We start from the raw sequence: 62,246 nt of genomic DNA, 5'->3' as shown, positions 1-62,246 counted from the left end.
AATAGTGTGACGTTAAGTTATCTAAAGCTCTCTACGCCTACCTAGCGACAGTAATATCTAGCAATATATCTCCCTTTTGTAGTGTTTGCCAATATGCTATTTATGTAAATCAAACCGCTAGTAAACTATAAAAATAATACTACGAATCACTTGTTTGTTTTTCAGGCCTAAACAACCCAACAATCGGGTGCTTTTATGGGAAATTAATACAAAAAGTTAATTTGAATTTAGATAAAAAAAGATGATGAAGAAGGTTGTAGATTTTTGTGATTTTGGCCCAAGGGTTGGGGTAGCATTTTTTGAAGGGCGTTTAAAAAAAATTCTAGAATATTGTTATGTTAATGAAATATTTACTCCCGGGTGGAGAATGTTTGTTTTGTTTATCGTTTTCCTTTGGTTTCGGGGGAATCAAAAATATTTTTTTAATGGATTGCAGGTTTTTTATCAATAGGGGGGATATAAGTTTTATTTGGTTTGGGGAGAGGGGGTAAAATCGATAGGCATTTTTTTTTGTAAAAATATTTGCATCTTCTTTAGAAGTGAAGGCAGGAAGTTTTCGGCCCATATTTGTTTTTGCTTGCAGAAACAAGACAAGAGAAAGTACAACTTAATGTAAAGCGTAAAACGAATAAACCAAAGTATAATACGTTATACTACAAAACATAACCTGGTAGAACTCTATTTATAATAACCCAATTATTGAATCACCCATGAAAATAAGGCCCTGAATAATACCCCCTGACAAAATATACAACAACCGCAACCCCGTCTAGTTATATGGGCCGAAAATTTATTTTCGGGACATATCTTGTTTTTGCTCGAATTCTTTTATGGGTTTTTTGGTTTGTTTCAGACCGTTTTTTGTCCAGAGTTTTACAGGAAAACTATAATTTAGAGAGACTTCAAATGTCCATACAAGAGGGAGGCGTATATGTAGATGAGCCTTTAAGGGTTTAGAAGTCTATTTACCTAGGGGCCTTCAGCTGGGGGTAGGAATTGGAAACAAAATATGACGTCATCGTAAAATTGGTTTTGGCTCTGTACTCCTTCGCAAGGATTAGGAAAAATTACAATTTTGAATTTTAACTGGAAAAATTATTACACAAAAACTGCAAAACCTTCGCTTGTAATGGTAGAATATAATGGGCAATTGTAAAACAAAATCAGTCTTCGAATATAACGCCACAAATGTTTTACGGTCTTAGACATTTTGTTTCCTGTTTAAAAGAACTAAACGTGTTTGCCGCAATCTATTGAGTGGAACATGCACTAAATGTTTTATAAATGTACAAAGCAAAATATTTCCACTTTTTCAAAGAGCGAAAACACACATTTCAAAGAAACATTACAATCGCCATTAGGCTACCAGGATTATCATTTAAAACGCAAAGGCTGGCATAAGTTATGTTAAAAGTCGAATATTGGACAAGATCCATTATAAGTGTTGTACAACTGTAATATTTGGTACAGCTGTTTGGACTATAATTTCGATAGCCATAATAGGTTAAAAGGAAAATGTTGTGGAGGCTGTTACGCGCTAATAAATGACGAAGTGGCACTTTGATTGCAGATTACGTCAAAGCGTTGTATTTTACTTTAAAACGCCTGAAGCCAGTCATGCCAAACAAATACATACAAAACCTAAAAGTCTCCCTTGCCATCGGATGTCATTTGCATTTATGGAAACTGTTTAATATGCTACCATAAGCATTTATATTTCGCAGTATAACCAGTTCATCGGAATGTATAACGTCATCTTGAAATTGTGTGCGCATTCTAAATGTTTATCTTAATAAACATATACGGAATACGGTAAGAAACAGATTTTATATTCACAAGTAAACAAAACAAAATCTGTCGTGAAATACTATTTACTAGGGTTGCCATATTATTTACATAATCTCTGATAAACAACATGATGGTTTAAGGGGCATAAAAAGGCCGGAAACGTCATAACGTTTTAAGTTTTTAATTTCCTTGCTGTTGTCACGCATAACAGTGCGCAAACAAGCAGCTTAAGTTAAGTGAAGTGCGACAATGTATTTTGTTTATACCCTGTTCATTGTTCGTATTTAAAAAACGGATTGTTAATTGCGCCTCAAATAATTTAGATTAGAGGGTCTATAACCTGGTACTCATAAAGTTAAAGTTAAAGAATTAGCATATTTGGCTTTCGACTTGAAAATTTATGTTTATTATGTTAATTGGTTTTATAGGTTCAAAATTATGAACGGGTTCTAAGTTATTTGAAGCTCTCTCCGCCTACCTAGCGACAGTAATATCTAGCAATATATCCCCTTTTGTAGTGTTTGCCAATATGCTATTTATGTTAATCAAATCGCTAGTAAACCATAAAAAATGATACTACCATCCCCTTGTCATTGGTTAACAACCCATCAATTGGGTGGTTTTATGGCAAATTAATACAAAATGTTGATTGATGAGAAAAACTGTTGGTTGTTCTTGAGTCGAATTTAGACCAAAAATTGATCAAAAAGCTTATAGATTTTTGTGGTTTGGGCCCAAGAGTTGGGGGTGCATTTTTTGAAGAAGGTTTGAAAAAAAAATTAAAAATGCTGTTTTTGTTAATGAAATATTTACTCCCGGATAGAGACTTATTGTTTCAGGGGCATTAAACATATAGTTTTTTAATTGATGTAAGTTTTTTATTAATAGTGGAAAATAAATTGTTTTTTTTATTTGGTTGGAGGGCAAGGAGGAAAGAGGGTTAAAACAAAAAGCGTTTTTATGCGGAAAAAATATTTTTATTTACGTCGGAAGGGATGGCAGAAAATTTTCGGACCATATCTGTTTTTGCTTGCAGAAACAAGTCAAGAGAAAGTAGCCTACAACTCAATATAAACCGTAAAATGAATAAACCAAGGTGTAATATGCAATATTACAAAAATTAACCTGGTAAATATTTATAATGACCCAATTATTAAACCACCTATAAAAATAAGTCCCTGAAAAATATCCCCTGACAAGATATAGAACAACCGCACCCCCGTCTAGTTATATGGGCCGAAAATTTATTTTCGGGACATATCTTGTTTTTGCTCAAATGCTTTTATGTTTTTTTTTTTACCTTTTAGCTCGGGACAAACCAACATCTTACCTACATTTTATTGTTTCAAATGGCCAAAAAATACAATCTCGACCAAAGCACGACAATAATTATCGTAATCAAGTGCGAAACCCAATGGAAAGCGATCAGTTTCTAAAACGATATATAAGGATGTGATTCACTACAATTTGCAGGATATCGATAATAAGGAAAACCGATGTTGAATGTCGTTATATATTATGCTATACATGCAATGAGAATGTTGTGACAAGCAATGCAATTTTATTTGTCGTGCTTAAAAGCTAAGTACGTGAACAAACTTGCGACTTTTGACGCGTTTATGGCGTAATTAGACGCCCTGTGAAATTAAGTCTTCATACCAACACACAGATAGGAATGGGACCGCTCCAGACCCCGTACTGCTCGCGTTGGTTGCGGCACGTTACCGAAGGGCCGTTTATGCGCCTATATTCCGGCTGGCAGTCGAATGTGCACACGCTGTTTTCTAGGTTCCCGTTGGAACAAGTCATGGTCCCGTGGTCGGACGGAATCAGGGTCTCGCAAGTGGCGCCTGCAAACGAGAAACATATACACATAGCATAGACAAAATAAGGGCGGAGTAGACAATGTAAGGTTAACAACACACCGACGCCAGGAGAATACTACTAAAAGATAAGGAGTGTCACACGTTTATTTGTTACTTTTTATTCATAAAAAAGTTCCTTGGCTTTGTATATTAGCCCATCTGTTGTCGTTTGTGGGTGTGCCGACGACTGCTTCAAACTCTGTTATATGTTCAAATACAATAAACCTATATATATATATATATATGTCTGCTAAAAAAAATCGAAAGAAGCGTCTTTCTGATTTCGGTGCTGTCATTCGTTAGCAAACAACAACCGTCGGTGAAGTTGTTTAAATCTAGACGCACCTTAATACTTAGTGTAGGACGTATCTATCTATACCAGCCTTTCTTAACCTGGGGTTAATTTCGTCGTTTAAGGGGGTAAATGAGCTATCAATCAAAATATCCGCATCAGTTGGCAGGACAGAAAATTGTGCCAGCTGTAGGTATGGTAGGAAGCCTACTTTCCTAGTTCAAATTTACTAATAATTCAAAGCTAGCTCCGTAGTCATAGCCTAGTGATTCTTTATTGTCTAGTATCGGTAACGTTATGCTTCGCTAATTGATATTTTTTTTAGTTTATTGGTGACATCCTTATATCTCTTAGTTACAGATTAAAGTAAGTATAGAACTTAGCAAACCGAAAATCAGTTTGTTTGTATGTAATAAAAAGATAAATATATTTCGCTATAAAGCATCTTCAGTATCTAAAAACATAACACAACATAAGTCAAGAATACGCTATAAAAACCTAAACCAACTGTTCTAGGCAAGTGGTGCACTACGCAAGCCGCAACTGCTGCAACTAAATGACGATGCAATCAGTAAGTGACGTAAACTGATAAGACAGATAAATGCGCGCCATGAGGTGGAAAATAAAATAGAGAGAGGGCAAATAGAGAAAACTAAACAAAACAAAGTAAAACAACAAAATAAGACACTATTTAAAACGAGGAAAAATCATTTTTTGGATGTTTATGCTAGCATTTATAAGGTTAAGCCATTTGTCCTCGCACAGGTCTAGTTGGTTGACCTCAGGTTGCTCTACAAAGGTCACCTGGAAACAATTACTTAAAGGTGGCTTGGAGGCAAAAATGTGGGCATGGTAGGAAGCAAAATGTTTTAAAAGAGCAGCTTTGTCCCCGTCTTTCGACAAAGAAAAGGTTTTCCACGTCTCTCTGTGGCTATTCCATCTGGTGGAGAACGAATTTTTAGTTTGGCCAACATATTGTTCATTACATATAACACAAGACGCCACGTAAATACCGAAATTTTTACAGTTTAAACATTGATGTAGTTTTATGGTTTTACTCTGTGTGATAAGTTTATTTGTGGGAAAAAACATTGTTTGTAATTTGCCGTGATGACCACAAAGACCACAGTGGCCACATCCATTGGATTTGGGCAACTCTTTGTCTTGCACGATGTTAGAGGACGCTTGCGCCAGCATGCGGAACTTTGTGAACTTGTTGGCGAGGGTATGAGGCCTTTTGTACGACACCATGACGTTTTGTTGGTAAGACCTCTCTTTCTTTGTTAATTGTAGAAGATTGGGAAATCCGTTCGCCCAAGGAATTTTCTTTGGAGTTTTAACTTTTTTCAAAGGCCCGAAACGTTCCTTCCAAAGCGTTGGCAGACCTATAATTTTACGCACTACACCCTTAGGAAAATTGGATTTTAAGCTTTTAGTTTGAAGGCGACGCAAACTTTGTTGATAATCGTCGTCGAGTTCATTCAGTCGCCTTAGGCGGGTAGCTTCTCCAAAAACTACTCCCTTGAAAACAGAGGGTGGGTGGTGAGATCTGCCGTTAATAAAACAGCGATCAGAGGCTGTCGGTTTGGTGTAGTCTTTTGAAGACGTTTTTGTAACATGGAGAACATCTAAAAACTCCAGTTGATTACCATCAGTAGCAGTGTTGATTGTTCTGAAAGTGAGCTTTGGGTTGTTTTGCTCGAATACCTGCTCCAAACATGAACGTATTTCATCAGTAGTTTCTTGACCAAAAAAAAGCCAAATTATGTCATCGACAAACCTTTTGAACAATTGCGCTTTCTTAAGGGTCTTATAAGCACTTTGTATAACGTAGTGCATAGTGATGTTGGCTATGGAAACAGAATGGTTATCGCCGGTTATTATGCCCTCTAGTTGATTGTAAAAACAACTGCGTCACTACGTTGTTAAGGCAGTATATTACCAGTTCAGCAATATTTTTTCTGGACGATTCTGGGTACGTAGTATGTTTTTCTAAAACAAACAATAAAGCCTCTTCTACAAGGCTTTTTTTAACGCTGGGGTACAGTTATACCACATCTGCAGCAACAAGAAACAAAGGTTTGCGAGAACGTAGGTTGTATGATGCAATTCTTATACGATGCAATTCGTATACGTCTTCATACTAAAGGTATCATGAATGAATTTTTTATACCGGACAGCAGGCATTAAAATAATACATGGTCGATACCAACATGTTCCGGGTCTCCACCCCAAACAATTTTGCAATATAAGTCCTGCTTACGCCTACCCTCTTTTCAAATGCCATAAATACCCCCCTGAAGGTCTTCCGTATATTTCCATACATAATATACAAGTGCGATTGCTAATTTCAGCTGACAATATTACCACCTCACGGGTAACAGCGTTTCTAGAGTTTTTGTTAAAACCGATTAGCGTTGTGTTTTGCAAATCCAAAGTGGATGAGTATTGCCGTGACAGCAAAGATTATTTGCTCAGTCTGTCCCTCTGGTCAGAACAACGCAAAGCAGCGGGTTCATACAACCTACGTTCTCGCAAACCTTTGTTTCTTGTTGCTGCAGATGTGGTATAACTGTACCCCAGCGTTAAAAGAAGCCTTGTAGAAGAGGCTTTATTGTTTGTTTTAGAAAAACATACTACGTACCTAGAATCGTCCAGAAAAGATATTGCTGAACTGGTAATATACTGCCTTAACAACGTAGTGACGCAGAATGGCAGTTGTTTTTACAATCAACGAGAGGGCATAATAACCGGCGATAACCATTCTGTTTCCATAGCCAACATCACTATGCACTACGTTATACAAAGTGCTTATGAGACCCTTAAGAAAGCGCAATTGTTCAAAAGGTTTGTCGATGACATAATTTGGCTTTCTTTTGGTCAAGAAACTACTGATGAAATACGTTCATGTTTGGAGCAGGTATTCGAGCAAAACAATCTAAAGCTCACTTTCAGAACAATCAACACTGCTACTGATGGTAATCAACTGGAGTTTTTAGATGTTCTCCATGTTACAAAAACGTCTTCACCGTGTGGTTTCATCACAAAAGACAACACCAAACCGACAGCCTCTGATCGCTGTTTTATTAACGGCAGATCTCATCACCCACCCTCTGTTTTCAAGGGAGTAGTTTTTGGAGAAGCTACCCGCCTAAGGCGACTGAATGAACTCGACGACGATTATCAACAAAGTTTGCGTCGCCTTCAAACTAAATGCTTAAAATCCAATTTTCCTAAGGGTGTAGTGCGTAAAATTATAGGTCTGGCAACGCTTTGGAAGGAACGTTTCGGGCCTTTGAAAAAAGTTAGAACTCCAAAGAAAATTCCTTGGGCGAACGGATTTCCCAATCTTCTACAATTAACAAAGAAAGAGAGGTCTTACCAACAGAACGTCATGGTGACGTACAAAAGGCCTCATACCCTCGCCAACAAGTTCACAAAGTTCCGCATGCTGGCGCAAGCGTCCTCTAACATCGTGCAAGACAAAGAGTTGCCCAAATCCAATGGATGTGGCCACTGTGGTCTTTGGGGTCATCACGGCAAATTACAAACAATGTTTTTTCCCACAAATAAACTTATCACACAGAGTAAAACCATAAAACTACATCAATGTTTAAACTGTAAAAATTTCGGTATTTACGTGGCGTCTTGTGTTATATGTAATGAACAATATGTTGGCCAAACTAAAAATTCGTTCTCCACCAGATGGAATAGCCACAGAGGGACGTGGAAAACCTTTTCTTTGTCGAAAGACGGGGACAAAGCTGCTCTTTTAAAACATTATGCTTCCTACCATGCCCACATTTTTGCCTCCAAGCCACCATTAAGTAATTGTTTCAAGGTGGCCTTTGTAGAGCAACCCGAGGTCAACCAACTAGACCTGTGCGAGGACAAATGGCTTAACCTTATAAATGCTAGCATAAACATCCAAAAAATGATTTTTCCTCGTTTTAAATAGTGTCTTATTTTGTTGTTTTACTTTGTTTTGTTTAGTTTTCTCTATTTGCCCTCTCTCTATTTTATTTTCCACCTCATGGCGCGCATTTATCTGTCTTATCAGTTTACGTCACTTACTGATTGCATCGTCATTTAGTTGCAGCAGTTGCGGCTTGCGTAGTGCACCACTTGCCTAGAACAGTTGGTTTAGGTTTTTATAGCGTATTCTTGACTTATGTTGTGTTATGTTTTTAGATACTGAAGATGCTTTATAGCGAAATATATTTATCTTTTTATTACATACAAACAAACTGATTTTCGGTTGGCTAAGTTCTATACTTAGTAAAATCTTTATCATTGATGTGCAACCAGAATCGTTTGTTTTCACCATTCGGATTCAGGCAGATTTTGTTATTCGAAAGAATACTTTGATTATCTCTTAGTTACATCATTGTTACGTCATTTGCTGCTTGAAATAATAAGCTTTTCGGCAGTCACGGCATAGATTTATAGGTAACGTATCTGTGAGCAGCGTGTTTTAAGTTTAGTTTAAATATTCTGGTTCCGTTTTTCTATGCGAATTGATACGAATCTCTGCATTGCTTACTATCAAATCTAAAGCATGTTGAATCTGATATTCGTTTTGTATTATCTACTACTTTACAATTAAGGCATAAAACAACTCGTTGCCAAAGTAAGGAAAGCCGCCGCATTAAATATAACTGATGAAATTTTTAATAAATGAGCACTTTTAAATGTGATATGTTGAGGGTTAATCTGACATTCATTTTTGTTAAAAGGGTAAAACATACAAAAAAGGTTAAGAACCCCTGATCTATACTGTAGATTGAAATCAACGAGTATACTATGTATACTATACTCGTTGATTTCGAAATGGTATACCTACCCCAAAATACATTTTATCTATTTCCAAACTAGAAATACCTGAAATGGAAGATAAACCTTACTTGTTGAACATAAGTCTCGCACAACTTCGGCCGCAAGGAGACGGTCAAGCGCCGCAAATCCGTCCGAAAGTAAAACCGGTTCAGTTGGCCGAGCAATGTCGATCATTTGATGTTTGACAACATTTGCCCCAACGCCAACACCTAGAATCTGTAACAACAAGCCAGGTTCATGTCAAACAATATTTTCTATGTGTGAAAATATTATAAGCTATATGCAACGCAGAAATAAACCGGCAAATTCAAAAACAAATGGCAAATAGCGCATTACTGTGGTATGGTTGCATCCAGGGGCGGGCAACTTCTCCAGTCGGCGGGCCTGATATGGGAAATGAAGTACTAGGCGGGCCGGATTCCTGATCGATATATTAATTGGACTGCCATAGTCTATATCAGGGGTGTTCAAATGATTTCTGCCATGATCCACCACAGTCATACCTAACAACATGATGATCCACCAAATGCGAATAGTAAACATATTAGACACGCTTTAATTTTATGGTGCTTTATTTATGTAAATGTACCCTACAACATATTGATAACTTTGAAAGAGTCAAAAGTGAAGTGTGCTACAGCACCAAGATTGTTTCAGTGATAAAAATGATGAGTTGGTTTAGACCAGGGGTCGGCAACCTTTTTCTAGTCGCGGGCCAACACCAAACTCAGAAAGCACAAAAATTTAACTGAGAATTGTGTTATTAAAATGTTAGAACAACTTTTAATCAGGCGGACCTCGGATCTTTTTTTTTTCACTTAAAAGCGTGTTTAATTACATTTAAGGAGGCAGTAAAGCGTTGGCGTAAAGCGCGAAAAAGGGCGTTTGTTTGGTTTAAAATTCGAGCCCAAACGTCGTCATTCATACTCCCAATTAAAAGTGTAATAAAACTACTTTAAAGAAACGCGATAACTTTAATAGTTAACCTTGTTTAGTGTTTGTGAACCTTTTTAAGTCAGGGCGCACGTGGCGAGCGAAGCGAGCGCGTTTTTTATGTATACCGGCATTTCTTTTAAATTTGTTGCAAGTTTTATTACATTACCGAAAATAAAAAATTAAAAAAAATATATATAACGGAGAGTTGCTCTTCCAGCAAAATCAAAACGTGAACAATTTGGACGTAGTAAGATCATTCGCGCGAAGCGGGGCGCATCCGGCCCGCGGGCCGTGGGTTGCCGACCTCTGTTTTAGACTTCAGGTCTTACAATAGCATCGAATTGGGGCTTTCTGTCGCTAACTGATATCCTCAAACGCTCACAAAGGTTAGCATTTGGGAGTCTCGTTCTATGCTTGATATTTTACAAAATTTATCAACACTGACAATAGGTATTCACATAAGACACTGTAGCAAGTTTATGTTTTCAAGACTACATTAGAAGATCCGCACAAAAGGTTGAAAAGATCCGGAACCGGATCGCGATCCGCCATTTGAACATGACCGTTCTATATGTTTTGTCGCATAATGGCGGCTAATGTCGTACTCTTTAAACACACCACTTTCATTGCACAGCAAACATACTGCTTCTAGCTGACTTAAGTGAAAAGTAGGCTACTTGGGGCAAGTAGTGGGGGATTACGACAGACTGTTGCCGCGGGCCACATTATCATGTAACACCGGAAACTGTCTGCGGGCCACTCAAAATCCCATCGCGGGCCGGACGAAAGGAATAAAAATGATAAAAGTAACAAATTTCGACACACACCTTTACACCTCTGCTCCTCAAAGCATTGCTAGGTTGAAGTACATCGTCCGTCGAATTGCCGTCCGTAATCACAACCAAACTGTTAGGCACGTCAGGCCTGTCTCCATTAGCAGCAGAGAATAGTACATTATCGGCATATTGCAATGCTGCTCCTGTATTTGTAGCTAAAATAAACTTTTATTATATTGTATGTTTTGCCGTCGATTTACACATTGAACGCAAACGCGGTAATCAGGGTCTTGAAGCCGTTTGAAGAATGGCTATGTTATTCCTATATGTTTCAAATAAACTATTCACGGAGGAGACCTTAAACTAGATTGGTAAAAGCTAATAGGCCTACGTTTTAAAATGCAAAATTCATTACTACTATTTCTCTTTGCTAAGTGATTCACATGCGCACTGTCGGTGTCCGTATAATAGTCATATGAAAAATGATTCTGTTACACATTTTTAAAAAGTTTTTATAGTTCGTAAACTACATGACTTAAACTTAAACACATACTTTGATCAGGGTATGTTTATTTGCACATTTACAGAAGATCTTCGAATCTTCTAACGAATAAAATTATATACGTCAAAAACAATTCTCGCTAGTTAATTGACAACACGACTCTAAATTCTTCTCTGTAAGATAAAAATATATCTTGTCAAGGCAGGAACATACACTTTAATAATACTCCCCTACTATCACAGACCGCTAAGCCTGAAAGTTTCAGTATATCTGCTATAAATGTACAGATAGCCGCCATTTAGTTATCGTGGAATATCTTACAGTCTGTGTCGAGGTATCGAAGTCGAAGAACTGCCGCCTGTAATGCCGACTTGTCGTTGGCGTATTGAGTGAAGAAAATGTGTTGTCCGCTCAATGCCGGGTTGCTGTCGCCAAATGTGATCACCGCTATTCGAGTGGCGTCGTTTCGCATTTTAAATGCGCTGCGATTTTATGAAATATTATCATACGATTTTTTTCTTTTTTGCTGCTTTTTAATTTCAAATGCAGTTTAACTTCAACGTATCGATTTAGGAAATTTATTAGACCGAGAATTTCATTAAAACACTGGGACAAAAGTTTACACATTTTATTAAACGTATAATAATCACCAACTATTTAGGCTTTTGTCATAAACACTTTAACGCAAAAGAAAATAAATGAGCAAAAAAAGACAAAATAGTATTATTTTTGGCTTCTTAGATGTAATGAAAGCGACAATTATGTTCATTTGTCCGTGAAACTATTTAGGTCTGGGATTGAAAAGTGCTAGCATACGCTCGTCATACCCGATAACGTTGTTGACAAAGTCAAGAATCCTCTCCCAATTAGAAACTGCTTCGAACTGACTTTCGAGATTGACTGATGCCGATGAGTCCAGAACAAAAACCACGTCCGACAATACTTCCGGCTTGCATGGCGCAATCTCTGTGGGATTTATTTTTTTAAAACTTAGTTCGTTAAACTGTTTGGAAAACGCGCCTTTTGTTATTCTGTAAGAAAGAATAATACGCTCGGCTATAGAGTGTGTTCAAATTCATTTTTAGTACAAATAAAGTTTTATTTTTATTATTTTTAAATATATTTAGGATTCAATAAGAGCGCGAAATGTAAGTGTGGTATTGCGTGAATATAAGTGACAAAAAGCGTCATACCAATTACAGATTCTTGCGACATATGCCAATTAGAAAATGATAATAAATTTGCCATTAAATTCATCTCCATTCGTTGTTTGAAGCAGGGGTCCGTAATTACTACTAGGCGTGACTCAAAATTACAATCCCAAGGTTACGCGACCCAAATATTTGGCAAGGTGTTTTTAATATTAGGCTAACGCTTTATTAAAAGTACAGTAACCTATTGTGTCTCTATTTATAAAGACAAATATGTGTTTGTATGTTTTAAGAGAGAAACTGTTATAGCATCTGTAACATGACAAGCTTAAAGCCTTCTATTTCAAGACCTGTGAATGTTACATTCGGATTAAAATGCTAGTCGTTCTCAAAGTAAGACGGCTCTCTTGTATATGATTTTGTGTACTAATGCAAACAATGAAAACTTACAAAAAACTAAGCCGCTTTTAATGTATTTTGAGCCTTTTAAATAACTTAGTTAAATTTATATGTGGCCATCTCATACCAGCGACGCATGTCGGGAGTTTGTTGTTCCAATTCGCCATCCCATCGCGTACTTCGCAAACTGTGCTGTTTGGCTGACCCCGGTTCAGAGAGTAGCCCAAATTGCAGCCGAAAGAGCATTCGCTTCCAACGTGTTGGCCGTCGGTGCACGCGTATCGACCGTTTGCTATTGGTGGAAGTTCCTTGCACACTATACATACAGGTTTATCAGGAGGTGTTTAATCAGAAGTAAACTAATCATTTTAATTTTTTAAATTAGAATATTCTAGCACGGAATCTTGGCAAAAAAGTATGAATTAATAACAGTATTATTAACAAATCTTTTTAACAGACATAGATCCAATTGATTTGTAAGTTACCTTACAAAACTTCATTAAATACGGGTTATAGGCTTTTTATTTAACATGTATTGTACAGAAATTGGAGATTATATTATCATAATTCAACAAAAAGATCAGGAGATTTACTAAATTAGGTCAAGTCATTTAATCAATCATCTTAAATCAGTCATTTGTACACAAGACTTATCTTTAAGTTTATTGATACTACTAATTTCAGTGACTACAACACTGGTAATATCTCACCTACAGGATGACAAGTTACCTGGACAAACGTCCGAATTGCATCTTTCATTTTCTTCATCGGGTAACGGGCATCCGCTGTCACCAGGATTGCCATTTAAACACTCTCTATTTCTAAATTGGGTTCCCCCAGCACATGACGCTGAGCAAGAGCTCCACTTACTCCAAGCTGTCCATTCTAAATTTATACGTCGCATAGTATACGGTACCTAATTTATCCAGGCCTACTTGATATGTAGGTTAAAATTCCAAACGTAGACTTTAAATGAGTAATTTAATGTGATTTCTTTGTTCACACTATAGGTCTAGCACCATGCTGAATGCATCACTGCAACCCCGTTTAGAAACGTAAAAATATCTATATTTTTAAACGATTAGCTGTTTTTGTTGCATTTTTTTCCAAGCATCAAAATTTGAATATTTTAATATACGTATGGCTAAATTAAACGCATATGCGTAGTGGATATTGTACGAGCATGATAAGAGGCTACTATATTTTTGACCTTACAATAGGGACGCTTTCAAACAGATTGAGCATTTTTTGTGGTCCTATAAGTTTTAAGTCACAGAAATACGTCATAGCGTGACGACCCCAAACACGCAACTTAAAGAGGGCGAGAATGTGCAATTAAAAACAGGACTAAATGTATTTCGGTTGATTACGCAGAATGAATAAGTCAAAAATTTGCGCGAGAAAACTTGGATTTGCTAGTTTATTCGTTCGGCACATTTTTCATACAGACAACTTGTGTCTCGGTTATCTTGATTAAATTTACACCGAAAAAAGAAATTGTACACTGAAAAAAATAAAATCTAAATTTTCCTGCGTTATTTATTTAACTTCTTATTTGTCGTACAATTTACACTCCTACTACTAAACTACTATATGGAAAAACACAATAATATATATGAAGCAACAATATTTACAATACAATTAACTATTATTTTACAATATAGTATAATACTATTTTGAATTCCTATCGTCGAGACACAAAACCTACTAATACTCAACTATGTCGTTAATGCACACGCTGCAATCAACCCAACCACTGGACCAATTGCACGCTATAGCGACGTAGCAATTATATTGATATTTAAGGCAAGAAAATAAAATTCACACAGGTAACACTCTTCATCAAGTTGGCAAAACGGACCTATCACAGTAAACTTATATCCGTAAAATGTTGGCTATTCAAAACGCGGGACGACGGGACAAAGACCCATTTAAAACGGAACTGTCCCGCCTGAAATCAGGTATAGGAACAGTTTATATAAACACGACTAAATGAAAATAAAATAAAAAAATTCACTAGTTATATCAATAGGTAAAGTTTTTGCTAAAACCCAAGAGATAGACAGAGTTTGCGGTGCATTTGATTAACATAAAAGGTTTTCCATTGGAATCTAAGATATCGCAGAGTAAGACGAAATTTGGCCAAGCCAAGCCAAAAATTCAACTTACCTATGCAAAGTCCACGATCGCACGCTCTCCTCTCTATATCGGATCCTTTGCAACCACTAGCGCCTTTCTGACCCACGACGCACAATCTCTTTCTTGTACTTTCGCCTTTACCGCACGTCACAGAGCATCTGGGAGACCATGGACCCCATGAGGTCCATTCGATAACTATATGAGCAACACGATTGTTTAAGATGCAAAGTACTGGTAAAGCCATCTCCCGCCTTGGCCAAATATATTTCTATTAAGAAACAAGAATCAATTTTAAGCTGGTTATGAACAACAATCGCCTTTGAAAACATAAAGAAAAACGAAACGTTAATTTGTTTTATATTGTTTGTCAATACAAAATTTTGCAAGAGCTTATATACCATATTTCTTACGATACCTATATAAGCTTATCGCGGTCAGCACTTCTAACCAGGGCTGCGGAGCCGAAGTCGCATTTGGGCTTCTACGGAGTCGGTTTGTTTTGCTGGAGTCGGACTCGGGACTCGAGTATAACTACGCGACGTGCGCAAGCGCAGTAGCATTTTTGAAACTAATATTTCCGCAATATATAAATTGTAAAGGTGGAATAGAATATTTTTTAACCCTCTATTGTGGGTGGATAAATTATATGACACCCCTATAAGTAAATTGCTGTACCTTAACTATGTTACGTTAATGGGTACAATATAGGATGTAGAGTCGGACTCGACAAGATCCCACATTTGGCCGGAATCGGACCCGGGACTCGGGAGTCGGACTCGACTTTACTTTTTTATGGCGGATTCGAACTCGGTTTATTTTAACCGACTCCGCAGCCCTAGTTGTAACTGCATTGTAGCATTATAATCCTGAATTTTGTGCTCATTTGTGTGCTTGAGATTTAAATAGCTTTAAAAAACATGTATTTTTTCGCATTGTCTCAACCACAGGTACTGTGTTATTTTAATTGCATGAAGGTAATACTTTTGCACACTGGTGGAGTAGATGGAATCCATCTTGGAGTTGTAACACGCGGCTCAACGATGGTTATCTTGTCGTTTCGCGGAAAAGCTTCGGCTCCTCGACCTTGTTGTCGTAAGCATTGCAGATATTTGGAACCAACCAATTGGTACCCGTGATCGCAAGAAAACCTAAAGCGAAATTCAGGGTTGAAAGTAGAATAATTTTCTTACAGGAACGACGAAAAATGTTTTTACTGGAACCCATGGCAATTATAGACTTACGTGCAGTTGCTGTGTTCGTTGCTGGCGTCGCTGCAAGAAACATCACCGTGTTCCGGTTGAGTTTGAGGCTGACAATCATCCGCAACACATTGTGGAACCTCACCAATCCATTGCCCTCCAGCGCCTATAAAGCACATTTTGAAAGTTTTGCGCCCCCCCTACTTTCCTTTGTTTTTAGGTATTCTATTGACATGTTCAGGTGAGAGTTTATGTAAATTTATGTTAGAATAGTATTTATGTTGTTGGGTGTACGTTTGTATGCCATTATTCTAAATATATTTTGTGTTAAAGCACAAATTATGAGAAATTCAAATCGTACAGTTAAAGGCAGTGTGGTGATACCAAAATAAGAATAGGCTTGACTACTAAACTAAAATGACAATTCTAAAGAAAAATATAGCTTCTCGCAAACGGTATAAGATCTTCCAATGATTAGAATATTAGAATCTAATCCATATCAACGCATCGTAATTCTATACCGAATATCAAAAAAAACGTTAAAATATTTTTGTTGTTTTGTGATTTAAATACATTTGTCTTGTGAACATCTTTCTCATATCAAAACCAGTTTACCCTTACCGCATCGAATTGGATTGCCGTGATTAGGATGATATCCGCTAGGACACAATTTTAGACATTCGCTGCCAACAAGATTGGAATCTGTGCATTCAAGTGGTGGATGAACATGCATCATCGACGGGTCGCAAGTGTTCGCTGTAAAGATAGACATATTTGGGATCCAACTATTCATGACTCTTTTTTTCAAGGTATGTGATTTATCATAAACATTATGCCTTTTGAAGCGGTGTTGCATACCGAAGAAGGACATGAAATACGCAAAACGTAAAAAAGGCGTTTGAAGTGGGTGGAGGCCGCTCCTGGTCGGGCCAGTGGTAACCTTTGTCAGCGTTCAGAGCCAAATTTAAGCAGACCTTTTTTTAAAAGAGTGCAGAGAAATATCGTGATCGAAATTTAACACAAATAAGGCGATGGGTTATTTGTTCTTTTTAAATTTAAAAACTTTCCCTTGCCATTTACTCTGAAACGTACTATTTTCTTCCTGAAGTAGGCGACCATTCTTCAAAAGGTATTTTGACATCGTGACATTTGGTATTGACATCGTGACATGTGTTATATGCAGGGTTGGAACAAGGATTTTGTTTGGATATGGTCATGCAACTTTTAAGGGACGACGTCAGTTACATAATAACATTATTAAACAATTATTCCTAAAAACACTTGCTATTCTCAAATAAATCGTGCGCAAAAATTTAGCAAAACTTTCAATATAAAGGATATACGTGATGCTGCCACATAAAAGAGACTCGCATTTTGAGGGATATAATGGCATTTATTGTGTAATATAGTTAAACAAAAACTGCACTTAGTAGAGTTTGTGAATTATTACTGCAGCCTTCGCCCTGCAGGACATGTTTACCTTGCATGGCGGTTTGGGCTGAATTAAATAGAAGTCCCTAAAACCGACAAAAACATTAACGACAGAAAACAATTGGCGCAAAGCGCTACGAAATTAAAAAATATATATAGTTTAGCGGGCTTGGCCTGGTGTCCCCCTGGATCAGCCCCTTGGTATGTGCTCCTTAGTTCATTTCGATCAAACACGAAAGCATTGCCGTTTATAGATGTGTTGTGATGTCATGGTTTTATGTTATATTTATTGGAGCGTTTTATTAACTACGTCATGCGAACTCAAAATGTGTAACAGAATTGTTGACTTTTTACCAACAAGCTTTTAAGTTAATTTTTAAGGGAAATAGATTATTGATTTAAGTATAGCAGATAATCAAGTATTTTACCAAAGGTAATGGTTGATATGTCGAATTTAACTTTAAGCCGCCATAAAGATCATTAAAAGCCACTCTCAGAGCCGCGGTTGAGAACCATACTGGCAGGACCATATTTCACATTGTAATGGATGATAAAAATTATCCCAAAAGCTTTGTAAATGAAAACATCAAGCGTTTACCGAACCGTCATTGTTTTATTAAATAACGGATAATGCGCACAGTGGTACACTATACTCACGTTCACATCTTGGAATGCTGTGAGACCATCTGAACTTGGTTGATCGTTCGCTAAATCGACATCTGAGTTCGTCATACCCAACAAGTTTGTAACCTATATATTTTTATAATAAAATGTAAATTAAACAATTAAAAATGGGTATATAAACAGGAAAAGTGACCTGATTAAAGTTTACTTTTTATTCTAGCAAGTACTTTTTAGTCTTACGTTTAAAAATAACGAAAAATTTGTATTTCATGATAATAAAATAGCAATGCCTATTTGCGTCACACCATTCGTAGAAAGTTTTAAAAGTACAAAATGTAAAAACTTAAAACGTTGTTAGAAAATGTAAAATGTCATAACTGAAGTTAAAAACCGTATTAGCATACCTTCATCACAGCTAAAATGGCACGAAGTGCCACATCTGTTCATTGCACGATTCGACACAGGCTGGCCGTTGCTAAAACATTCAAAAATGAGCGGTCTTCGTATAAGATGAACATAATTCCAGCACCTTGGGCTGTGACGATGACACAGCCTCCGCGCTGAAAATAAAATGTAAGTAAATACAAACATTACATTTTTATAATACGCTATATCAAAAGAAAGCCGGTTTAGCGAACCAGGCACTTTTATGCATTTAGACTATAATGGTACGTTAGCCGTAACTATCAAATGCAGAGGCTGGATTTATACTATACTTGGCATGGGATTATGTCGTGGCGTCGTTCCTTTACAAACTGGTTTTAGCTGCTGGTTACAACGGTCTCTTGAACAGCAACACCTGCAAACTGAAGTCTGCCCACCAGGGATGCATCCTGGCTGAAAACGAAGAGAAAATAGGCATAATGATATCAAGGAACATCATCCAAAAGTTATATTTTGTAGTTAAAACTTCGTTTGGTTGTGAGATACAAGTTTATTATTATTTTACCTTAATGTTTTCTAAAATTGCACAAAACTTTTATGTCGCTCGAAAATGCGATTTGGTTGTTTTGTGTCTCATGAAAAACATGCCTGTCTAAGTAATATAAAGCAATAGGGCATGAGCGTGGGCATTTTAATCGGTTTGCAAATGCAATAAGATTCGAACTTCGGGTCATACATAAAACAATATTCGAACTTTCGGTGATGCAAACTATATACCTTTTTAGACTGGTTAATTCATGTTGCTGACAACTTTGTTCTATTTGAGTCAGATTATGTGCTTTAGTAAGAATACTCGTCTAATCAAGTGCCGAGTTTGACGTGCGCTTGCGCAGCAGCACGTTGATGTTTTTTATGATAGAAAAGTGATGTATTTCCTAACTATAATCTACGAACCTGTGATGCATCGTTAACACAGGCTTGGGTTTGTTTACATCCCGTTGAAATACTTTCCAATCTCGACCGTCGAGTGCGCACCTCAGTATGACAGCTTTGCTGCAAAGTAGCAAACCTTTTAAGTTTAAGGTTTCTTAATTTAAGAGCATAATGATTGATGCCACAGGCATTCCACTCGCATTAAATAAATTAGCTTTATACAACATTCGTTTCCTTGGTAGCAAGTAACGCACATGATTGTATGCGTTCGAGTAAATAATGCGAGTTTGTTTTGTTAAATTTCGATAATAATTAATTAAAATACACGCGATTTAATTAAGTAAGTTCATTGTTCAATGTTAAGATGCTCAAATTACACAATATATGATAACTCACGTACATAACAAAACACACAAAAATACTTTCACTACTAATTACAATCCAACTTTATATTGTTACTTGAAGTTTTGTTCATCGTTTAAACCTGACAGATATAAAAATCGTTCGTCGGGCTTGCCATATTCCGTGTTTGCACACAAATAAAAATGTTCATATTACAGTTGACTTACCATATACGTCTCGATTTTACAGTCCCGATTTTGAGGACTTTTTTCCGTCCATATTCAACCAAAATGTCGGGTTTTTAGTAAGACAACATTTTCAATACGTTACACCAATATAGGTTTGTTGTATTTGGTCTGTCTTAACTTGCTGAAAAGCGATACCTGATTTGCGTTTTATTCCTTGCGTTAAACATGAACGTATGTATAACGTGTGGTGGCAGTGGCCATTTTACGTGTTTAATTAATCGTTTTAAGTAATTAACGAACAACAAAAACATGCGCCCCTTTATTATTTCTCGTCTAATTATCAAAATTGTCATAACGCATCCTTACCAAAAACATCCTGTTGTATATTTATCAAATATTTTATGATTTGTCACTTTTTTACGCCTTTTACCAAACACTCGCTGTTATACTGAGAACAAAGCATTCGGCTGTTTCACACATGAATAATGTTATATCGTGACACATATATTTCCGTTATAGATAAAAGTATTTCACCTGTGTGAACGCGTTATTGTTAAAGTTCCCGGCTGCCAAAAAGGCGCTGGATTATAAATCATTTCCGCTTTTTGGTGTCGCCTTTCCTCTTTTATGCAAACTTTCAACTTATTTATGCGAAACCTTATATCAATATATCCAGTCTTGTTTAGACAATACAGTGAGTGGTTGTGTTGCTTGCCGGCTTCTGGCTGGCCAGCTCAACACCAGCCAACACAAATTGTGTGGAATTGTAATCAGACAACAGCAAAACTTATTGAAGCAATAGCGAGGTTGATTGCCGAGGCAAATTAGTTCAATGAGACTTGTAATATAAAACCCACATGCTTCAAATTGATGCCCGACGAGTGACGAACGAACCACCTACAAGCGACTGCCTAAAAACTATTATGTTTGAAACCTGCAAGAAGCTAGCTGTTGGAAGAATTGATCTCGTCGAAAGATACATCGAAAGACGCTCCATATCGTCAGCAAAGCATTTGCTTGGATTACGGAACACTAAATATAAACAAGCGTTGCCGATAAAGACATCACCACCGTTTGGAATCATGGAAAACGAAACGGAATTATGGATTTCACAATAACTGATTCTGCCTAGTTTATCAGGTGAAAATCTATTATACTTTTAATATATATATGTATAATTATTAAAATACCGACCGAAAGGTCTGTAAATTGTTTTTATGCGACTGTTTATCAAACCATTATGTATCGCATTTCGCAAATTATGTATAGTCTATATCTATGAAGTCTAAGCTTAAACGTCGATCGCACGATATTTGATAAATGTTAAAAGAGCTTAATTTTTGTGCTTGGAGCTCAATAGTTTGAAATCAAAGCGTTAAACTTGTGAATCACGACTTAATTTTGTTGCGCACGAAATAATTTTGTGTTAAATTTCCGAATTCTTTTAAACAATTGGTACGTTTTGGGTTTTTGTCTGTTTTTCTCTCATCACCCAGCCGCGTTTACACACGAGTTTAAATACCTCGTATCAAAAAGCATAATGATTTATCCACACGTGAAACATTAGCTTTCAAATCACAACTTTAGGAACACCCCATTTCCTGCCTTTTGTTGAAAGCAATAGTGAATAAGCAGCAACTTTAAAGCGTATTTTCTTGTGATGCGTCGTTATTTTAAAACTTACATTGAACGAATTGTGCAAACTAAAATATGCAAATTTTTAAGGAAATGTTGCTCAATGTTAAAAATCAATAGAATTTAATTTTGTATTGAATCGCAAAGAGATGTGTAATGTGAGTAATTATGTATTGTAATGAATTGCAATTTGTGTGAATTTGAAATGTAACCTAAAGCGCCTATATATATATATAAAAAAAAATTCAATAATGAAAAAACCAAAAAGAAAAATTGATATATATAAAGACTAAAGAATATATTCGCAATCAAAGTGTAAGTGTGTGTTTGAATGGCCTAAATTGCCACAGTGTACTCCCCAATATTTGGACAACATATCTGCCGAAAATTATTTTAATTTTCAGAAACAAACACAAACAAGCGTTGGGCGATGCAGAGATCAAACGCAAGGCGCGGATCGGTTTTCAAAAGAACACCGAACGGGGTTTTCCCCAGATGCTTCACAAATTTCGACGGCAAAAGCGAAACAGCACTGCTCTGTCATGGCGAACATTGAGTTCGAACAGCAAGCAAACGATGTTTCAAACAATCAGCGAATGCTGACGTCAAGATGCGAACATTGAGTTCGAACAGCAAGCAAACGATGTTTCAAGCAATCAGCAAATGCTGACGTCAAGATCATCTTGCAACACAAAAGAAGCGTGCCACCTGGCACACAAGAACAATGAAACAAATGTCGAAGAAGCATGAATTGAAGCATAAAAAAACAATCGCGCAAACGCGTTCAATGATCGGACAATTCGCGACCAACGCTCCACGAGCATTCCACAAACAAAAAAAACATAACAACACAAACAAGGAAACAAATAGCCAGGGCTTTATATGCACCCTGGCCAAAAATTTAGCGGTCGAGTATCTGTGGTGGCAGTGGCCATTTTACGTGTTTAATTAATCGTTTTAAGTAATTAACGAACAACAAAAACATGCGCCCCTTTATTATTTCTCGTCTAATTATCAAAATTGTCATAACGCATCCTTACCAAAAACATCCTGTTGTATATTTATCAAATATTTTATGATTTGTCACTTTTTTACGCCTTTTACCAAACACTCGCTGTTATACTGAGAACAAAGCATTCGGCTGTTTCACACATGAATAATGTTATATCGTGACACATATATTTCCGTTATAGATAAAAGTATTTCACCTGTGTGAACGCGTTATTGTTAAAGTTCCCGGCTGCCAAAAAGGCGCTGGATTATAAATCATTTCCGCTTTTTGGTGTCGCCTTTCCTCTTTTATGCAAACTTTCAACTTATTTATGCGAAACCTTATATCAATATATCCAGTCTTGTTTAGACAATACAGTGAGTGGTTGTGTTGCTTGCCGGCTTCTGGCTGGCCAGCTCAACACCAGCCAACACAAATTGTGTGGAATTGTAATCAGACAACAGCAAAACTTATTGAAGCAATAGCGAGGTTGATTGCCGAGGCAAATTAGTTCAATGAGACTTGTAATATAAAACCCACATGCTTCAAACGTCACTTTAGCGGGTAATTGGTCCAGATATTGTTTGCTCTAAACACGCTATGACGTATTTGCTAACGTCACACTTAAACAACCACAAAAATTATGGATTTGGTGACTGATTGGAAACGTCCTGATTTTAAGCCAAAATAGTTGGTAACCCTATATTAAAGGCTACCAGTCATACTGTCAAACGATCAATTATTTCAACATGTAAATTACAAACCTCGTTTCGTGCACAAAGTTCCCATGACCCTTCAGACTTGCATTGCGTGATACTTGCCGACTGACATTTCCAACATTTGAGAGCTATGAATAACCGAGCGTTGTTTAACTATACTCATATAGATTTCAGTGACAAATTTCTCCGTTATAGGCCTACCGAAAATAGAAAGTTATGTCTCGAATCTCTTTCTATATAATCCTATTTTGATTATAGGTTACCCTAACTGTACAAATTCATCTAAAATGTAGAATTTATCTAAAACGATATGTTTTTATATACTACGGTTGTCTTGTTAGGTGATGTAAAAATTTACCACATGATGAACACATACAACTCAATGAGAAGGAAACTCTATGCTCTACATAAGAATGCAACATACTTGGATAAATCCAATTATTTTCAACGCTGTTCACTAAGAGTATAGTACAATTATAAAACCTAATTATAAGTTCCTAACTTGCCAGGGCTGAAACTATAATGTTTATTTTACCATAATTCCTGGGGAACTTTTGGATGATAACAAAATATTAAAAAAAATAAAAGAAAAGGCAACAAGTATTGTGTTATCATGTTCCTAAACCAAACACACGTTGGACTGGTATTACTTCGTTTTTCGTTTTTACACTATTACGTACCTTGTGTCTGTACTACTGCAACAGCAAAAACAAAAACTACAAGACGAAAACAATTCATTTTAAATTTCCGACAGTGGTTTTCTTTATTGCTTAAAAATTACCTTTGCCTAAATTCTGTTAATTTAACAAATTTTAATTGTAAAACAAAATCCTCGGTTATTCCATATTGAAATCTCAGAGCTGTTTCAGAAAACATACAAAATAGCACGATTATTTTTATGTTTACACTCTACTGAAGTAGCATAATTTTCAGTAACACATCTGTATTATTAGAAAATGTATTCATTTTCTTTCTTGACTTTCTAGCCTTCCACATTATTGAAATACTGAAAACGTTGCAATTGTAAAACATATTGCTTCCTGGATGATTTAAGGACAGGTTGACTTGACTAGAAATGCCTTAAAACGAACAGAGCGTCACATACACAGGCTGACCACGAGGTTTTTGTTTAGGAATAAACCCTAGGTTAAAAAAGCTATATTTGAGACAAATCCCTTACAAATATAAATATTGAAACAAAAACATTCAAAAAATTTGAAACAGCACCGGTTTAGTCCGCACTGTGACTGTTAATAGGTTTAGTCAAATAATTTTGATTGCAGGAACACACCTAGATTTTTTGAACTGGAATTCATCACTAAACCATTTAAGTAAAGTCTGCAAGTAATTCCACTTAAACTGCATGAGTATAGTTATTTTTTAATAAATATCAGAATTTCAACAATGCATGAATTTATGACAAATAATAATATTGATGAATAACAGTGCAAGTTTCTTTTTTCATGTAACTAGTTTGATATTAAACTAACAATATAATTGTTGTTGCTGATTGGAGTATCTCAGATTACTTAGATTTAATAATATAGATGTGTGCTAACCTGTAAATATTTCCTGAAGACTTTTGTACTGTGTAAAAAAAATGCAATAAACAACAACATGGAACAACAGCGAAGTGGTATATTTTTATCGGAATGATTTAAGTTCGCTGAGGATGGAATGCTGTCGTGCGATGGTATATTTTTATCGGAATGATTTAAAGAGCAAGAATTAATGCAAGACACAAAATAATACATACATTCTGGACCACTTTTGTCTCATTGAATATGTGACGTGTAATGAGAACCAACAAGAAAAAACATAAATTTTACCAAAAACATAGGAATTTGTTAAGATTTTTACATTTTTTAAATCAATATTGTCACCCAACAACTGGCTAAAACTAATATAAACTTGAAAGCACCGAAGGTGGTAGTTTGACATATAATGAATTACTCATTAAACATAGATAGCATTTTGTTAACATTATTATTAAATCTTTATTTATTTTCAACATTCAAAAAGGGTACTTTATAGAAAATGCAACATAAAACTTTTTACCAATTTACCTTTTATTTTCTTGTTTAATTACAAGTGTCATTTGACTTTGTTTTCCTTAGTTATGGTTGTTTTTCTATTTGTAATACAACAGAGTTGCTGCTGTGTAGAAAATAGTAATTATTTGCAGAGATTTTGTATTATGGATAAGTTATTTAGGCACGAATATGTCTTCCTACCAGAGTAATGACAATAAACAAAAAGTGCACCGGAATGTGATAATATCCCACATTTTGACATTTGAACACCAGTTAGTGATCGATTGGGAATCTGGTGGCCAATGTTTGTTAGTGGATTACACAGACAAACATCATATAAAACACAGCAACTAATTCAGGACATCCATGAGATATTAAAAGCAATTAAATAAAATACCTGATTCTACTTATGCATATAGCTTCAATTAAACCTTACTGCTACCTGCTGCTGTTACTATTATACGAAAATAAATGCTAAAAAATGTTGTTGTCAGAACAGCGTTACCAACCAGCATAGTTAAATGTACATAATAAATACATTAACTAGACTGATCAAAAAGGCCATTCCAAAGATTTGTATATCATATAAGTTGATTTTACCTAACTTGACGTTGCCTTGTTGCAATAAAAAAAATATTTTATGGTGCCAGTAAAAACGGCGCTGGTCTAAAATTATACCACCTTTTTTTTTTAGCGCCAGAAGGTACAGTAGCAAAATTTAGTTTTTCAAATGTAAATTCTAAAGGTAACAATAAAGCTTTAGGCTGGCCATATTTTTTCCAAAGGTGAAAGCATTTTCCCAATAAATTTGTACAGGGGGGTCTTATCTTGCAAGTGGCGACACCTAGCTATTTTATTGAAGATTCACGGTCATATATGTTTGCATTATTTTGCCCGAAAATTTAGAATTGTGTAGTTGCCCTTGTGCTGGGTCTACCCTACTGATAAACACACCGTCAGGAAGAGCCAACCCTCTTCTGTGCAGCGAGAGCAAAAATAAACCCCTATATGCATGGTGCGACGCCTAGCGGAACTCTTAGCGTATCCTATATATCAAATACTTGCCACTAGGTGGCAGCACAGAAACTCCAATCGCGTCTTGGGGTAGCCTTATTTTATTCTTAAAACGTAACTATAAGTGCTTAGTGCATTAGCCTTTATTTACAGACTCGATTCTTTGGGGGTAATTTTGATGAAATATCTACGGCCGCCTAGCATACGAAATTGCATTGACGTGCGCAAGTCTAGAATACTACCACAATATTTCGGCTTTTTGCCCGAATTTAGAATTGTGTAGTTGCCCTTGTACTGGGTCTACCGTAATGATAAACACACCGTAAGAAAGAGCCAACCCTCTTCTGTACAGTGAGAGCAAAAATAAATCCCTATATGCATGGTGCGACGCCTAGCGAACTCTTAGCGTATCCTATATTATCAAATACTTGCCACTAGGTGGCAGCACAGAAACTCCAATCGCGTCTTGGGGTAGCCTTATTTTATTCTTGAAACGTAACTATAAGTGCTTAGTGCATTAGCCTTTCTTTACAGAGTCGATTCGTTGGGGGTAATTTCGATGAAATATCTACGGCTGCCTAGCATACGAAATTGCATTGACGTGCGCAAGTCTACAATACTACCACAATATTTCGGCTTTTTGCCCGAATTTAGAATTGTGTAGTTGCCCTTGTACTGGGTCTACCGTAATGATAAACACACCGTAAGAAAGAGCCAACCCTCTTCTGTACAGCGAGAGCAAAAATAAACCCCTATATGCATGGTGCGACACCTAGCGGAACTCTTAGCGTACCCTATATTATAAATCGCTTGCCACTAGGTGGCAGCACAGAAACTCTGGTCAAGTCTTGAGGTAGCCTTATTCTATTCTTAAAACGTAACTATAAGTGCTTAGTGCATTAGCCTTTCTTTACAGAGTCCATTCTTTGAGGGCAATTTTTCTAGAATATCTACGGCCGCCTAGCATACGAAATTGCATTGACGTTCGCAAGTCTAGAATCCTACCACAATATTTCGGCTTTTTGCCCAAACAACAAACGCTCTTTCTTTAAAACTACCAATTTTCTGGACTTCAAACCGCGCGTGTGGTTTCAGCAGACCGTACCACACTTCGATCTGAAACGAATAACTGCTGATTACACAAAATATTACTACGTCGTGTCCGCGTTTTTGGTTTCAGGCACACTTTGTTGGAAATTTATTTTAGCGAATGGCTCCCGCCCCCTCTTTGGCGTTGATTTTCTCAGAGCTCACTCACGTTAACTGCGGCGCCGACGCCTTGTAAATGCTATGTCGTTCACTAGCATCGCCTTGCATACAGCGTCACAAGCGCCTCAAGGATTGTACACAGTAGCAAAGTTGAAAAGTCGCTACAATGACATAATCATGGAGTTTCCTTAGAATTCCTGTAGGCTACAAGCTTTTTGCAAACATTGACGAAACATGGTGTGCACTTCATATTCTTACCGCAGTTTATTCGATTCACGCAAGAGCACGAAGACTGCCACCAGAAAAATTGCAACTTGCAAAAGCTGAATTCAGCAAAATGTTGGAAATGGATTTTATTCGGCGTTCCGCAAGCTGTTGGTTGTTAATCACCCTTGCCCTTGTGGCGATTATCGTCGACTTAATGCAGTCACAGAACCAGGTCGCTACGCAATTCCTCATTTACAAGATTTTTCTGCGCTCTTGTCTGGCGCAAATGTATTTTCAAAACTTGATCTAGTACGCTGGTATCTCCAGGTTGAAGTGGCACAGTGGCACAATCACCAGGTTGAAGTGGCACAGTGGCACAGAAAGATATTCCCAAGACCGCAAACATAAGCCCATTTGGCTTATTTGAATTCATACGAATGCCTTTCGGGATCAAGAACGCAGCCCAGGCATTTCAGCGTCTTATGGATACGGTTTGCCAAGACCTGACATTTGTCTTCGTCTACATTGATAATATACTTGTGGCCAGCTCATCTGTCCAAGAGCACAGGCAGAATTTGCGACAACTGTTTCGCCGTTTAGTTCAACATGGGTTAGGTATTAACGCAAACAATGGCATATTCGGAGTCGCAGAAAGTGACTTTTGAAGGCATCATATCAACAAGAATGGAGCAGCACCACTTCCTCAAAAGGTATAAATCATCAGATAATGTCCTGTACCATCTACCATCAAACGGATGGAGTGGATGCTTCGGATAAAGCTATTGGCGGCGTTTTGGAACAGTAAATTGATGGTGTTTGGAAACCGTTAGCATTTTCAGTCGTTATTTGCGGCTACCAGAAACGAGGTACATCATGTTCGACAGGGAACTATACTTGCCCTTAACCAGGCGGTCCAAAATTTTCGGCACTTTTTAGAAGGGCGTAGGTTTACCGCATTTACTGGCCAAAAAGCTTTAACCTTCGCGTTTGCAAAATCATTTTATCCATGGTTTGCGCGGCAACAACGACATATTTCTGAAATTGCTGAGTTTACTACGGATGTACAGCATATTTGTAAAAACAACTGTGCGGCCGATTCACTTTTTCGCTTGTCATCCATAAATCTTCGTCAAAATGATGTACTTAACATCGATTACGAATCTTTAGGTGCGGCACAACAATGTGCGGAAGTTGAAGCTTACACAACAGCTATCTATGGCCTATATATCGAACAGATTCCGCTTTGCTCGTCAAGAGTTGTTTTGTTATGTGATACGTCCACCGGATATCATCGTCCCATTATACTACAACCTTGTCAGAGCAAACTTTTTGACGTCAAACATGGCTTATCGCACTCGTCTTTTCGGACCACTAGAAAAATCATATCCTCAAAATATGTTCGGCACGGCCTCCACAAACAAGTCGGTTGGTGTGCTAAGCAATGCAGCTCCGCTGGTAAGGTATGCAGATCCAGGTAAGCCTTTCGATCATGTGAACATATATATTGTAGGTTCCCTGCCTTCATGTCAAGTTTACAGCTTTCTATTAACAATGGTGGATAGATTTAAACGTTTGCCGGAAGTTGTTCTGATGCCAGACGCAACGACCGTTACTTGTACACGTGTATTATTAACAACTGGGTAAGCCGCTTCGGTGTTCCCGCGGACATTACATCAGATCGTGGCGCCACCAGTTCACTTCACAACTATAGTCAAGTATAATTAACACGCTCGGTGTAAAAATTCATCGCACCACTTCTTATCATCCCTAGTCAAATGGACTCGTCGAGAGATTCCAACGCCATCTAAAGTCTGCGTTGATGGCTCGTCTAAACGGACTCAACTGGGTTGATCAACTTCCATGGGTGCTACTGGGCATACAACCCTCTCCAAAGGAGGACCTACACACGTCGTCGACAGAACTGGTATATGGTACCCCACCCGCAGTTCTGGGAGATTTACCAGGTGTTCCATCTGCCCCAAGCTCCACGCCTTGCAGCTATTCAGAGGCAGTACGTCACTTGAAGCCAACACCCGTGGCATGACATACGGTGCGCTATAACTGAACTTGCTTTACCAAAGCGTTGACAAACGTGAACAGTTGCTAGAAAGTGGTCAAATGGTTAACGAAAGCATAAGAGAATACGTTTGCGAAACGATGGCGAACAAGCGTACCCAGACGGCGGCGACAAGCCTACAGTAAAAAATGAGGTTATGTATGGTTCTACTGCGCGGCTTGAGCGACAGAACACTCGCCACTGCAATTAGTAAGAACGTGTCAAAAAAGCGCGACTTTACTAAAGCCGTAAAGATGGCTACGCCCAGAATTGCGTGCCAGCCCTCACAGAATGTAGGCCAAATTAGCAATAATGCTACGACGGAGAGCGTTTCTGCAGACCCCGTCTTATATCCATTCAACCCGGCGTCTCCCCTCTATATGGATTCCGTACCTCTCCCTTATTGGATGAAACGGTTGTCCGGAGGTGGTAGCTCTCCCATATTCACTCTAACAAATATACGGTAGCTTAAAGCATTGACATGGGTATAACTTTATTCTGAGTTTTTTGCCTGAAAAAAAAACAACATTTACGACAAAAAAATGGACCATTTACGACAAGAGGTAGCCGACCTTCGCTCCGGCTATTACCAGCCACTGGACCAGGACGCTAGCAGGTTTGACCTCGGTGATTTACCTAAACAGTCTATCGTACAAATCGCATCTGGTCAAAGGCCTCATTCCTTCGTTAATATTATGATAGAAAACATGTCAGTGCGCGCCCTTGTTGATACGGGCTTAGCAGTTACCATCATACGAGAAAGGTATGGAACTGTTTGAAGGCTAAAGTTAAACGTAACCTGTCGTAGTGTCCCGAAATCCTGTCATTTGCCCATGCCACAATAGGTCACAAACTAAACACACCCATGTTATTGTAGTGACCGCGGATGCGTGGACTTTTCTTGTTCTACCCAACAGAGCGTCAGCTTCGTATGCCCAACTGAAGAAAACCACAAGAATTTTACAGACGAAATTGAAATTGGTGGCGGTCTTACAACAAGCGAGCTCGCACGGATACAGACCTTTTGCAACATGGTCACAGATCGTTTGCGACCCACTCTGCAGAAATAGGACGAACTGATCTCGTCGAACATGTGATTAACACCAGAGATGCTCGCCCAGTGGACCAACCCTTTCGTCGAATGGCACCACCTGAGAAGAAGAAAGTGGACGAAATCGTCCACGAGATGAAGACTCAAGGTTTTATACGTCCATCGTCATTTCCATGGTCGAGCCCGATAGTACTCGTGAGGAAAAATCAGATTAAACTCGTTTTTGCATTGATTATCAGGGCCTAAATGAGGTGACAAAGAAAAACAGCTACAGTAGACCGAAGCCTCGATATTTTATCTAACTCCACCTATTTTAGTAGCCTACACTATTTAAAATCTGGGTATTGGCAAATTCCTATGGATAAGACTTCCCGCGAAAAGAACCGCTTTCGCGAGCCACATGGGTATGATCGAGTTCAATGTGATGCCAATGGGTCGTTGCAATTCCGCTGCTGGTTTCCAGCGACTAATGCGTATTGTTTTGAATGGCATAGAACGGCGTCTTATTTTGTCATTGGATGTGTGTTAGCGCAGTGGAAAGAGGGAAAAGAGCATGTCATAGCCTATGTCAGCAAAACTAAATCAGGACGAAATTATTCCACCAGGCGCAAAAAATTATTAGCGGTCGTTTATGCCACCAAGTTATTTCGCTGCTATCTCCTAAGAGAAGGTTTTACTTTGCGGACTGACCACGCTTCTCTCAATTGGCTGTATCAGTCCAAGGACCTCTATGACCAGTATGCGCGATTGGTCCAGCAACTGTTTTAATCAAATACATCAGTATCAAACATAAAAATGCAGATGGTCTTTGCGCACGTCAATGCAATTTCGTATGCTAGGCGGCCGTAGATATTCCAGAAAAATTACCCTCAAATAATGGACTTTATAAAGAATGGCTAATGCACTAAGCACTCATAGTTACGTTTTAGGAATAGAATAAGGCTACCCCAACACTCAACCAGGGTTTCTGTGCTGCCACCTAGTGGCAAGCGATTTATAATATAGGGTACGCTAAGAGTTCCGCTAGGCGTCGCACCATGCATATAGGGGTTTATTTTTGCTCTCGCTGTACAGAGAGGGTTGGCTCTTTCTTACGGTGTGTTTATCATTACGGTAGACCCAGTACAAGGGCAACTACACAATTCTAAATTCGGGCAAAAAGCCGAAATATTGTGGTAGTATTCTAGACTTGCGCACGTCAATGCAATTTCCTATGCTAGGCGGCCGTAGATATTTCATCAAAATTACCCCCAAAGAATCGACTCTGTAAAGAAAGGCTAATGCACTAAGCACTTATAGTTACGTTTTAAGAATAGAATAAGGCTACCCCAAGACGCGATTAGAGTTTCTGTGCTGCCAACTAGTGGCAAGTATTTGATAATATAGGATACGCTAAGAGTTCCGCTAGGCGTCGCACCATGCATATAGGGATTTATTTTTGCTCTCACTGTACAAAAGAGGGTTGGCTCTTTCTGACGGTGTGTTTATCATTAGGGTAGACCAAGCACAAGGGCAACTACACAATTCTAAATTCGGGCAAAAAGCCGAAATATTGTGGTAGGATTCCAGACTTGCGCACGTCAATGCAATTTCCTGTGCTAGGCGGCCGTAGATATTTCATCAAAATTACCCCCAAAGAATTGACTCTGTAAAGAAAGGCTAATGCACTAAGCACGGATAGTTACGTTTTAAGAATAGAATAAGGCTACCCCAAGACTCGATCGGAGTTTCTGTGCTGCCACCTAGTGGCAAGTATTTTATAATATAGGGTAAATTAAGAGTTCCGCTAGGCGTCGCACCATGCATATAGGGGTTTATTTTTGCTTTCGCTGCACAGAAGAAGGTTGGCTCTTTCTGACGGTGTGTTTATCAGTAGGGTAGACCCAGTACAAGGGCAACTACACAATTCTAAATTCAGGCAAAATGCCGAAATATTGTGGTAGGATTCTAGACTTGCGCACGTCAATGCAATTTCGTATGCTAGGCGGCCGTAGATATTCCACCAAAATTACCCTCAAAGAATGGACTCTGTAAAGAAAGGCTAATGTACTAAGCACTCATAGTTACGTTTTAGGAATAGAATAAGGCTACCCCAAGACTCGACCAGAGTTTCTGTGCTGCCACTTAGTGGCAAGATATTTAATAACATAGGGTACGCTAAGAGTTCCGCTAGGCGTCGCACCATGCATATAAGGGTTTATTTTTGCTCTCGCTGTACAGAATAGGGTTGACTCTTTCTGACGGTGTGTTTATCTGTAGGGTGGACCCAGTACAAGGGCAACTACACAATTCTAAATTCAGGCAAAAAGCCGAAATATTGTGGTAGGATTCTAGACTTGCGCACGTCAATGCAATTTCGTATGCTAGGCGGCCGTAGATATTTCATCAAAATTACCCCCAAAGAATCGACTCTGTAAAGAAAGGCTAACGCACTAAGCACTTATAGTTACGTTTTAAGAATAGAATAAGGCTACCCCAAGACTTGACCAGAGTTTCTGTGCTGCCACCTAGTGACAAGAGATTTATAATATAGGGTATGCTAAGAGTTCCGCTAGGCGTCGCACCATGCATATAGGGGTTTATTTTTGCTCTCGCTGTGCAGAAGAGGGTTGGCCCTTCCTGACAGTGTGTTTATCAGTAGGGTAGACCCAGCACAAGGGCAACTACACAATTAAAATAATGCAAACATATATGACCGTGAACCTTCAATAAAATACGCCAGGTGTCGCCACTTGCAAGACAAGACCCCCCTGTACAAATTTATTGGGAAAATGCTTTCACCTTTGGAAAAAATATGGCCAGCCTAACCAGCTTTATTGTTACCTTTGGAATTTACATTTAAAAAACTAAATTTTGCTACTGTACCTTCAAAAAAAAAAAAAGGTGGTAGGATTCTAGACCAGCGCCAACCAGAAATTAAGGTACAGTTTTTTTTATGTTGAGCAAAACTATATTTAACGTTATTTTTGTTTAAAGGCGTTGCAGTGGTTTGATTCGTATGTAGCAGCAAGAAATACTTTGAAAAAAATGGAATCAACAGAATTGTCTTTAAAGATATTAAGTACAAAAGAATTTGGTATGAAATGTATTTATTCTTCTGTCTTAATCATTAATTTGCCCTCTAATAACGTACAGTAGGTGACATAGTTTAACAAATCGACATATAATCACTAAAGCTGCAAGCGTGAAAAAGCTATCTGAGCAAATAGCCTATTTCCACCACCCCCCGAATTAATTTATGCTCATTAAATTTTGCAATGAAATTGAATTTAATACTACCCCAACCAAAACCCAAATCGCTCTGTTGGCCTGAAGATTTGTTAGCTGAAATATGACAGTACACTTTGTGTTGCATGTCTAATTTTCCTCCTGCGATACTAGATTACAATACTAGGGTGTAACACTTAAAATGACTAAATGTACACCTTTTTACACTTTGTTTTAAATGGTATATATATCAAAGAATGTACACAATTTACTCAAACCTCCTGAACTTTTTTTTTTAATTATTTAGATTCTTCAAAAAGTTTTATTCAATGGGATGAAAATTTGACTACCCCATACCTTGTTTTGCGAAGTGAAGTTTATGTTCTTAGTGCAAATGCATACACTAAGATTGCGCCAGACAACGAGTTAAAATATTTTAAAGCTATTTTGTACAAGGTGTTAAGCTTTCCACAGCACGAGGTATTCAAATTAAATGTATTGCAAAAAAAGAATTTTAAACAGTTTTTTAGTATTTCTTGCTAATTTTTATGATGGTATTAAAAAGTATTGTTATGTTTATTCAAAATAATATTTTTAGCATGTTTTTTAGTCAATATTGTGGAACAAGTTTCAGCTAAAAAAAACTGCAAATCAAGTTATTAGAAAGGCTCTTCGTTTAAATAGTTCCAAATTGGTAAAAAAACAAGGTTATTATTTGAAATTCACAGAAGAAGGTTTACGGGTGGTTACTATGTTGTCATTGTAAAGAGCCTTTATAATTCTAAGCTATGCAATGCAGATTTTTAATAAAGCTCAAACAGCTAACAAGGAGTGCATGGAAAATGAACCTAGTTGTAACATTAAGGTAACGTGAAACACCAATCCTACTGTTATTATATATATACAAGTTTAGGTTATTCGAATTGCAAAACTTTTCTTTCTGTTTTTAGTGGCTCCCATCCTATGAATTAGCTAAACAAGCTGTTGAGGATTTGGAAATAACAACTTTAACAAAATTTATTTCTTACAACAGTCGTTCCATTGGTAAGTGATATTGTTTATTATAAGGTTAAAATAAAAAAATTACAAATGTTTGATTTATTTTTTACTTGCAAATAGATTTAGCAAAAAGTTGTGTTGAGTGGAAAAACAAAAAAATGACCCCATACGTTGTGGTGAGGCAAACTAATCTTGTATGTCAACATGGGAAGGATTATAACAAGGCAAAAAATAAAAGCCGTCGAGTTAAAACCCCTCAGCATGTAAGTAATTGTGGTATTTTGCACAAAATTAAAAACTTTTTTATAAAACAACAAAACGAAACAGCTATTAGATCATCCACAACCAACAAGAAAGCCGCTACTAATTCAAGGATCAAAGAAAATGAATTATAAAGCAAAAATTATTATAAAGGAAGTAAAAGTGTTTCCTGAGTATAAGGTTGGCTCATTTTTATTAGCTAAGATAAATTAAGCATTTTACTTTAACTACTATTTAACTCTCAGATAGTATGTATGTTCTGCATGTTTTATAGTAATATATTGTTTCTTTAAAGATTTAAATTTTTCGGAATCCTATTCTGTTGTTTATATTGGTTGATTAAAAATATTTGTTAAATATTTAAAAAAATTGTAGACATAAGAATCTACTTAAAACACCCCTAGTCGCGACATGAAAGCAGGTTGAACTTAAACTTGGTTAGGTCTGATAAATCTTTGCATTTATATTGACACTAAAAAAATGTTGAAGAGTGAAGACACACTACTGTAAATAACATTTTGCACTAAAACCATTTCTCCACAGAAAGACAATAAAGTAACAGAACTCATGCTTTCTGATTCATCACAAATGGTATCGGAATGAGGTATATGGTTTCCCACAACTAAAGACCATTCTGGACGTGTTTTAGGAGAGGTATGTATACATAAATGTGTATGTGGAACTGAACATGTCGTATATTTTATTTACTTTTACTGGTGGCGGGAATGGGGTATTATACATAAGACAAATTTTGCTAAGATATGGATATTGTAAAGAAAATGAAATTATGAATGGTTTAAATTCTAAACAATGGTTTTTTTACACCATATTGTGAATGTGTAATGTATAACTACATTAGTTAGAAACATTATTTGTTAAGCATTAAATAATGGCTTAAAAAAAATTAAAACTAACTTCTGACAGTGATGCGTTAAACTGCTTGTGAGTTACACTGCGTGCAACATTGCTGGATTAAGGTGTATGTAAACTTGACCACAACCACATTGTATGCAAGGATAGTAAAAAGCAACTAGGTAGTAAGGCAAGAAAGTTTAGAAATACTGGTGAAAACCAAAGCCTTTTTCCTGAGAGCAGATTTCAGTGCAACCAGCAGATTTATCCTCATTGATATTCCAAAAATGTTTTGTTATGCTAACTAACTAGATGTTATATGTTTAACAAATTATGCGGCTGGATTTCTTCAAACAGTTGATAAAAGAATCATCAAATGGTAGATGAGGGTATATGCAACATTCAAGAAATACGGAGAGGTTTAATTTCATTTGTAAAGCACAACATTTTTAAAGGAAAAAAACTCCACCTAGATCAAACAGGCGATTTTATCCAACTATACAAGACATACGCAGTAGTTATTACAGTGCTTTAAAACAGCGAAAACTTTCAAAAATAGACCAGTCTAATGTACAAATGTTAGTGGACCAATGGAAGCAAGATGCTGATCCCAAAGATAATATTTTGTTCCGCCCTTATATTGCCAGCATTTCTCCTGAACAAAAAGTAATTGAGGATGAAACTAGTTAAACCATTGCAGGTCAACAAATGTTGTTATTCGTTCATCAAATGGCTTGGCAGAGAAGACTACTACTACGTTATGGAAAACATATACGTCTTTTGGATGCAACTTATAAAACGTCTAGATATGCTTTGCCATTGTTTTTTCTCTGTGTTAAAACTAATGTTGGGTATCAAGTTGTGGTAAGCTTTATTTTACAAAATGAGAGGCAGTCTGACATAGAAGAAGCACTATGCATCAGAAAGTGAAGCTGCCTATGTTGAGTCTCTTGAGAATTTAAAAACAAACAAAGTATGGAAGGAAAATCAAACACTCCAGAAGTATTTCGATAATGAATGGCTAAGGCAGAAAGAGGTTAGTAGTTCATATAAACAAGCAAATTGTAGGTATTAATTGTATTACTTTTTGTTAGCGATGGGTATGGCTTTATCGAGCTGACAAATTGAGAGATCTTATACGAACCAACAATGGTGTGGAAAGGCAAAATCGAATTTTAAAAGAGTGCCTAATGCGATTGCGCACAGACAAATCACTGTCAGGCTTAGTTACTGTTTTGCACAAGGATTTTTTACCACAGGCCAAACAAAGGTAAAGTAGTCGGGAGTCCAAATTTTAAGGTAAAATTACATGTGTATGTTAAATCTTTGGTATTTTACTATTCTAGGTATGTGGAAAATAACTTACGATCCTCAAGTGCTTACAGAACATACAATGAAAATGTTCCAACCTACTTGCAAAATAGACCTAAGCAAATAGTTAAATTTTGCATTAAAATACTTATTGAGTCAACCAGTGTATTAGTGGATAAGATTGCAAGAATTGGAAATACTTTTACTGTGAGTAGCACCTCTACGGATGAAGTATACTTTGTAAAGTTTGGTACCGAAAATGAGTTTCCGAAATGTACCTGCATAGATTTCAGGAAACGCTTTTTGCCATGCAAGCACATGTTTGCGATCTTTAATTATTTTGATGATATTTCCTGGTTTACTTTGCCTAAGTGGTATTCAGAATCTGCATACCTCACATTAGACCATGAAATTGTTGACATCATTGATGCTCCTTCAAATAGTATTAATGGTGCTAAAAGGCAAACTTATACATCCAATAAAGTGAACATGAACAGCCCCTTGAAAGCCGACAAAGACAAAATAGATAATATAAAGAATCAACATGAAGATTCTTTCGTTAAAGATTCCACTTTCCCAGAAAATGACATGCCAAATGTTGAAAATGTAAAATAAATTGCAGATAAAGCCTTTCAAATTAAATCTTTAGCACATGATGTTAGTTCACAAAAAACTTTAGCTCAAGTGGAAACATATCTTGATGCAGCAATAGAAGAACTAACAAAGGCTTGCAAATATCAGTCTGGACTAAGAGTGACCAAAACAGAAGATACAACAACTAAACATAAAATTCCAATAACAGGTCCTACAGTTCATTCAAACAGCACTGAAAACTCCTTCTTAAAAACTACTTTCTAAAAACAACGAAAACTTTTTCTCGTAAAAAAGATCCCTTAAAGTGAAAAGAAAGAACCCATTAATTATTTCTTCTAATGATGAGCTACCCAGAAAATATCCCAAACCAAATCCATATGTATCCAGATCTGGGGCTCATGCAAATTTAATGAGAAATATAAGTTGTGTCACAACTCTATTCCCTTCAGTACTAGCTCAGAAAAACCCTTCTTGTGTACCGAAAAAAACAACTTTAGTAAATCATTTTTCAACACCCTACACAAAGGCAGTAATTAAACCTAAAAAAGCGACACATGGAAATAAAATCACACCACATTGTGAGATTATCAAGCACCACCAGCGCATAGATCAAACTATATTAAAGAATGGTCCCCACTCTCTATCTATGTTGCAGCTGAAATCTATTGAGCCATATTTAAGCAAAGGAGAAAAACTTGTTATTCAGTTTCATGATAAAAGTTTTCGGGCTGGCTGGCTGTATGATAAAATTATTAAGGGTTTTATGTGGAAATTAAGTCAACAGCACAACAATACCCTATATGTGTCTTCAATGGTTGCTCTAGTTTTACAGCAGAAGGGATCAATCCAAAGTTTATGGTCAGAATTATCACTTACTGACAAAAAGTGGGTATTTATTCCATGGAATCCCAGTGGTCCCCATTGGATATTACTTGTTGTTAGTATTGAAAACCGAAGTTTACTGTACCTTAACCCAGCACAGATGACTTACATCCAGACAAGCATATTTGTAAAAAATGCCATGGCATTTGTCAATGACCTTATGGCTCAGAAGTTTGGCTTTTATCTTACTTCTGTTGAAACCAGCCCTCGCACTCTGCAGCCAGACACTGAGAGCTGTGGAGTTTATGTATGCATGTATGCAAGCTGGCTTTCCACCAATAAGAGTCTAGTGCAGTCTGGTACGGTACATCCATTTCGTCAGCAAGTGTACAATGTAGTTGCTGGAGCATGTCTTAAAGGCAAACTGAAGCCCAATAACTGCAAACTGTGGAACAACACTTCAAAAGTAAGTGACTTCTATCTTTTATTAAATTGTATTTTCTTACGGTTTAAACTAATTATACCGCCTAGTTTTTTTTTTATAAATTTCGTCTTTTGAATACAATGTATAACTAACTTTATCTTATTGATTACTTTAATCTGTTGTGTATTTCTCCAAACTGTTCGTTAATCAATTATTTTTGTCTTGTGTTAACAAATTACCTTATTTGATGTCACTTTTTTACTAATAATTAAGTATTTTTTATATTTTTTAAACATTTCCATATTTTTTAAGCTGTTATTTCCAAATCAAATCAGTCTTGCTATGTTTTTTTAAATGTTTTTATTTTTCGGAATTAAATGTTTTTATCTGCTCTTTTTCAACAAATCAGCCTTGCTCCATCAATCGACCTCTCTTCAATCATTTTTCTGCAAATCAATTGTTCTTATCCGCTCTTTATCAACAAATCAGCCTGGCTCCATCAATCAACCTTTCTTCAATCATTTTTCTGCAAATCAATTGTTCCTATCCGCTCTTTATCAACAAATCAGCCTTGCTCCATCAATCAACCTCTCTTCAATCATTTTTCTGCAAATCAATTGTTCTTTCAGCTCTTTATCAACAAATCAGCCTTGCTCCATCAGTCAACCTCTCTTCAATCATTTTTCTGCAAATCAATTGTTCCTATCCGCTCTTTATCAACAAATCAGCCTTGCTCCATCAATCAACCTCTCTTCAATCATTTTTCTGCAAATCAATTGTTCTTTCAGCTCTTTATCAACAAATCAGCCTTGTTCCATCAATCAACCTCTCTTCAATCATTTTTCTGCAAATCAATTGTTCCTATCCGCTCTTTATCAACAAATCAACCTTGCTCCATCAATCAACCTCTCTTCAATCATTTTTCTGCAAATCAATTATTCCTATCCACTCTTTATCAACATATCAGCCTTGCTCCATCAATCAACCTCTCTTCAATCATTTTTCTGCTCATCAATTGTTCTTTCAGCTCTTTATCAACAAATCAGCCTTGCTCCATCAATCAAACTCTCTTTAATCATTTTTCTGCAAATCAATTGTTCCTATCCGCTCTTTATCAACAAATCAGCCTTGCTCCATCAATCAACCTCTCTTTAATCATTTTTTTACAAATCAATTGTTCCTATCCGCTCTTTATCAACAAATCAGCCTTGCTCCATCAATCAACCTCTCTTCAATCATTTTTCTGCAAATCAATTGTTCTTTCAGCTCTTTATCAACAAATCAGCCTTTCTCCATCAATCAACCTCTCTTCAATCATTTTTTTACAAATCAATTGTTCTTTATCAACAAATCAGCCTTTCTCCATCAATCAACCTCTCTTCAAACGACAAGTGGGCCAAATAAAATGTTTAAATAGCCCTCCTTAAATGAATCCGGCCCTCTCCACTACATTAACAAAATGTATCTTAAACTGAAAAAGTTATACAAACGGAAGTGAAAAAGTTTTTCAATCTAAAGTGATATAGAAGAGTTCTGCAAATGGAAGCCCTGCAATCTACAGTATAATGCAATGTTTACCATTTCTTATGGTGTAAATGTGTTCAATATTATATGGGCCGAAAATTTATTTTCGGGACATATCTTGTTTTTGCCGCTATTTATATGGGCCGAAAATTTATTTTCGGGACATATCTTGTTTTTGCCGTTATTCTTTTTTGGTTTCCTATGGTTTCCTATGGTTTCCTATGGTTTCCTATGGTTTCCTATGGTTTCCTATGGTTTCCTATGGTTTCCTATGGTTTCCTATGGTTTGTTTCAGACCGACTTTTGTCCGAAGCTTTATAGAAAAAGTAGACATCGTAGAACCTTCAAATTTTCAGACGTGGCGTAGAGTGGTATGTAGGTGCTTTGTAAAAGTTTATGAGGCTGCACTCCCAGGGGCCTTTGCTTGGGGGGTAAAAACCTGAAATAGTGCGTTTTAGCACTTTGTAGCTAACGACAGCCATCTAGCAGCAGAAAAACTTTCATACAGAATTCGTTCATATTCGCTTGCTTTGTCCAGCTCGCGTCGCGACGAGGCGGCTGCTGGCATCCCTGCTGCGCCCTATTGTCCCGCGCGTGCAACATTTGTGTTGGAAGTGGCTTGCCTAGTAAAACTATGCACATGCGACTTGCCTTTCATAAAGAGGCCTCTCTAAGTAAAAAACCCTATTGCTCTTACAACACAAAATATTTTACCACCGCAAATTTAAATGCGAATCCTACAGGCAGTGTACACATCTCTGTTAGCACATGTTGTAATTGTTGCACCATTCAAACATATCAACACCAGGTCTAAGCAAATATAATTATACAAGGGCCGCAACAACAAAAAGCTTAAGTTTAACGCATTCTTAACGACGACGTTACAAAGCTACGTCATAACATGGCGTCATAAATAAATAAATCTTGCGTTTATTGGATTTAAATTGGCAAAACTTTCAATATAAAACGTGGCTTATTAGGCACATAAACGTGTTTGCATATTGCTCAAAACTACAGATTTAAACTCTGTTTCAACAGTGATTGCTCAGACCAAGGCATGGTAAAAATTTACACAGTAAAAGTTGGAAAAAGTATAGCAAACCATAGACGTTAAATCATTTAGAGAGAATGAAAATATTGACTTTTGAAACATGCTAGCTGACCAAAATGTGATAACATGGCCGTAAGCATTATCTACGTAAATTTTTATTGATCAAATGTATGTTTCGATCATTTGCCAAAATCTACGCCATATTTGAACCCCCTTCGCTTCAAAGCCATAAGTTATTATATTATTATACACAACTTATAATTGTGTGTAGATATGTTGGATTGGAGTAACATACAGAACAGGTGCAAATAGCAAATATTCTCCAAATACGATGTTTCCAATATTCTCCAAATGGTATTTCATCGTATTGTCGCGGTAATACACAAAGAGGTAAGGCCGTGAATAAAGTTTCACCCATCGTACAATTAACGGAGGGAAGCATTTCGAGTAGGGATGTTCAAGGCAGAATATCGGCGACACATTTATAATGCTTGCTTTAAATGCGGCGTCAGCATTTTTTGGGGCGACCAATTACTTCGCGATAAGCTTCGCCTAATAATTAAGTGTCAATAGGGTGTATTTACCGCCGCAAGTTTAAATGCGAAATCTTAAGGCAGTCTACGCCTCTCTGTTAGCACCTGTTGTGCATCTTGCTCCAACCAGCATACCAACATCAGGCCTAAACTTATCTAGCAAAACTTTCGATTTAATAGTTTGCGTATTAGGCACGTAATAGTGTTTTTCATATTGTTTGAAACGACAGATTTAAAGCCTGTTTTAACAGTGATTGCTCGGACCAAGCTATGGTAAAAAATTACCTAGTGAAAGTTTGCAAAAGTATAGCAAACCATAGGCGTTAAACCATTTTTAGTCTTTAAGAGAATGATAATATTTGATTTTCAAACACGTAAGCTGGTCAAAATGTAATAAAATAGCCATATGCATTATCTAAGTAAATTCTATTTATCAAATATATGTTTCGATCATTCCCCAAATTCTACGCCATATTTGAACCCCTTTCGCATCAAAGGCGCCGCAAATTTAAATGCGAAATCTGGTGGCAACTCTAATCCAACATATCAACACCAGGCCTACACAACTTAAAATTGTGTGTTGATATGTTGGATTGGAGTAACATACTATACAGGTGCAAATAGCAAATATTCTCCAAATACGATTTTTCCAATATTCTCCAAATCGTATTTCATCGTATTGTTGCGGTAATACACAAAGAGGTAAGGCCGTGAATAAAGTTTCACCCACCGTACAATTAACGGAGGGAAGCATTGCGAGTAGAGATGTTCAAAGCATAATATCGGCGACTCATTTATAATGCTTGCTTTAAATGCGGCGTCAGCATTTTTTGGGGCGACCAATTACTTTGCGATAAGCTTCGCCTAATAATCAAGTGTCAATAGGGTGTATTTACCGCCGCAAATTTAAATGCGAAATCTTAAGGCAGTGTACGCCTCTCTGTTAGCACCTGTTGTGCATGTTGCTCCAACCAACATACCAATATCAGGCCTAAACAACTAGCAAAACTTTCGATTTAATAGTTTGCGTATTAGGCACATAATAGTGTGTTTCATATTGTTTAAAACTACAGATTTAAAGTCTGTTTTAACAGTGATTGCTCGGACCAAGTCATGGTAAAAATTTACCGAGTAAAAGTTCGCAAAAGTATTGCAAACCATAGGCGTTAAACCATTTTAAGTCTTGAGGAGAATGATAATATTTGGTTTTCAAACACGTAAGCTCTGGCCAAAATGTAATAAAATGGCCATGTACATTATCTACGCAAATTCTATTTATCAAATATATGTTTCGATCATTCCCCAAATACTACGCCATATTTGAACCCCTTTCGCATCAAAGTGGGGAAGTTTTCGGCCCATATCTGTTTTTGCTTGCAGAAACAAGTTAAGGAAAATGAAAAACAAAATATGAAATATATAATATAAAATACACAATACAAAATACAAAATATTAAAAAATAGAAAGTGTAAAATAAAAAAAATATTAAATAAAAAATAAAATAAAAAAATAAAAATAAAAAACACACAAAAAAAATAAAAAATAAAAATTAAAAAATGAATATGAAAAATAAAATTGAAAAAAAATAAATAAATAAATAAAATCAATTTCAAAAAAAAATTAAAACTAAATAAAAATAAACACTAAGCCCTGACAATATACCCCCTGACAAAATATACAACAACCGCACCCCCGTCTAGTCTTTTTTGGTTTCCTATGGTATGTTTCAGACCGAGTTTTGTCCGAAGCTTTATAGAAAAAGTAGACATCGTAGAACCTTCAAATTTTCAGACATGGCGTAGAGTGGCATGTAGGTGCTTTGTAAAAGTTTATGAGGCTGCACTCCCAGGGGCCTTTGCTTGGGGGGTAAAAACCTGAAATATTGCGTTTTAGCACTTTGTAGCTAACGACAGCCATCTAGCAGCAGAAAAACTTTCATACAGAATCGGCTCATATTCGCTTGCTTTGTCCAGCTCGCGTCGTGACGAGGCGGCTGCTGGCATCCCTGCTGCGCCCTATTGTCCCGCGCGTGCAACATTTGTGTTGGAAGTGGCTTGCCTAGTAAAACTATGCACATGCGACTTGCCTTTCATAAAGAGGCCTCTCTAAGTAAAAAAACCTATTGCTCTTACAACACAAAATATTTTACCACCGCAAATTTAAATGCGAATCCTACAGGCAGTGTACACATCTCTGTTAGCACATGTTGTAATTGTTGCACCATTCAAACATATCAACACCAGGTCTAAGCAAATATAATTATACAAGGGCCGCAACAACAAAAAGCTTAAGTTTAACGCATTCTTAACGACGACGTTACAAAGCTACGTCATAACATGGCGTCATAAATAAATAAATCTTGCGTTTATTGGATTTAAATTGGCAAAACTTTCAATATAAAACGTGGCTTATTAGGCACATAAACGTGTTTGCATATTGCTCAAAACTACAGATTTAAACTCTGTTTCAACAGTGATTGCTCGGACCAAGGCATGGTAAAAATTTACACAGTAAAAGTTGGAAAAAGTATAGAAAACCATAGACGTTAAATCATTTAGAGAGAATGAAAATATTGACTTTTTAAACATGCTAGCTGACCAAAATGTAATAACATGACCGTAAGCATTATCTACGTAAATTTTTATTGATCAAATGTATGTTTCGATCATTTGCCAAAATCTACGCCATATTTGAACCCCCTTCGCTTCAAAGCCATAAGTTATTATATTATTATACACAACCTATAATTGTGTGTAGATATGTTGGATTGGAGTAACATACAGAACAGGTGCAAATAGCAAATATTCTCCAAATACGATGTTTCCAATATTCTCCAAATCGTATTTCATCGTATTGTCGCGGTAATACACAAAGAGGTAAGGCCGTGAATAAAGTTTCATCCACCGTACAATTAACGGAGGGAAGCATTTCGAGTAGGGATGTTCAAGGCAGAATATCGGCGACACATTTATAATGCCTGCTTTAAATGCGGCGTCAGCATTTTTTGGGGCGACCAATTACTTCGCGATAAGCTTCGCCTAATAATTAAGTGTCAATAGGGTGTATTTACCGCCGCAGGTTTAAATGCGAAATCTTAAGGCAGTCTACGCCTCTCTGTTAGCACCTGTTGTGCATCTTGCTCCAACCAGCATACCAACATCAGGCCTAAACTTATCTAGCAAAACTTTCGATTTAATAGTTTGCGTATTAGGCACGTAATAGTGTTTTTCATATTGTTTGAAACGACAGATTTAAAGCCTGTTTTAACAGTGATTGCTCGGACCAAGCTATGGTAAAAAATTACCTAGTGAAAGTTTGCAAAAGTATAGCAAACCATAGGCGTTAAACCATTTTTAGTCTTTAAGAGAATGATAATATTTGATTTTCAAACACGTAAGCTGGTCAAAATTTAATAAAATAGCCATATGCATTATCTAAGTAAATTCTATTTATCAAATATATGTTTCGATCATTTCCCAAATTCTACGCCATATTTGAACCCCTTTCGCATCAAAGGCATATTTTAAGTGGGGAAGTTTTCGGCCTATATCTGTTTTTGCTTGCAGAAACAAGTTAAGGAAAATGAAAAACAAAATATATAATATAAAGTACACAATACAAAATATTAAAAAAAAATTAAAAAAAAAAAAATTAATATAAAGTAAAAATTGAAAATAAACACTAAGCCCTGAAAATATATCCCCTGACAAAATATACAACAACCGCACCCCCGTTTAGTTCTTTTTTGGTTTCCTATGGTATGTTTCAGACCGAGTTTTCTCCGAAGCTTTATAGAAAAAGTAGACATCGTAGAACCTTCAAATTTTCAGACATGGCGTAGAGTGGTATGTAGGTGCTTTGTAAAAGTTTATGAGGCTGCACTCCCAGGGGCCTTTGCTTGGGGGGTAAAAACCTGAAATATTGCGTTTTAGCACTTTGTAGCTAACGACAGCCATCTAGCAGCAGAAAAACTTTCATACAGAATTCGTTCATATTCGCTTGCTTTGTCCAGCTCGCGTCGCGACGAGGCGGCTGCTGGCATCCCTGCTGCGCCCTATTGTCCCGCGCGTGCAACATTTGTGTTGGAAGTGGCTTGCCTAGTAAAACTATGCACATGCGACTTGCCTTTCATAAAGAGGCCTCTCTAAGTAAAAAAACCTATTGCTCTTACAACACAAAATATTTTACCACCGCAAATTTAAATGCGAATCCTACAGGCAGTGTACACATCTCTGTTAGCACATGTTGTAATTGTTGCACCATTCAAACATATCAACACCAGGTCTAAGCAAATATAATTATACAAGGGCCGCAACAACAAAAAGCTTAAGTTTAACGCATTCTTAACGACGACGTTACAAAGCTACGTCAAGCGTCATAAATAAATAAATAAATCTTGCGTTTATTGGATTTAAATTGGCAAAACTTTCAATATAAAACGTGGCTTATTAGGCACATAAACGTGTTTGCATATTGCTCAAAACTACAGATTTAATCTCTGTTTCAACAGTGATTGCTCAGACCAAGGCATGGTAAAAATTTACACAGTAAAAGTTGGAAAAAGTATAGCAAACCATAGACGTTAAATCATTTAGAGAGAATGAAAATATTGACCTTTTAAACATGCTAGCTGACCAAAATGTAATAACATGACCGTAAGCATTATCTACGTAAATTTTTATTGATCAAATGTATGTTTCGATCATTTGCCAAAATCTACGCCATATTTGAACCCCCTTCGCTTCAAAGCCATAAGTTATTACATTATTATACACAACTTATAATTGTGTGTAGATATGTTGGATTGGAGTAACATACAGAACAGGTGCAAATAGCAAATATTCTCCAAATACGATGTTTCCAATATTCTCCAAATCGTATTTCATCGTATTGTCGCGGTAATACACAAAGAGGTAAGGCCGTGAATAAAGTTTCACCCACCGTACAATTAACGGAGGGAAGCATTTCGAGTAGGAATGTTCAAGGCAGAATATCGGCGACACATTTATAATGCTTGCTTTAAATGCGGCGTCAGCATTTTTTGGGGCGACCAATTACTTCGCGATAAGCTTCGCCTAATAATTAAGTGTCAATAGGGTGTATTTACCGCCACAGGTTTAAATGCGAAATCTTAAGGCAGTCTACGCCTCTCTGTTAGCACCTGTTGTGCATCTTGCTCCAACCAGCATACCAACATCAGGCCTAAACTAATCTAGCAAAACTTTCGATTTAATAGTTTGCGTATTAGGCACGTAATAGTGTTTTTCATATTGTTTGAAACGACAGATTTAAAGCCTGTTTTAACAGTGATTGCTCGGACCAAGCTATGGTAAAAAATTACCTAGTGAAAGTTTGCAAAAGTATAGCAAACCATAGGCGTTAAACCATTTTTAGTCTTTAAGAGAATGATAATATTTGATTTTCAAACACGTAAGCTGGTCAAAATTTAATAAAATAGCCATATGCATTATCTAAGTAAATTCTATTTATCAAATATATGTTTCGATCATTCCCCAAATTCTACGCCATATTTGAACCCCTTTCGCATCAAAGGCATATTTTAAGTGGGGAAGTTTTCGGCCCATATCTGTTTTTGCTTGCAGAAACAAGTTAAGGAAAATGAAAAACAAAATATATAATATAAAGTACACAATACAAAATATTAAAAAAAAAATTAAAAAAAAAAAAATTAATATAAAGTAAAAATTGAAAATAAACACTAAGCCCTGAAAATATATCCCCTGACAAAATATACAACAACCGCACCCCCGTTTAGTTATATGGGCCGAAAATTTATTTTCGGGACATATCTTGTTTTTGCCGCTATTCTTTTTTGGTTTCCTATGGTATGTTTCAGACCGAGTTTTGTCCGAAGCTTTATAGAAAAAGTAGACATCGTAGAACCTTCAAATTTTCAGACATGGCGTAGAGTGGTATGTAGGTGCTTTGTAAAAGTTTATGAGGCTGCGCTCCCAGGGGCCTTTGCTTGGGGGGTAAAAACCTGAAATATTGCGTTTTAGCACTTTGTAGCTAACGACAGCCATCTAGCAGCAGAAAAACTTTCATACAGAATTCGTTCATATTCGCTTGCTTTGTCCAGCTCGCGACGAGGCGGCTGCTGGCATCCCTGCTGCGCCCTATTGTCCCGCGCGTGCAACATTTGTGTTGGAAATGGCTTGCCTAGTAAAACTATGCACATGCGACTTGCCTTTCATAAAGAGGCCTCTCTAAGTAAAAAAATCTATTGCTCTTACAACACAAAATATTTTACCACCGCAAATTTAAATGCGAATCCTACAGGCAGTGTACACATCTCTGTTAGCACATGTTGTAATTGTTGCACCATTCAAACATATCAACACCAGGTCTAAGCAAATATAATTATACAAGGGCCGCAACAACAAAAAGCTTAAGTTTAACGCATTCTTAACGACGACGTTACAAAGCTACGTCATAACATGGCGTCATAAATAAATAAATCTTGCGTTTATTGGATTTAAATTGGCAAAACTTTCAATATAAAACGTGGCTTATTAGGCACATAAACGTGTTTGCATATTGCTCAAAACTACAGATTTAAACTCTGTTTCAACAGTGATTGCTCAGACCAAGGCATGGTAAAAATTTACACAGTAAAAGTTGGAAAAAGTATAGCAAACCATAGACGTTAAATCATTTAGAGAGAATGAAAATATTGACTTTTTAAACATGCTAGCTGACCAAAATGTAATAACATGGCCGTAAGCATTATCTACGTAAATTTTTATTGATCAAATGTATGTTTCGATCATTTGCCAAAATCTACGCCATATTTGAACCCCCTTCGCTTCAAAGCCAGAAGTTATTATATTATTATACACAACTTATAATTGTGTGTAGATATGTTGGATTGGAGTAACATACAGAACAGGTGCAAATAGCAAATATTCTCCAAATACGATGTTTCCAATATTCTCCAAATCGTATTTCATCGTATTGTCGCGGTAATACACAAAGAGGTAAGGCCGTGAATAAAGTTTCACCCACCGTACAATTAACGGAGGGAAGCATTTCGAGTAGGGATGTTCAAGGCAGAATATCGGCGACACATTTATAGTGCTTGCTTTAAATGCGGCGTCAGCATTTTTTGGGGCGACCAATTACTTCGCGATAAGCTTCGCCTAATAATTAAGTGTCAATAGGGTGTATTTACCGCCGCAAGTTTAAATGCGAAATCTTAAGGCAGTCTACGCCTCTCTGTTAGCACCTGTTGTGCATCTTGCTCCAACCAGCATACCAACATCAGGCCTAAACTTATCTAGCAAAACTTTCGATTTAATAGTTTGCGTATTAGGCACGTAATAGTGTTTTTCATATTGTTTGAAACGACAGATTTAAAGCCTGTTTTAACAGTGATTGCTCGGACCAAGCTATGGTAAAAAATTACCTAGTGAAAGTTTGCAAAAGTATAGCAAACCATAGGCGTTAAACCATTTTTAGTCTTTAAGAGAATGATAATATTTGATTTTCAAACACGTAAGCTGGTCAAAATTTAATAAAATAGCCATATGCATTATCTAAGTAAATTCTATTTATCAAATATATGTTTCGATCATTCCCCAAATTCTACGCCATATTTGAACCACTTTCGCATCAAAGGTATATTTTAAGTGGGGAAGTTTTCGGCCCATATCTGTTTTTGCTTGCAGAAACAAGTTAAGGAAAATGAAAAACAAAATATATAATATAAAGTACACAATACAAAATATTAAAAAAAAAATTAAAAAAAAAAAATTAAAATAAAGTAAAAATTGAAAATAAACACTAAGCCCTGAAAATATATCCCCTGACAAAATATACAACAACCGCACCCCCGTCTAGTTCTTTTTTGGTTTCCTATGGTATGTTTCAGACCGAGTTTTGTCCGAAGCTTTATAGAAAAAGTAGACATCGTAGAACCTTCAAATTTTCAGACATGGCGTAGAGTGGTATGTAGGTGCTTTGTAAAAGTTTATGAGGCTGCACTCCCAGGGGCCTTTGCTTGGGGAGTAAAAACCTGAAATATTGCGTTTTAGCACTTTGTAGCTAACGACAGCCATCTAGCAGCAGAAAAACTTTCATACAGAATTCGTTCATATTCGCTTGCTTTGTCCAGCTCGCGTCGCGACGAGGCGGCTGCTGGCATCCCTGCTGCGCCCTATTGTCCCGCGCGTGCAACATTTGTGTTGGAAGTGGCTTGCCTAGTAAAACTATGCACATGCGACTTGCCTTTCATAAAGAGGCCTCTCTAAGTAAAAAAACCTATTGCTCTTACAACACAAAATATTTTACCACCGCAAATTTAAATGCGAATCCTACAGGCAGTGTACACATCTCTGTTAGCACATGTTGTAATTGTTGCACCATTCAAACATATCAACACCAGGTCTAAGCAAATATAATTATACAAGGGCCGCAACAACAAAAAGCTTAAGTTTAACGCATTCTTAACGACGACGTTACAAAGCTACGTCATAACATGGCGTCATAAATAAATAAATCTTGCGTTTATTGGATTTAAATTGGCAAAACTTTCAATATAAAATGTGGCTTATTAGGCACATAAACGTGTTTGCATATTGCTCAAAACTACAGATTTAATCTCTGTTTCAACAGTGATTGCTCAGACCAAGGCATGGTAAAAATTTACACAGTAAAAGTTGGAAAAAGTATAGCAAACCATAGACGTTAAATCATTTAGAGAGAATGAAAATATTGACTTTTTAAACATGCTAGCTGACCAAAATGTAATAACATGACCGTAAGCATTATCTACGTAAATTTTTATTGATCAAATGTATGTTTCGATCATTTGCCAAAATCTACGCCATATTTGAACCCCCTTCGCTTCAAAGCCATAAGTTATTATATTATTATACACAACTTATAATTGTGTGTAGATATGTTGGATTGGAGTAACATACAGAACAGGTGCAAATAGCAAATATTCTCCAAATACGATGTTTCCAATATTCTCCAAATCGTATTTCATCGTATTGTCGCGGTAATACACAAAGAGGTAAGGCCGTGAATAAAGTTTCACCCACCGTGCAATTAACGGAGGGAAGCATTTCGAGTAGGGATGTTCAAAGCAGAATATCGGCGACACATTTATAATGCTTGCTTTAAATGCGGCGTCAGCATTTTTTGGGGCGACCAATTACTTCGCGATAAGCTTCGCCTAATAATTAAGTGTCAATAGGGTGTATTTACCGCCACAAGTTTAAATGCGAAATCTTAAGGCAGTTTACGCCTCTCTGTTAGCACCTTTGTGCATCTTGCTCCAACCAGCATACCAACATCAGGCCTAAACTTATCTAGCAAAACTTTCGATTTAATAGTTTGCGTATTAGGCACGTAATAGTGTTTTTCATATTGTTTGAAACGACAGATTTAAAGCCTGTTTTAACAGGGATTGCTCGGACCAAGCAATGGTAAAAAATTACCTAGTGAAAGTTTGCAAAAGTATAGCAAACCATAGGCGTTAAACCATTTTTAGTCTTTAAGAGAATGATAATATTTGATTTTCAAACACGTAAGCCGGTCAAAATTTAATAAAATAGCCATTTGCATTATCTAAGTAAATTCTATTTATCAAATATATGTTTCGATCATTCCCCAAATTCTACGCCATATTTGAACCCCTTTCGCATCAAAGGCATATTTTAAGTGGGGAAGTTTTCGGCCCATATCTGTTTAAGCTTGCAGAAACAAGTTAAGGAAAATGAAAAACAAAATATATAATATAAAGTACACAATACAAAATATTAAAAAAAAAATTAAAAAAAAAAAATTAATATAAAGTAAAAATTGAAAATAAACACTAAGCCCTGAAAATATATCCCCTGACAAAATATACAACAACCGCACCCCCGTCTAGTTCTTTTTTGGTTTCCTATGGTTTCCTATGGTATGTTTCAGACCGAGTTTTGTCCGAAGCTTTATAGAAAAAGTAGACATCGTAGAACCTTCAAATTTTCAGACATGGCGTAGAGTGGTATGTAGGTGCTTTGTAAAAGTTTATGAGGCTGCACTCCCAGGGGCCTTTGCTTGGGGGGTAAAAACCTGAAATATTGCGTTTTAGCACTTTGTAGCTAACGACAGCCATCTAGCAGCAGAAAAACTTTCATACAGAATTCGTTCATATTCGCTTGCTTTGTCCAGCTCGCGTCGCGACGAGGCGGCTGCTGGCATCCCTGCTGCGCCCTATTGTCCCGCGCGTGCAACATTTGTGTTGGAAGTGGCTTGCCTAGTAAAACTATGCACATGCGACTTGCCTTTCATAAAGAGGCCTCTCTAAGTAAAAAAACCTATTGCTCTTACAACACAAAATATTTTACCACCGCAAATTTAAATGCGAATCCTACAGGCAGTGTACACATCTCTGTTAGCACATGTTGTAATTGTTGCACCATTCAAACATATCAACACCAGGTCTAAGCAAATATAATTATACAAGGGCCGCAACAACAAAAAGCTTAAGTTTAACGCATTCTTAACGACGACGTTACAAAGCTACGTCATAACATGGCGTCATAAATAAATAAATAAATCTTGCGTTTATTGGATTTAAATTGGCAAAACTTGCAATATAAAACGTGGCTTATTAGGCACATAAACGTGTTTGCATATTGCTCAAAACTACAGATTTAAACTCTGTTTCAACAGTGATTGCTCAGACCAAGGCATGGTAAAAATTTACACAGTAAAAGTTGGAAAAAGTATAGCAAACCATAGACGTTAAATCATTTAGAGAGAATGAAAATATTGACTTTTTAAACATGCTAGCTGACCAAAATGTAATAACATGGCCGTAAGCATTATCTACGTAAATTTTTATTGATCAAATGTATGTTTCGATCATTTGCCAAAATCTACGCCATATTTGAACCCCCTTCGCTTCAAAGCCATAAGTTATTATATTATTATACACAACCTATAATTGTGTGTAGATATGTTGGATTGGAGTAACATACAGAACAGGTGCAAATAGCAAATATTCTCCAAATACGATGTTTCCATTATTCTCCAAATCGTATTTCATCGTATTGTCGCGGTAATACACAAAGAGGTAAGGCCGTGAATAAAGTTTCACCCACCGTACAATTAACGGAGGGAAGCATTTCGAGTAGGGATGTTCAAGGCAGAATATCGGCGACACATTTATAATGCTTGCTTTAAATGCGGCGTCAGCATTTTTTGGGGCGACCAATTACTTCGCGATAAGCTTCGCCTAATAGTTAAGTGTCAATAGGGTGTATTTACCGCCGCAAGTTTAAATGCGAAATCTTAAGGCAGTCTACGCCTCTCTGTTAGCACCTGTTGTGCATCTTGCTCCAACCAGCATACCAACATCAGGCCTAAACTTATCTAGCAAAACTTTCGATTTAATAGTTTGCGTATTAGGCACGTAATAGTGTTTTTCATATTGTTTGAAACGACAGATTTAAAGCCTGTTTTAACAGTGATTGCTCGGACCAAGCTATGGTAAAAAATTACCTAGTGAAAGTTTGCAAAAGTATAGCAAACCATAGGCGTTAAACCATTTTTAGTCTTTAAGAGAATGATAATATTTGATTTTCAAACACGTAAGCTGGTCAAAATTTAATAAAATAGCCATATGCATTATCTAAGTAAATTCTATTTATCAAATATATGTTTCGATCATTCCCCAAATTCTACGCCATATTTGAACCCCTTTCGCATCAAAGGCATAAGTTAAGTGGGGAAGTTTTCGGCCCATATCTGTTTTTGCTTGCAAAAACAAGTTAAGGAAAATGAAAAACAAAATATATAATATAAAGTACACAATACAAAATATTAAAAAAAAAAATTAGAAAAAAAAATTAATATAAAGTAAAAATTGAAAATAAACACTAAGCCCTGAAAATATATCCCCTGACAAATATACAACAACCGCACCCCCGTCTAGTTCTCTTTTGTTTGTAATATTTTTTGTTGTATTATGTTTATATACAAGCAATTTCATATGTATTTGAGTAAACATACTTTATGCATTACATTTTAAATTTAATTTGTTTTAAAAAATCTTTGCCTGTTTAATATAACTGTGTCTGTCGTTTTTAAAATGAAAATAAAAGTCAAACTACCAACCACAAGTGTGCTCAAATCTTGTACCCCTCAGTCAAATTTTTTCGGTCTTAAGTTCTACAATCGGAAGTTCTACAATTGAAAGTTCTGCGATTTACTCAACAAGACTATGTTAACAATTTTCTGGTATAATTTTTTTTTGGATTACCTCCTGTTGGTTTGTCATATTTTTGTTGTGTTTTTTGTACAACTTGTAGTTATAAATGTATTTAATGAATGCGGTTTATGGTGGCCTTATTTGTTTTAAGTGTGTTTGAAATGTTAAAAATGCAAATAAAAGTCAAACAACCAATAAAATGTGTTCAAATCTGATACCCTCAATCAACAAACGATCGTACTATGAAAAGTTCTTTAATCGAAAGTTTTATAATTGGAAATCAACATTTGGAAGTACTCCAACTGGAAGTTCTACAATCGAAGGTTCTACAATCGGAAGTTCTACAATCGGAAGTTCTACAATCGGAAGTTCTACAATCGGAAGTTCTACATTCGGAAGTTGTACAATCGGAAGTTCTACATTCGGAAGTTCTACATTCGGAAGTTCTACATTCGGAAGTTCTACATTCGGAAGTTCTACAATCGGAAGTTTTACAATTGGAAGTTTTACAATTGGAAGTTTTACAATCGGAAGTTTTACATTTAGGAGTTCTACAGTCTAAATTTTACCGTTGGAAGTTGTACAATCTGAAGATCTAAAATCGGGAGTTTTACAATTGGAAGATCTTTAACTGGAAGTTTTACATTTGGAAGTTTTAAAATTGGAAGTTCTACAATAAAAAAATCTGTAAAAATAATTTCATGTCTGTCTACATTGAATATTCAAACATGCATGTAAGATAATTTATTAAGATAATGTGTAAAACTGCAGTATTTTGTTTTTCATTTAAATTTGTTTTAGGTATAAATGAGTCGTTGAAAAAGAATGATTTATTTTGACTGAAGTTATGCTGCAACAGTCAAAATAGGTCATTCTGTGTGCACTTATAGTTTACTCAGCTATCAATTTTGCAAATCAATGTTTATTAAACATGTAAGTAGATTATTATATATGTTTGATAAAACTACAATTATTATTGCTTTGTTATTTACTTATCATTACATATTTTTTCAATTTTCAGAAATGAGTTGTTGAAAAAGAATGATTCATTTTGGCGAAAACCTGCTGTTGCTGTCAACATGGATCATTTGGTGCACTTAAATATAGTTTACTCAGCTATATGTTTTCGTCTGGGATCTTTAATCATGCATGTAAGTTAACATGTTTTAATTTTATGACACATTGCTTAGTGGCCATGGTTTGGTATTATCGTAACCCATAAATATATTTGACTTGGTTTGTCGCTGGTCGCCGACATATGTTCTGTAGCAAGAAAAAACCACTGTGATACAATAGTTTAATTTAGTTTAACCATTAAAATGTATAGATTTTTTAAATGATACTGGTGATTGCAGTTGTAATTGATTTAAATGCCGGCATTGTGAATTTTAGGAATATGCTACCAGTCATCAGCTTTGCTGCGTAAAGGGTCACACTTTGACGTTTGCAATTTTCATATTGGGCTTCTTAACAAAAACGGCCCTTTTTAGGGCCAAAACTTTTTCTTTAAAGGACAAAACGGCCCTTTTTAGGGCCAAAACTTATACTTTTCTTGAAAAAAAAAAATTGTGTTCTGTTTTGCATGATTTGTTATTTGTTTGCATGATTTTCATTTTTCTAAGTTTACTATAGGTTACTTTTAATTTGTTATTAGACCTCTTGTTTTGGTTTCTCATTAGCCTTAATAGCTCGGTCTCTTGATTTAGGTAAATAAACATAGCATAACTCACTATTTCTTGGCCATTCTATATTGTTCTTTTATTGGAATATTTATAATTATATGGTCTTATTAATTTGTAAATCTATATTTACGCTAAAAGTTAAAGAAAATCCTTGTCCGGAAATTATACCTCAATTAGTTTTTTTAAACCTAGTTGTATATCAATTAATTTTTACTGGGCGTAGTTAACAGTATATTTAATTGTTAATACTGTGATGGCATTACATTATAATAAAACTTGAATGTAGCATTTGATATGTTGGTGGAATGAGCATAAACTGTATGATGATGCTTGTAACTAACAACTAAAAGTGAACTTTAATGGTTGTTGCACAAAAACTGTGTCTGAAGTTTATGCCTAGGCTAAAAAGTTTCAATATGTTGTATGTGTTTTGCACTGCTTTGCAGCTGCATTCAATTTGGTAGTGGTGAAATAAACTTGGAATGTATATTAGCTTTGTCTGATTCGGATTTTCTTTCCTCTTTTGTCTTATATTACCAATTTTTTGTGTCACCTAATTAAATACTAGTACATAATTGTAACATGGCTTGTAATCCAGCAAATTTTTGTTGTGACCAATGTGTACTTTTAGTTAGAGACCTTATGAACAATCTTTGTAAAGCCATGCATGGGCACATTGATACTGTTGCTCAAAATTTCTTATATTTGTGTTGTAATGTGTTAATTTTTAATCAACAAATCCTTTTGTGAATTACAATTTGCGTTACTCTGGTATTATTTGTGTTTCACATTTACAACAAATCTAACTGAGCAAAGATATGTGTTTGAATGAGGAACCAACTGAGCGTCTGGGCGATATTTATTCATGCCCTTGTGGGGCGTGTTCATCTGAAAAAGAACAGATGTAGCTCTCTGACTGGTTGGCCACCTCTGATACTATGTTTCATGTAATTGTTTTAAAATCGTAAATTGTTTTGTTTTAATAAATGTACCAAGCTTTTGAAGTTTGTTTACATTCTTCCAACTGAGGTAAAGCAGACTGTATGAAACTGATAAGCACGACCAGATCAATCCCTTTAGTTTCCCTTAGCCAATGGTTCCCAACCTGTGGGCCACAAGACCATTTTCATTGGGCCATAGAGCTATTTTTTAACATATTACAACTATATAATTTGATGCTTACCAACTTACATTATCGCGTTTCAAAAAGTATTTTTTGAGAAATACGTTGACGTCTCGATCAGTGGGTCGGTAGTCTTATATTTTTTTTTAATTTTTTTTCCTACGCAATTAACACGGCAGTGCACTTTTGAAATCCAGTCTGTTTAAAAGGTATTCAGTTTGATTTAAATCTGAAAAAACGATTTATCAGTTATTGTTGGATTAAAGTTCGCTTTATAAATTAGACAGGGCAATAAGTCTTATTTGGAAATTGTCTAAATGTCGTACAAGAAAAGGTTTACGGCGCATGGTGGGCCACGAATTGTGTTAGGAACCAAATTTGGGCCACGGAATAAAAAAGTTTGGAAACCACTGCCCCAAGCATTTAGATTTGGGTCCCTATATGTATATTGAAAAGTAAAAGAATATAATAGTTTTTTTCCAAATTAAACAATTTAATTCAACGTATTTTTGTGGCGCCCCCTTAATCACGTGCTCCAACAAAAACTTAATTTTTGTTAAAAACGGTTCAGTGCTAGAAGATAACTATCAAGGAGTTGTCCTTATTTCTTATTATCAGTGGTAACTTTGCTTAGGTCTGAGGGGGTGGGTCTGATTAATGAGTCTTCATTTATATAATTGCCAAGGTGAATCGACCACACTCCTTCAAGATTTGAGATGGCCTGTCTTCGTGAGGCCAGATAGGTCCAATTCTTTCCTTTAGTTCAGATACATGAACAGTCAATTTTGCTGTCTTCAGTCACAAAAGCACTCGAGTTTGCTGTCTGAGTAAAAGCTGTAAAAGCCATTTTATATTGATTGAACACGCTATTTATAGATGAGAATCAGTTAAGAAAATTTCTGCGAATAAAGAAAGATTTACGTCATTAATTCTTATAATACTTAACAAAATACCACGCGACAAAAAGGGTGTATCTCAAGCCTTTTTCACACTTATTTCTGACGCAAAACATACAAATTTTACGTCAAAATGCGATTGCGAAACAGCTTCTGACTTCAGTTAAATGCCAACAGTTTGAAATCACACGACCGGGGAAACCGATTAATGTTCAGACCGCGGTGTTTTGAAAACATATGCAAAAACGGATGTAAATGCCTTGACGCATAAAAATTGGTGTCAGCAATTTGAATTTTTTGCAAATTCGCTGCAAGGATATCGCAAACATTAGAATGTGGTTGCAATAAATCTACGTAACGGAATTTAACCAAAAACTTTCCGTTTATCGTTTGCACATTGGCTGCAAGGAGTAACGCATACATTGAAAGGATTGCAAAGAATTTAGGCCATAGATTTTTACTGAAAATTTTCCGTTACGACACATCGATTAAAACAAAAATTCTCTGTGTAAACACAATATGACGAAGTGGCTGCTATAGGTCAGCATTTGCCTCGAAGTGGACACAAATGTTCGACATTTGCGGTATTCTCTAGGCTCAAAGAAATGAAATGTGGAAAATGTTTCATATCACATACGTAAAGGTATGGTTTCCTCATTTTTTGCGTCAAAAGTGATAAACGCGGCAAAAGTAACTCGGGAATGAGTAAAAATCATGACGTGACCAAATCGCAAGTTGAAATGTGTTTGACACAGTCGCTGATCGCCATGTTAAAAGGTATCACGTGACCCAATCAAGTTGAGAGGTGCTAGAATTGGGTTTCTATAACTTTCCTGAAAAGCGCTTTTTTTCAAGCAGCACAATTTCATAAACTAATAAAACAGACAAAAGCAAAATAGCCTGGAAAAGTAACTTGGCGCTGGTCTAGAATCCTACCACGATTTTTGCAGCTTGAAATTGCGCGACTGTAATTCCTGTAATAACGTTATTTGTAAAATAAGCGCGACTGATAATGGAGTACAAGACTGAAAACCGTTATCGCGACGAAAGTTTTGCGAGTTTGAGCAATGTTTAGTGGCTGGCCGCATTATATGTTGATTTTACATGGAATGCGCGGCTATTACCGCGGCTGAGCGGAAAACTGGCCTTTACAGCTTTTTTTGAGATCTCTGGCATACAGAAACAACTTTTAAGGTGTGCAATTATGTTTTTACACACCTTGTGTTGGAAATCCTACCACAAAAGCTTTTTTCAATATTTAACTCTGGTTGTTGCAGTGCTAAAATAAAGCTACATCTAAATTTGTTGTCGTTTTACGACTGACATGCACAGGCTCAGTGGGAGCTTTTTGAAACATGACAATTAACACAGATGATGAGGCACAGCAGGGATGCCAGCAGCCGCCTCGTCGCGACGTGAGCTGAATAAAGCAAGTGAATGAAAGCATTCTGTATTGAAGTTTTTCTGCCGCTAGATAGTAGTAGATAGCTGTTATGAACTAAAACGATGACTTAACGCTTTTGTTTTTTGTCCCCCAATTGGAGGTGCCTAGGGGTGCAGCCTCATAAACCTCTACATAGCACCTTCATACCACTCTACGCCATGTCTGAAAATTTGAAAGTTCTACGATGTTCACTTTTTCTGTAATGACGTCATAAATAGGAAAAAAATAATCAGAAACAGCCAATTAATGTCAAGTGAAAGCGAACCTTTAGACGCAAAGCGAACACGTGCGTCGGAACTGCTTAGTAATAGTGTGCAATCGTTAACTTTAGACGAAAAACTAAACCAAGACCGTGAAATATATGTGATTGATATTGGTAGATCCATGTACAACGCTACATTACAAGCACGTCTCTCGCCACCTGCAATACTAAACGAAGATCATTTTTCCCGGGTGTTATTATGCCATGATTAGGGCAACAATTGCGTTAGGCAGTGTGCCAAGTCAGCTAAATTACAAGCTGCGGTTGAGGGGAAATAAGTTGTGTCAATTGCACACCAAACACGTGGTTTTAGGATAATGCCTGTAGATAATAATTTTGCGATAACTATCATTACATAAAAAAGGCCACTTTAAAACGCGCAAGACATTCACAGTTAGACAACCGGTAAAGAGAATCTGCTTCAGTTAAAAAAATGCCGTTGTTACACCAACATAAGAAATTAGCGCGAACAGCAAGGGACATAAGCGGCGCCTATCTTGTCGATTTTAGCAAGAAAAAAAGGAAGAAGGCTTGACTTTGCGTTGTCAATTGTCAAATACATTAATACACCCTTTCTAATCAGCCAACCTGAACCAATAACGAAAGACGAAAAACATTCTGTGTTTACGGTCGACCAAACAAGCAACGAAAAACGACGTTTTGCGTTTGATTTTGTTTTCGCATTAACTTGAGACGCGTGGCTCAATTACATTTAAAAACACGCAGCTTCGGACGGTGAGTAAAACTCTGGCAAAAACGAAAAAAAACGGTAATATTACTTACAAAAAAGGGGGCGAACCCGCGTTCTAGCCGTCCAATTAACCAAAATAATCTCGCTTATCGTTAACAGTAAGAAGTTACCCTTTAAAACAGGAATCTTACGGGGAACTCCGTTAGACCCCGGGATTACGTGTTGATGCACCAATCCGGAGAATTCAAGCACTTGTTTGGTCGTATGTAGCTCGAATAAAACTAATTTAAGCACTTTTTTGTGGCGTTTTACTCAATTTATCACCGATCGTAATTACCATGGCGTTTACCTCAATTAACATAGAACATTGAAAAGCTTTATGCTTACATATAAGGCAGTGGTTCTTAACCGGGGCGCCGCGGAACCCTGGGTGCCATTTCTAATGCCCAAGGGTGCCGAGAGATATTTGGAAATCTTTAACTCATACAACTTTTTGTAAGATTAGAGTGGAACAAATCCAATTAAAACTTCCTACGTTGTGTAGAGTTGATGTGTGTTGTCCCAGTTCCATTTATTGTGACATTTTAGTCAATCTAGTGATTTACCTACGAAAAAATATTGCAGGGGTGCCGCAATCTATTCATTATTTCTGAAGTTGAAATGGACTCTGTTCTCCTGAAAAGCACGAGATGGAAAGAATTTAAAACGCTGTAAGCAGTGTGTATTATGCTCGGCAGGTTTTGCTTCTTTACTGTTTATTTTTCTGCAAATTAATGCGTAAATATTTTGTTAGGTATATGGTGATAAAAATTGAGTCATTGTAAAATAGTTATATGTTTCATGTGGAGTTCGTTGAAAATAACCGAGTCCGACACCAACCAAAAAACGCCTTAGTTCGAGTCCCGAGTCCTGCTGCGACTCTACAGCCTGTATTCCACCTCTGTACGTTGGATATACAGCAACCCACTGATAGCGCCAAAAACATGGTTGGAAAATATCCACCAAATGCTATTTGACCAATTTACAGTCAGCGCCATATCTGTTTCGAAACAAAGAGGCATCTGAAATTATTGTGATCTCCCACGCAAATGTAAGTTCAAAAGCGGGCGTTAAACACAGGCTCGACCCAAAGTAGGGCCGCCTAAAATTTTTGCGGGGTCGCCATAATCTCACCATATGCTTTAGTAGGATTTATGTATTTCCTTTTCATTTACAATGACGTAACACTATACTATACGTGACTAAATACATAGAAAAGACAAGCTCTTGTTTCTTCTGCATTAAAAAGGTGTTTTTAACTCTCAAGAGCTGCTGTAGGTTTTAAAGGTTTCAGCAAATATTCACTTTTGGATTTCGATGCAATCAACGAACCAGGCTTTGTCCAATTTTGTAAGTTAGCTACCCTTTTCCCTTTCATGACTTTACGCATATTCGCTGTTACGTAGTGGCAGCACTTTTTAAAATAATTTTATTCACATCTAAAAACAAAATTGAGTAAAGTTAAAATAGTGAAACATTAAGTTGGTAAGTTTGATGTGGTGTTAACTGCGCACGTGACCCACTAGCGGCCATTGCTCGTATCACGTTTAAGTGTTGCTCGCTGATTGCAGATATTGCAATGCAAGGTTCGCCGTAACAGTCAG

The 62,246-nt window shown here is 36.6% G+C and overlaps 1 protein-coding gene and 1 pseudogene across 1 annotated transcript; one reads left to right on the top strand and one right to left on the bottom strand.

The window, feature by feature from the left end:
• Positions 1–3,340: 3,340 nt before the first annotated feature.
• On the bottom strand, positions 3,341–23,879 carry LOC146138275 (coadhesin-like). Its single transcript, XM_083394554.1, has 17 exons — positions 23,811–23,879; positions 23,176–23,258; positions 19,277–19,375; positions 18,655–18,775; positions 18,343–18,498; positions 17,972–18,064; positions 16,505–16,639; positions 15,926–16,049; positions 15,666–15,832; positions 14,715–14,879; positions 13,275–13,430; positions 12,673–12,861; positions 11,823–11,961; positions 11,317–11,477; positions 10,545–10,708; positions 8,850–8,997; positions 3,341–3,638 (listed from the first exon to the last, which is right to left on the bottom strand). Exons 1-17 carry the CDS (start codon positions 23,866–23,868, stop codon positions 3,442–3,444), a joined length of 2,355 nt encoding a protein of 784 aa, XP_083250680.1. The 5' UTR covers positions 23,869–23,879; the 3' UTR covers positions 3,341–3,441.
• On the top strand, positions 5,056–7,721 carry LOC146138276 (uncharacterized; annotated as a pseudogene).
• Positions 23,880–62,246: the final 38,367 nt, after the last annotated feature.

This window comes from Ascidiella aspersa, chromosome 7 (assembly GCF_963924565.1).
Source record: "Ascidiella aspersa chromosome 7, kaAscAspe10.2, whole genome shotgun sequence".
NCBI lineage: Eukaryota > Metazoa > Chordata > Ascidiacea > Phlebobranchia > Ascidiidae > Ascidiella > Ascidiella aspersa.
Note: the sequence above shows the minus strand (reverse complement) of the source record. Positions and strands in the feature narration are given on the sequence as shown.

Excerpts from the sequence above, each read along its gene's own strand:
- LOC146138275 (XM_083394554.1), bottom strand. The coding sequence starts at position 23,868 with ATGAATTGTTTTCGTCTTGTAGTTTTTGTTTTTGCTGTTGCAGTAGTA. Across the intron at positions 18,499-18,654 it reads ACGACATAATCCCATGCCAA|CGCGGAGGCTGTGTCATCGT; the intron begins GTATAGTATAAA and ends TTTTATTTTCAG. Across the intron at positions 8,998-10,544 it reads TGAGGAGCAGAGGTGTAAAG|ATTCTAGGTGTTGGCGTTGG; the intron begins GTGTGTGTCGAA and ends TTGTTGTTACAG.